General features: G+C 44.1%; 1 protein-coding gene across 3 annotated transcripts; it reads right to left on the bottom strand.

Annotated features, from left to right (window-relative positions):
• Window positions 1-20,126: 20,126 nt before the first annotated feature.
• On the bottom strand, window positions 20,127-63,296 carry LOC138667085 (zinc finger protein 660-like). 3 transcript variants are annotated; one of them, XM_069755377.1, is made up of 13 exons: window positions 63,096-63,243; window positions 58,919-58,989; window positions 58,718-58,814; window positions 51,162-51,294; window positions 48,762-48,811; window positions 48,563-48,656; window positions 48,396-48,457; window positions 39,657-39,759; window positions 28,201-28,274; window positions 27,607-27,676; window positions 26,820-26,890; window positions 26,629-26,737; window positions 20,127-21,906 (listed from the first exon to the last, which is right to left on the bottom strand). In XM_069755377.1, exons 6-13 carry the CDS (start codon window positions 48,645-48,647, stop codon window positions 21,095-21,097), a joined length of 1,386 nt encoding a protein of 461 aa, XP_069611478.1. In that variant the 5' UTR covers window positions 48,648-48,656; window positions 48,762-48,811; window positions 51,162-51,294; window positions 58,718-58,814; window positions 58,919-58,989; window positions 63,096-63,243; the 3' UTR covers window positions 20,127-21,094. The 3 variants fall into 3 exon arrangements, with proteins under 3 accessions (XP_069611478.1, XP_069611476.1, XP_069611477.1); XM_069755375.1 differs by lacking the exon at window positions 51,162-51,294 and having other exon boundaries at window positions 63,096-63,296; XM_069755376.1 differs by lacking the exon at window positions 51,162-51,294 and having other exon boundaries at window positions 63,165-63,289.
• Between the last annotated feature and the right edge of the window lie 8,793 nt (window positions 63,297-72,089).

Raw genomic sequence — 72,089 nt, 5'->3', positions numbered from 1 at the left:
CTACTGAATGGCACGGGAATCTTATTAACCTAGAGGAAAGAGGATAATATGGGAACCTATACTGTATATGTGCGTATAATTGCAACTGATATGCTGTACGATGCTATAAATGTAGCAAGTTAGAATACAATACTGCACAGTCATGTAAACTACCGTGACAAAAATATATATTACAAGCATGTATGTACATATAGTATGTCATATACAATTCTTCTACAGAACAATATGTCCAATCCAAATTAGAATAGGCTTCCCTCCTCCGACCAAGAAAACTTCCAGATAAACGACACATCAGCAGCAAGGAATCAACAAGAAGTGCATAATCAGGTAAGTAGATCACTAAAATATGTATCATTAAATAGCCTGAGCTTCGGGTGCATAAGCAGACATCATCCGGGCGGCATCGCAGCACCCGTCTCTGGAGTGAGGTCACTATATCACATGACATAGTATCGTTTTCATGGTCTGAACTACGAGCACAAAAGTGGATGTCATCCCTGTGGGGCGTGGTGATGACCGCTACCGGAGTGACTCCATTGGATCATATGATACGGCACCATCTTTGTGACCTCTACTACATATGTTCATGTAGGTGTATTATACCTTTGGTAACATTGGGGACACAATGTATGTAAATCAATGAGGGGGCGCGCATATCTGGGATCTTGATCCGATACCTATAATAATTAAACTCTGCATATGGCTACCACCACACATGCTAGGATGATGATATTATAACACATCAATGCTTGTTTCTTCTATGAAATGATCTACAATGACATCCCTTGTGATGACATGACTTGATAAGCACCAGATTGGTCTCCTGATGAACCATAAGGAAATGCATTGAGGCAATTTTGGCGATATGATAAGTGCTATATCTAATTTTGTTATGAGTCATATTGATTTGAATCTGTATTGAATCTACATTCATATTTACATTGGATTTACCCCTTACATTTACCTGAAGGAGACATATTGAGATGTTTTTTTTATATAATTTAGGGTCTAGTGAATACAATCTGACCTGCTATATGCCTTTCCACTCTTTCATTTCTTTACCATAAGGGCCTTAAAGAGATACGGTCGAAACAATTAGTGGCACAGTGTGAATGCTATCTGAATATAGTTGCCACAATCTACAAGAATGGCATAATGTAGATACCACTGAACTAACTTGCAACAACTAAGAACAAGGATATATACCCATGTTCCAAATTATGCAAATTGGATTTAAGTGTCAAAGATTTAATTGTTTTATTTTTCAAATAAACTCGTGGATGGTATTGTGTCTCAGGGCTCAATGGATCACTGACATCAATCTTAAACACATGTGATAATTGGTTTTCCAGCTGATTCTAATTAAAGGAAAACTACTTAAAAATGATGTTCCACATTATTAAGCAGGCCACAGGTTTCAAGCAATATGGGGAATAAAAGGTATCTCTCTGCTTCTGCAAAAGCGTTAAATAGTGCAATGCCTTGGACAAGGTATGAAAACATTAGATATTTCACGAAAACTTAAGAGTGATCATCATACTGTGAAGAGATTTGTGACTGAAACAGAGCACAGAGTTTATGCAGATAAAGGCATAATGAGGAAGGTTTCTGCCAGACAAATTAATTGGATTAAGAGAGCAGCTACCAAAATACTATTACAAAGCCTCTGGAGTCCCCCGAACCTCAAGGTGTAGGATCCTTCAAAGGCATGCTGTGGTGCATAAACCTACTGTTCGGCCACACAAAGTGTTCACAAGCAGAAACGATTGCAGTGTGCCCAGACCTACATGAAGACAAATTTTCAAACAGTCTTTGTTTACTGATGAGTGACGAGCAACCCTGGATGGTCCAGATGGATGGAGTAGTGGATGGTTGGTGGATGGCCACCATGTCCCAACAAGGCTGCAACGTCAGCAAGGAGGTGGAGGAGTCATGTTTTGGGCCAGAATCATGGGGAAAAAGCTGGTAGGGTCCTTCAAGGTTCCTGAAGGTGTGAAAATGTGCAAAGTACACAGGGTTTCTGACTGATAACTTTCTTCCATTGTATAAAAAGCAGAAATGTGCCTTCAGGAGCAAAATCATCTTCATGCATGACAATGCACCATCTCATGCTGCAAAGAATACCTCTGAGTCATTGGCTGCTATGGGCATAAAAGGAGCTAAACTCATGGTGTGGCCACCATCTTCCCCTGACCTCAACCCTATAGAGAACCTTTGGAGTAACATCAAGCAAAAGATCTATGAGGGTGGGAGGCAGTTCATATCAAAACAGCAGCTCTGGGAGGCTATTCTGACTTCATGCAAATATATACAATCAGAAAGTCTCCAAAAACTCACAAGTTCAATGGATGCAAGAATCGTGGTGGTGATATCAAAGAAGGGTTCCTATGTTAACATGTAACTTGGCCTGTTAAGATGTTTTTGAGTTAAATAGCTTTTTGTTCAGTGAATGCTGCAAATTCCATAAATGAGCATTTTCAGTTCTTTAACCCCTTCACCCCAAAGCCTGTTTTCACCTAAGTGACAGGGCCAATTTTTACAATTCTGACCACTGTCACTTTATGAGGTCATAACTCGTAAACGCTTCAACGGATCCTGGTGATTCTGACACTGTTTTCTCGTGACATATTGTACTTCATGATAGTGGTAAAATTTCTTCGATATGACTTGCATTTATTTGTGAAAAAAACAAAAATTTGTCGGAAATTATGAAAACTTAGCAATTTTCAAACTCTTAGTTTTTATGCCCTTAAATTAGAGAGTTATATCACATAATATAGTTAATAAACAACATTTCCCACATGTCTGCTTTACATCAGCACAATTTTGGAAACATAATTTTTTTTTTGTTAGGACGTTATAAGGGTTAAAAGTTGACCAGCGATTTCTCATTTTTGCAACAAAATTTGCAAAACCATTTTTTTACGGACCACCTCACACTTGAAGTGACTTTGAGGGGTCTATATGACAGAAAATGCCCAAAAGTGACACCATTCTAAAAACTGCACCCCTCAAGGTACTCAAAACCACATTCAAAAAGTTTATTAACCCTTCAGGTGCTTCACAGGAATTTTTTGAATGTTTAAAAAAATTGAACATTTAACTTTTTTTTCACAAAATTTTTACTTCAGGTCCAATTTGTTTCATTTTACCAAGGGTAACAGGAGAAATTGGACCACAAAAGTCGTTGTACAATTTGTCCTGAGTACGCCGATACCCCATATGTGGGGGTAAACCACTGTTTGGGCACATGGCAGAGCTCGGAAGGGAAGGAGCGCCATTTGACTTTTCAATGCAAGATTTGCTGGAATTGAGATCGGAGCCCATGTCACGATTGGAGAGCCCCTGATGTGCCTAAACAGTGGAAACCCCCACAAGTGACACCATTTTGGAAAGTAGACCCCCTAAGGAACTAATCTAGATGTGTGGTGAGCACTTTGAACCTCCAAGTGCTTCACAGAAGTTTATAATGTAGAGCCGTAAAAAAAATTTTATATTAATTTTCACAAAAAATTATCTTTTTGCCCCAAATTTTTTATTTTCCCAAGGGTAACAGGATAAATTGGACCACAAAAGTTGTTGTGCAATTTGTCCTGAGTACGCCGATACTTCATATATGGGGATAAACCACTGTTTGAGCGCATGGCAGAGCTCGGAAGGGAAGGAGTGCCATTTGACTTTTCAATGCAAAATTGGCTGGAATTGAGATCGGACGCCATGTCGCATTTGGAGAGCCCCTGACGTGCCTTAACAGTGGAAACCCCCCACAAGTGACCCCATTTTGGAAAGAAGACCCCCATAAGGAACTTATCTAGATATGTGGTGAGCACTTTTAACCCCCAATTGTTTCACTAAAGTTTAGAATGTAGCATTGTGAAAATTAAAACATCATTTTTTCTTTCCACAAAATGATGTTTTAGCCCGCAATTTTTTTTCCCAAGAGTAACAGGAGAAATTGGACCACAAATGTTATTGTCCAATTTGTCCTGAGTACGCTGATACCCCACATGTGGGGGTGAACCACCGTTTGAAATGCAGACTTAGATGGAATGGACTGCAGGTGTGATGTTGCATTTGCAGAGCCCCTGATGTGCCGAAACAGTGGAAACCCCCCACAAGTGACCCCATATTGGAAACTAGACCCCCCAAGGAACTTATCTAGATGTGTTGTGAGAGCTTTGAACCAACAAGTGTTTCACTACAGTTTATAACGCAGAGCCGTGAAAATAAAAAATATTTTTTTTCCACGAAAATGATATTTTAACCCCCACGTTTTTATTTTCCCAAGGGTAACAGGACAAATTAGACCCCAAAAGTTGTTGTCCAACTTGTCCTGAGAACGCTGATACCCCATATGTTGGGGGAACCACTGTTTGGGTGCACGGCAGAGCTTGGAAGGGAAGGAGCGCCATTTGAAATGCAGACTTAGATGGATTGGTCTGCAGGCGTCATGTTGCATTTGCAGAGCCCCTGATGTGCCGAAACAGTGGAAACCCCCAATTATAACTGAAACCCTAACCCTAACCCTAATGGGAAAATGGAAATAAATACATTTTTTTACATTTTATTATTTTTCCCTAAGTAAGGGGGTGATGAAGGGGGGTTTGATTTACTTTTATAGCGGGTTTTTTTGGCGGATTTTTATGATTGGCAGCTGTCACACACTAAAAGACGTTTTTTATTGCAAAAAATAGTTTTTGCATCACCACATTTTGAGAGCTATAATTTATCCATATTTTGGCCCACAGAGTCATGTGAGATCTTGTTTTTTGCGGGACGAGTTGACGTTTTTATTGGTAACATTTTCGGGCAGATGACATTTTTTGATCGCTTTTTATTCCGATTTTTGGGAGGCGGAATGAACAAAAACCAGCAATTCCTGAATTTCTTTTAGGGGGGGCGTTTATACCGTTCCGCGTTTGGTAAAATTGATAAAGCAGTTTTATTCTTCAGGTCAGTATGATTACAGCGATACCTCATTTATGTAATTTTTTTTATGTTTTGGCGCTTTTACACAATAAAAACTATTTTATATAAAAAAATAATTGTTTTTGCATCACATTATTCTGAGAGCTATAACTTTTTTATTTTTCTGCTGATGATGCTGTATGGCGGCTTTTTTTTTGCGGGACAAGATGACGTTTTCAGCGGTACCATGGTTATTTATATCCGTCATTTTGATCGTGTGTTACTCCACTTTTTGTTCGCCTGTATGATAATAAAGCAATGTTTTTTGCCTTGTTTTTTATTTTTATTTTTTGCGGTGTTCACTGAAGGGGTTAACTAGTGGGATAGTTTTATAGAGCGGGTCGTTACGGACGCGGCGATACCAAATATGTGTACATTTATTATTTTTTTTTAATTTACATAAATAAATGATTTATTGGGAAATGTTTTTTTTTTTTTTTATTATTTGGGGTTTTTTTTATATTTTTTACACATTCTATTTTTTTTTTTTTTAACTTTCTAACATTGTCCCAGGGTGGGACATCTCTGTATTAGATCAGATCGTTGATCTGACACTGTGCATAGCACACTGTCAGATCAACGATCTGACATGCAGTTTAGCTGGCTTTCCAGCGCCTGCTCACAGCAGGCGCCGGCTAGCCAGGTCATTTCATGACCCGGAAGGAGTCCGGCGGCCATCTTGGATCCGGGGACTCCTTCCGGGTCACCGGAGCAACGCGATCTCATTGCGTTGCTCCGGTGGGAGAGCGCAGGGAGCCCCCGTCCCTGCGCGATCCCCCTCTATGCCGCTGTCACTACTGACAGCGGCATCAGAGGGGTTAAATGCCCGCGATCGGCGATAGCGCCGATCGTGGGCATTGCTGCGGGGTGTCAGCTGTTATATACAGCTGACACCCGCACCCGATCACCGCGGCGCTCAGCGCGAGACCGCGGTGATCGGTGCGCCGTACTAGTACTGCTGCTGGCACAAATGCAGTGCCGGCAGCGCAGTACTAGTACGGCGCGTGGCGCGAAGGGGTTAAAACATCAAATGTTTAGAAATTCTACAGTGCCTAATAATTTGGAACAGTGCATTTTGAGTTTTTATTCATTTTGGAGATTATACTGTTATCATTGGAAGGTTTCTTCGAAAAAATTTGATGTATACTCTAACGGGTGATGACTTTTATTAGACTGACTGTCATTTGCACCTACCATTTAGGAAAATCTGAGTAAATGTAATTTGCATAATAATTTGGAACATGGTGTACAGGTGCTTCTCACAAAATTAGAATATCATCAAAAAGTTAATTTATTTCAGTTCTTGAATACAAAAAGGGAAACTCATTATATAGAGTCATTACAAACAGTGATCTATTTTAAGTGTTTTTCTGTTAATGTTGATGATTATGGCTTACAGCCAATGAAAACCCAAAAGTCATTATCTCAGTAAATTAGAATACTTTAGAACAGTGATGGCGAAACTTTTAGACCAAGTGCCCAAACTATTATTTAAAACCCACTTATTTATCGCAAAGCGCCAACACGGCAATTTAACCGGAATACTGAGGTTTTAGATTAGAAAAACAACTCCTACATTAGCACGCTATAGCATCTATAGCAAAGAGCTTGTAACCCTTCAACCCTTAGACCACCTCAAATCTGCGACATGTGCCCGCAATAGGCGCAGGCGGAATCGCAATCTAGTTAAATGCTGCTGTCAAACTGACAGCTGCATTTAACAAGCGCTTCCGGCCATGGGCCATCGGCCAGAAATGCGCGCACCACTGACCCCTACCAAGTGATCGTGGGTCAGCTGTGCATCAGCATGACAACCAAAGGTCTCCTTGAGACCTCTATCGTTGTTGATGCCAGATTGCTGTGAGCTCCCCCTTTGGTCGGTGCTCATAACAATGCAGTAATTCTACTACATAGGGGCGATCTGAGAATCGCCTCTATGTAGCAGAGCCGATCAGGCTATGCCAGCCTCTAGCCTCCCATTAAGGCTATGGAAGCATGGCAAAAGTAAAAAAAAAAAAAAAGTTTTTAAAAATATGAAAAAAATAAAAAAAATGTAAAAGTTCAAATCACCCCCTTTCGCCCCATTAAAAAAAAAAAAAAAAAAATCAAACATACACATATTTGGTATCGCCACGGTCAGAATCGCCCAATCTATCAATAATAGAAAGAATTAACCTGATCGCTTAGCGGTGTAGTGAGAAAAAAAAATTCAAAAAGCAAGAATTACGTTTTTCTGGTCACTGCGACATTGCATTAAAATGCAATAACGGGCAATCAAAAGAACGTATCTGCACCAAAATGGTATCAATAAAAACATCAGCTTGGCATGCAAAAAATAAGCCATCACCCAACCAGAGATCACGGAAAATGGAGATGCTAGGTGTATCGGAAAATTGCGCAATTATTATTTTTTTTCTTAGCAATGTTTGGATTTTTTTTACCACTTAAATAACTTAGACATGTTTGGGGTCTATGAACTCGTAATATAAACATAAGAATGAATGACCTCGGGGAGATCAAAACATCCAACACCGCGGAGACACCATCACGTGTTTCTCAACACAGTGATCCAGATGAGGGGAAAACACCCAGAAACAGCTGTCTGTGGATGGATACCATGTTTTGGCATAGGTGGTTTTCCTTTTTGGATGCTGCCCTTCCCGTGGTTGTTCCTTCCCGGTGAAAGACCTGGCTATTCATTGCTTGCGTTGAGAAACACGTGATGGTGTCTCTGCGGCTTTTCTACATGCATATGAACTCGTAATGACCTGGAGAATTATAATGGCAGGTCAGTTTTAGCATTTAGTGAACCGGGCAAACAAGCCAACAAAAGTGTGGGATTGCACTTTTTTTTTGCAATTTCACCCCACTTGAAACTTTTTTCCCCGCTTTCTAGTACACGAAATGGTAAAACCAAAGGTGTCGTTCAAAAGCACAACTCGTCCTGCAAAAAATAAGCTTTCACATGGTCATATTGACGGAAAAATAAAAAAGTTATGGCTCTGGAAAGGAGGGGAGTGAAAAAAGAAAAATCGCAAACCGCTTCGGTCATGAAGGGGTTAAGCACGGGATGTCAAACTAAATAGAGGGCCAACAAAGTGCTTGATACAGTATTATGGCCCCACATGATGCTCCATACTGTATAATGGCCCCACATGATGTCCCATACTGTATAATGGCCCCACATGATGTTCCATACTGTATAATGGCCCCACATGATGCTCCATACTGTATAATGGCCACACATAATGCTGCATACTGTATAATGGCCCCACATGAAGCTGCATACTGTATAATGGCCCCACATGATGCTCCATACAGTATAAAGGCCCCAGATAGTGCTCCATACAGTATAATGGCCACACATGATGCTGCATACAGTATAATGGCCACACATGATGCTCCATACTGTATAATGGCCCCACATGATGATCCATACAGTAAAATGGCCACACATGATGCTGCATACAGTATAATGGCCACACATGATGCTCCATACTGTATAATGGCCCCACATGATGCTCCATACTGTATAATGGCCCCACATAGTGCTCCATACTGTATAATGGCCCCACATGATGTCCCATACTGTATAATGGCCCCACATGATGTTCTATACTGTATAATGGCCACACAATGCTGCATACTGTATAATGGCCCCACATGAAGCTGCATACTGTATAATGGCCCCACATGATGCTCCATACAGTATAAAGGCCCCAGATAGTGCTCCATACAGTATAATGGCCACACATGATGCTGCATACAGTATAATGGCCACACATGATGCTCCATACTGTATAATGGCCCCACATGATGATCCATACAGTATAATGGCCACACATGATGCTCCACACTGTATAATGGCCCCACATGATGCTGCATAGTCTAATGGCCACAAATAGTGCTGCATACTTTAGTGGCCCAACATGATGCTCCATACAGTATAATGGGCCCACATGATGCTGCATACAGTATAATGGCCCCACATGATGCTCCATACTGTATGTCTCCACATGATGCTCTATTGTATTATGGCCCCACATGATGCTACACACTTAATAATGACCCCACATAGTGCTACATACAGTATAATGGCCCCACATGATGCTCCATACTGTATAATGGCCACACACGATGCCCCATACTGTATAATGGCTCCACATGATGCTGCATACAGTATATTGGCCGCACATGATGCTGCATACAGTATAATGGCCCAACATGATGCTGCATACTTCCTTCAACCTTAATAACTATGTATAATGGCACATGATGCTGCATACTATATAATGGCCCCATATATTCTTCCATGCAGTATAATGGCCCCACATGATGCTCCATACTGTATAATGGCCTCACATAGCACTCCATACAGTATAATGTCCACGCATAGTGCTCCATACAGTATAATGACCACACAGTGCTCCATACTGTATAATGGCCACACATGCTGCATACTGTACAATGGCCCCACATGATGCTGCATACGGTAAAATGGCCCCACATGATGCTCTGTACTGAATAATGGCCCCATATACTGCTCCATGCTGTATATTTGCCTCAAATTAAAAAACCTACACACCCCTGCCTGTCCCAACGCTGATCTGGTCTCTTAATATATAAGTCCTACCTGTGGGCACATGCACCATCTCAGCAATAACGCTGCTGTCACTCTTATCAGCCCATGCACACACTGATGGAACAGCGCGTGCCATACATTCGCGCCCCCACTGCTTCATAACACCAGCTTGAAAAATTATTTGTTGGCCAACTGAAATGTATGTTCACTAAATGCACTCAATACTTGGTTGGGTCTTCTTTTGCATCAATTACTGCATCAATATGGCATGGCATTGAGGCGATCAGCCTATGGCACTGCTGAGGTGTTATGGAAGCCCAGGTTGCGTTAAAGTTTTTTTTCTTGGCTGTGATCAGTCTTTTTTCTTAAGACAACATAAATATATTTATCCTTGTACACACGGGGTTTGTTGTTTTGGTGTATTTTAATTCTACAACCCCTGGCAAAAATTATGTAATCATCGGCCTTGGAGGATGTTCATTCAGTTGTTTAATTTTGTAGAAAAAAAGCAGATCACAGACATGGCACACAACTAAAGTAATTTCAAATGGCAACTTTCTGGCTTTAAGAAACGCTAAAAGAAATAAAGAGCAAAAAATGTGGTCGTCAGTAACGGTTACTTTTTTTTTAACCAAGCAAGGGGAAAATTATGGAATCACTCAATTCTGAGGAAAAAATTATGGAATCATGAAAAACAAACAAAAAAACACTCAAACATCAGTAGTATTTTGTTGCACCACCTCTGGCTTTTGTAACAACTTGCAGTCTCTGAGGCATGGACTTAATGAGTGTGAAACAGGACTCTTCATCAATCTGGCTCCAACTTTCTCCGATTGCTGTTGCCAGATCAGCTTTGCAGGTTGGAGCCTTGTCATGGACCATTTTCTATAACTTCCACCAAATATTTTCAATTGGATTGAGATCCGGACTATTTGCAGGCCATGACATTGATTTTAAGTGTCTTTTTTTCAAGGAATATTTTCAATTTTTGCTCTATGGCAGGATGCATTATCATCTTGAAAAATGATTTCATCGTCCCCAAACATCCTTTCATTTGATGGGATAAGAAAAGTATCCAAAATATTAACATAAACGTGTGCATTTATTGAAGATGTAATGACAGCCATCTCCCCAGTGCCTTTACCTGACATGCAGCCCCATATCAATGACTGGAAATTTGCATGTTCTCTTCATTGGAACGGCACCAAACAAAAGTTTCAGCATCATCACCTTGCCCAATGCAGATTTGGGATTCATCACTGAATATGACTTTCATCCAGTCATCCACAGTCCACAATTGCTTTTCCTTAGCCCATTGTAACCTTGTTTATTCTGTTTAGGGGTTAATGATGGCTTTCATTTAGCTTTTCTGTATGTAAATCCCATTTCCTTTAGGGGGTTTCTTACAGTTCGGTCACAGACATTGACTCCATTTTCCACCCATTCGTTCCTCATTTGTTTTGTTGTGCATTTCCGGTTTTGGAGACATATTGCTTGAAGTTTCCAGTCTTGATGCTCTGATGTCTTCCTTGGTCTACCAGTATGTTTGCCTTTAACAACCTTCCCATGTTGTTTGTATTTGGTCCAGATTTTAGACACAGCTGACTGTGAACAACCGACATCTTTTGTAACATTGCATGATGATTTACTCTCTTTTAAGAGTTTGATAATCCTCTCCTTTGTTTCAATTGACCTCTCTAGTGTTGGAGCCATGATTCATGTGAGTCCACTTGGTGCAATAGCTCTCCGAGGTGTGATCACTCCTTTTTAGATGCAGACTAACGAGCAGATCTAATGTGATGCAAGTATTTTTGGGTATGAAAACTTACAGGGTAATTCCATATATTTTTTCCTCAGAATTCCTCATACTTGATTAAAAAAGTAACCATCACTGACTACCACATTTTTTGTTCTTGATTCACAGATCACATGTCTGTGATCTGATTTTTTTCTACAAAATTAAACAACTGAATGAACTGAGTGATTCCATAATTTTTGCTAGGGGTTATAATAAAAATCGAATTTTTAAGGGAATATATGGTCACTTGTTTTTGCCCTGTCTTCCCTATGTACAGACCCCCAGTTGGACATTTGGTCCATATAATTAAGTACACTACATTAGATGTTATACAGCTGAAAGTACCTGGAATTTTGAAATCCTGATAGTTGGGGGGGATATGTAAATAAAGATTGTAATAGGGCATCTTTTTGTAGTAAAGGTTGTAATTTCTGTGCAGCTCTCCTTAGCACATCCAGATTTGGATTGTAGGTGACTATTAGAGGCACCTGGTTGCTTTCTTGTTTAAGTTTTGTAATGTAGGAAATGATTCCTTGGTATTCTGATGACTCTTGCAATCTCATTTTCAATTGTTTTTGGATGGTAGACCTGGTTCAGAAAGGTCTTTTTGAGGCCACCAAGATGTATGTTTGTTTATATGATTGTAACATTTAAAAAAAAATTGTTGATGTTTAATTGAGCAAGTTTCTTAAGAAGTGGCTTTAGTTTGATGTGGTACCTTCTGGTATCCTAGATGTTGATACAGGAAAAATATATATATCTTTGTACAGTGTTAGCCAGTAGATAGAAAAATATTAAAATTTTTAGTTTAGATTGCTCAGTGGTTGATCGCTTTTAATGGCTAATGAAAAGATGGTAACAAATTGTGAGCTTTCGAGACTACTTAGGTCTCCTCCTCAGGTATAGTCTAAGGGTACTTTCACACTGGCGTTTTTTGTAATACGTCGCAATGCGTCGTTTAGGGGAAAAAACGCATCCTGCAAAGTTGTTTGCAGGATGTGTTTTTGCCCCATAGCGTAACATTACCGACGCATTGCGACGTATTGACACACGTCGCAACCGTCGTGTGACGGTTGCGCCGTGTTGTGGCGGACCGCCGGAAGCAAAAAACGTTAAATGTAACGTTTTTTGCTCCAGACGGACCGCTTTTTCCGACCGCGCATGTGCCGCCGGAACTCCGCCCCCACCTCCTCGCACCTCACAATGGGGCAGCAGATGCGCCGGAGAATGCATCCGCTGCACCCGTTGTGCGGTGCTAACAACGCTAGCGTTGGAATCTCGGCCCGACGCAATACGACGGGCCGAATTCCGACGCTAGTGTGAAAGTAGCCTAACACAAAATCTGAAGAATCACATATGTGACTATATTTTTATCTGACTAACACAGTACAAAGATATATATTTTTCCTGCATTCAATGAAGACAGATTTTATCTATGAATTGAGAAATGATTATTTCTTGGGGATAAAAGAACAGATTTTTCTAATAAGATATATTACAAAGTTTCTTATTTGCATGTGTACTATTGATTTATGGCAAACAAAATGACACTTTTTCAAACATCCATCTGATCAATGTAATAGTACTCTGCAATACTTATACTGCAGATTATACCTATTTCAAATTGCCACACAGCCCATTAGACCCTGCATATGGTAGAACCTAGTAGGTACAGTGGGGCAAAAAAGTATTTAGTCAGTCAGCAATAGTGCAAATTCCACCACTTAAAAAGATGAGAGGCGTCTGTAATTTACATCATAGGTTGACCTCAACTATGGGAGACAAACTGAGAAAAAAAAATCCAGAAAATCACATTGTCTGTTTTTTTATCATTTTTTTTGCATATTATGGTGGAAAATAAGTATTTGGTCAGAAACAAACAATCAAGATTTCTGTCTCTCACAGACCTGTAACTTCTTCTTTAAGAGTCTCCTCTTTCCTCCACTCATTACCTGTAGTAATGGCACCTGTTTAAACTTGTTATCAGTATAAAAAGACACCTGTGCACACCCTCAAACAGTCTGACTCCAAACTTCACTATGGTGAAGACCAAAGAGCTGTCAAAGGACACCAGAAACAAAATTGTAGCCCTGCACCAGGCTGGGAAGACTGAATCTGCAATAGACAACCAGCTTGGAGTGAAGAAATCAACAGTGGGAGCAATAATTAGAAAATGGAAGACATACAAGACCACTGATAATCTCCCTCGATCTGGGGCTCCACGCAAAATCCCACCCCGTGGGGTCAGAATGATCACAAGAACGGTGAGCAAAAATCCCAGAACCACGCGGGGGGACCTAGTGAATGAACTGCAGAGAGCTGGGACCAATGTAGCAAGGCCTACCATAAGTAACACACTACGCCACCATGGACTCAGATCCTGCAGTGCCAGACGTGTCCCACTGCTTAAGCCAGTACATGTCCGGGCCCGTCTGAAGTTTGCTAGAGAGCATTTGGATGATCCAGAGGAGTTTTGGGAGAATGTCCTATGGTCTGATGAAACCAAACTGGAACTGTTTGGTAGAAACACAACTTGTCGTGTTTGGAGGAAAAAGAATACTGAGTTGCATCCATCAAACACCATACCTACTGTAAAGCATGGTGGTGGAAACATCATGCTTTGGGGCTGTTTCTCTGCAAAGGGGAAAGGACGACTGATCCGGGTACATGAAAGAATGAATGGGGCCATGTATCATGAGATTTTGAGCGCAAACCTCCTTCCATCAGCAAGGGCATTGAAGATGAAATGTGGCTGGGTCTTTCAACATGACAATGATCCAAAGCACACCGCCAGGGCAACGAAGGAGTGGCTTCGTAAGAAGCATTTCAAGGTCCTGGAGTGGCCTAGCCAGTCTCCAGATCTCAACCCTATAGAAAACCTTTGGAGGGAGTTGAAAGTCCGTGTTGCCAAGCGAAAAGCCAAAAAATCACTGCTCTAGAGGAGATCTGCATGGAGGAATGGGCCAACATACCAACAACAGTGTGTGGCAACCTTGTGAAGACTTACAGAAAACGTTTGACCTCTGTCATTGCCAACAAAGGATATATTACAAAGTATTGAGATGAAATTTTGTATCTGACCAAATACTTATTTTCCACCATAATATGCAAATAAAATGTGAAAAAAACAGACAATGTGATTTTCTGGATTTTTTTTCTCAGTTTGTCTCCCATAGTTGAGGTCTACCTATGATGTAAATTACAGGCGCCTCTCCTCTTTTTAAGTGGTGGAACTTGCACTATTGCTGACTGACTAAATACTTTTTTGCCCCACTGTAAATAGGCAGAAGATCCAGCTCAACTGAGTAAAAACAAAAAAACTTCAGCTTTATTGGTGCATTGTTAAAATAATTTCCAATGCATCTATAGTCCATAAATTAAAACATCAATGCAGCTCTGGTGCTCTCTGCATACTTAATCATGATGAGTCAAAAAAAGCTAAATATTTTTACCTCGTTGAGCTGGATCTCCTGCCGATTTACCTAATCGTACCTAGCAGCCATAGAAGTCATTGTTTGGACTCTGGTTGCTATAGGTACAGATAGAAGTGGTGTGGTTCTTCACTTCTAGGTGTACCTATGGAAGGTGTGTGTAGTTGCTGGGGAAACAATCTACCACACTGCCTTGAGACATTACATATACAATGGAAGGACAGTATACAAGACCACAACCGGTTACCAACCATGTTTTCGCCCATAAAACGAGGGTGGTGAATGATTTGTGACCGAGTGGAAATGAGACCGGATCCAAACTATTAAAAAAAAGGGCCTAAGTGATTGAGCAGCCAGGATCGGTGATGACACAGGCTGTTGCACAGAGTGCTCAGCTGTCAGGTAAGCCGAGCTCCCATAGCAATTGTTATGGGCAGAGAAATCTCCATGATGTTCATGTACGTCAATTTGGAGAAAGTATTTCCTAACACCTACATTATATAGTTTATCAGGAAGGGTTTTCAAAAACCTTGCAATTTAGGGTTTTACTCTGGCCCATAAACTTTTAGCCTCATACTTTCTGTACTGTAGAGCTCACTCTTCAGTAGTCATCTCATCATTAAAGGATAGGATTAAAATGACACAACATCTCTAAATACAGTATTCACCCATCAGTCGTTGACGGACAGCTCCCTGCCACCCCTATGTATGCCAAGAAAGCTCTTTATAGAAGTCAACGAGTGAGAGATGGCCAAATGCTTTTGTGGCCATGGTCCATATGACTGCTGTAAAGAATATTCCTCAAAGCTGTTAAAAGCAGTTTAAGCAAGATGTAAATAAAATTAAAACCTAATTTCAGGAAATAAAAACAGTGCAAACACTTTTTTTTCCTCCATTGTATATGCATTCCAATTTATGGACAGCATGGTATAGAAACTTAGGAGCTGAGCATAATAACTTAATGGGAAAAGTTTCAGTAAGCGCTGCATTTTATTTATTGACATCCCTGGAATTTGCATGTACACAAGTCCAGTGGGTGGTCCTCCTAGTGACTGACAGCTATTTCTGCATGCAGTGTCGCACAGGGAAGACGGTCAATCACAACAGGACCGCCTACTGGACTCACATATACAGCTGAAATTATAAAAGTTTACATACACTATATAAAAAGACACATATGCATGTTTTTCTCGATATCTGACATGAAATCAGAACAAATATTTCCCGTTTAAGGTCAATTAGAATTATCATAATTATTAATATTTGCCAAATACCAGAATAATGAGAGAATGTTTTAAGGCATTTTTATTACTTAATAAAGGAAAAATATTCGCGCTGAAAAAAGCCAATGGATTGAAAAATAGATATGACCACAATGAGCACCAGACTATGTACACAGGTATAGTACACCAGTGAAATCTGTTAGATAAAATAAATACGAATACAACCCGCAGATGTCTCCAGCATCCAATCGTGGACACATGCAATCAAAATTAGGCAGTCTCAGTTGTATTAAGTCAATTCCTTAACACCAGGAGAATAACCGTTCAAGTCGGCGATTTCCAGATACTCCAAGGTGGAGTAAGTTGAGTAAGTGAAGTCTTTAGAATGATGCCGAAGAGCTGCCCCGGCCGGTGGCAGCTACTCCATTTGTAACCTCCAGTGAAAGGCAGGATCCTGTGTCCTAGTAACCAGACACAGCGCAGTGTGAGAACAGTGAAAGCGACTCGTCTGGAGGACCTGCGTGACGCAATGAATCATGTGACAGCCCGCGTGACTAGAGTGTACATACGGATCGCGGTAAGGACCATAAACCGATGCGTTTCGGAAACATGTTTCCTTCCTCAGGGAAGGTCCTTACCCCGAATGTCGGTCCTTATATACAGTGGGGCAAAAAAGTATTTAGTCAGTCAGCAATAGTGCAAGTTCCACCACTTAAAAAGAGGAGAGGCGCCTGTAATTTACATCATAGGTAGACCTCAACTATGGGAGACAAACTGAGAAAAAAAAATCCAGAAAATCACATTGTCTGTTTTTTTAACATTTTATTTGCATATTATGGTGGAAAATAAGTATTTGGTCAGAAGCAAAATTTAATCTCAATACTTTGTAATATATCCTTTGTTGGCAATGACAGAGGTCAAACATTTTCTCTAAGTCTTCACAAGGTTGCCACACACTGTTGTTGGTGTGTTGGCCCATTCTTCCATGCAGATCTCCTCTAGAGCAGTGATGTTTTTGGCTTTTCGCTTGGCAACATGGACTTTCAACTCCCTCCAAAGGTTTTCTATAGGGTTGAGATCTGGAGACTGGCTAGGCCACTCCAGGACCTTGAAATGCTTCTTACGAAGCCACTCCTTCGTTGCCCTGGCGGTGTGCTTTGGATCATCGTCATGTTGAAAGACCCAGCCACGTTTCATCTTCAATGCCCTTGCTGATGGAAGGAGGTTTGCACTCAAAATCTCACGATACATGGCCCCATTCATTCTTTCATGTACCCGGATCAGTCGTCCTGGCCCCTTTGCAGAGAAACAGCCCCAAAGCATGATGTTTCCACCACCATGCTTTACAGTCGGTATGGTGTTTGATGGATGCAACTCAGTATTCTTTTTCCTCCAAACACGACAAGTTGTGTTTCTACCAAACAGTTCCAGTTTGGTTTCATCAGACCATAGGACATTCTCCCAAAACTCCTCTGATCATCCAAATGCTCTCTAGCAAACTTCAGACGGGCCCGGACATGTACTGGCTTAAGCATTGGGACACGTCTGGCACTGTAGGATCTGAGTCCATGGTGGCGTAGTGTGTTACTTATGGTAGGCCTTGTTACATTGGTCCCAGCTCTCTGCAGTTCATTCACTAGGTCCCCCCGCGTGGTTCTGGGATTTTTGCTCACCGTTCTTGTGATCATTCTGACCCCACGGGGTGGGATTTTGCGTGGAGCCCCAGATCGAGGGAGATTATCAGTGGTCTTGTATGTCTTCCATTTTCTAATTATTGCTCCCACTGTTGATTTCTTCACTCCAAGCTGGTTGGCTATTGCAGATTCAGTCTTCCCAGCCTGGGGCAGGGCTACAATTTTGTTTCTGGTGTCCTTTGACAGCTCTTTGGTCTTCACCATAGTGGAGTTTGGAGTCAGACTGTTTGAGGGTGTGCACAGGTGTCTTTTTATACTGATAACAAGTTTAAACAGGTGCCATTACTACAGGTAATGAGTGGAGGAAAGAGGAGACTCTTAAAGAAGAAGTTACAGGACTGTGAGAGCCAGAAATCTTGATTGTTTGTTTCTGACCAAATACTTATTTTCCACCATAATATGCAAAAAAAAATGATAAAAAAACAGACAATGTGATTTTCTGGATTTTTTTTTCTCAGTTTGTCTCCCATAGTTGAGGTCTACCTATGATGTAAATTACAGACGCCTCTCATCTTTTTAAGTGGTGGAACTTGCACTATTGCTGACTGACTAAATACTTTTTTGCCCCACTGTATCTTCCAGCAATTAGGCTTGCTAATAGAAGCCAAAGAGCTCAACTTCACTGTTGAGTCCTCTGGGAATCAGAGTGTCCAACAAGAAAATCCATTTAGTCTCTGCCCTTAACATAGATTTGATATAGTTGCCTCCTCTCCAGTGAGGGTACACAATTTCAATGCCCGATATCTCCATTGTCTGTGCCAGTCCACCATGGTGTTCTATGAAGTGTTTACAAAGCGGGTGTCCCATAAATTTTTTATTTATATTACGTATATTTTCGTTGATTCTCACCCTAAGCGGCCGTTTGGTGCGCCCCACATACAGTTTTTTACATGGACACTTAATGGTGTATATGACCCCTGTTGAAGAGCACGTAATAAAGTCCTCGATCTTGAAATATGTGTCCCCTTTTTCAATACTTATTTGTTTATGGGTTGTGGTCTGCTTACACATCCTTCACTTGCGGCATGGAAAAAAACCTTTAAGGATGTTATGAAAAAAAGTGGGTTGTACAGAGAGGGACTTATTCTGAACCTATATTTTCTCAATTTTTATTACTTACGGCAAAGTCAAAAGTTGATGGCAGAAGCTGGTAAAATTGTGTCGATATCAACAGTGAAACAAGTACTGTATTCAACATGTGCTGAAAGGCCACTCTGCCAGGAAGAAGCCATTAATCCAAATGAAACATAAAATGCCAGATTAATGTTTGCAAATGTACACAGGAACACAGACCTTAATTTTTGGAGACATGTCCTGTGGTATGATGAAAGTAAAATAAAACTTGTTGGGTATAATGACCATCATTACATTTCTAGGAAAAAGGAAGAATCTTGGAAGCCTAAGAACACCATCCCAACTGTGAAACAAAGAGGAGGCAGCATCATGTGGGGTTGTTTTGCTGCAGGAGGGACTGGTGCACTTCACAAAATAGATGGCATCATGAGAAAAGAAGATTATGTGGCAATACTGAAGTAACATCTCAAGACAACAGCCAGAACGTTAAAGCTTGGGTGGAAATGGGTCTTCCAAATGGACAATGACCTGAAGCATACTGCTAAAATGGTAACAAAGTGCCCTTAGGATAACAAAGTCAATGTTTTGGAGTGGCCATCACAAAGTCCTGGTCTCAATCCTTATGAGCAATGCTGAAAAGGCAGGTGTGAGCAAGGCAATCTAGAAACCTGGATCAGTTACATCAGTTTTGTCAGGAGGAATGGACCCAAATTCCAACCAACTATTTGAGAAGCTTGTGGAAGGTTTATTCTGATGTCATGTCAGATACTGAGGAAAAACATGCTTATGTGTCTTTCTATATAGTGTATGTAACCATTTAGTTTCAACTCTACATACCAGCACCAGGGATTTTAATTAATAAAATGCAAAATGAAACTTTTCCCACCAAAGTGTGTATCGATCTGATCATCTCTTCCTGCTCCATAACATCCTGCAGATTAGACACCAATTTAATATGATTGATTCCCTTTAGAATTAAGGGACTGTATCAAGTATAGCATTTTAATTAAACACATCAGCTGAACATATGTTGGAAACAGACAGTGAAGGCGGCTGGAACAGTAAAGGTATGTTCACACAGTGCTGCAGATTTTGGGGCAAACAAATCCACAGTGTATTACAGAAAAGTGGTAAAACTATTCTGTGGCATAAGTTCTTTAATGCTCGGGTGAAGTCTTCCTTTGATAAACAGAACTTTGGAAAACATCTTGCTACGATTCAGTCATTTGAAGGTGGAGCGACAACTATGTTGCCTTATTTATACAGAAATACATTTCCTTCCATGTGCCATTATACAAGTCCTATATTACGCCGCCTATCGCGCCAGCTGGACAGAAAACATTAGGATATCCTCAGTCTGTGTTTCTAATAATTTATTCACAAACACACGCAATGCATGATAAAAATTTTGTTTTACAAAAGCAGGGGGAAAAAAAGGAATATCCTTAATAGAAGACAATGGTGGCAACCAGTGGTCCTCAAAGTCTCAGTAAGACTAGGGATTTTTCATTTTTTACATTTCATCTCTACGTAAATGTATGCATGATTTTAGGTAGCAAATTCTGCAGCTAGACACTAACCTACCAGTTTCACTTATATATACACTTATCAATGTGTATTTAAAGTCTCCAAATCTCAACCACTGGGAGCCCAAGTTGGGTCTTGTGTTTTAGTGTTTGCCAGAGGGACAGATTGTAGCATTCCTGATTCCCAGGAGCATGACTTTTTGTACCCTGTAATTTGTTTTTGTAAGGAAACATACATTTTTGCGGGTAACCATGACTGTGCTAACTTGGAGAAACGTAGGTATGAACGGGTGCATTTTTAGTACATGATTAGAAATTAAAAATGTTGCTTTTTGTGTGGGTACAAGTTTTCTTTTGACACTGACTTATCAGTAAAATATAGTGGCTCCCAAAAAAGTTGCTCCTAGTTACTGATGTAGATGAGGTGAGTAAAGGAAGGCATCTTATCATGGAGCTTGCATTGCAGTCTTCCTTCTTGAACAAGCGGAGTCGTGACTTGTAGAACTCAGCTACTTTGCATGTTACAGAGCAATGGGAAGGGACATGACAACTGCTCAGAGCATATTTCTCATTTTCACACGTGGTTATTTTCAAAGCCCCACCATGAATTGTCTTTATATACTCCATCCAAATAAGGACTTTGAACACTGGACTGAATTTTCAGAACTGCCCAGTATACGTGTTTTGTGTGATCTGTGGAATTCATAAACCTCACAGAAAATAATGAAACACTAAAGTAAAAGAAGTGGAGGCTGTGCATTTTCAATGGAGCTATTTTGTTGTTATTTAGAACTAGAATTATAGTAATTTCATCTTTTCATGGATCCTCATTCGATGCTTATCAAGACTTCCTTTACGGGTAAAAAACTTTCCGCACTCCATACACAGAAATGGTTTTTCCTCTGTATGAATAACTTTGTGTTTAGCAAGGTTGGACTGGTTAGCAAAGCCTTTGCCACACTCGGGGCACACATACGGCTTCTCTCCTGTGTGGATGATCCGATGGGAAATAAGGTTGGAATGGTTGGCAAAGGATTTCCCACATTCGGCACACATATACGGTTTCTCGCCTGTGTGGATTATGAGGTGAGCATTAAGGCCGGACTTGCTGGAGAAAAACTTACCACACTCTGGACAGGAAAAAGGTTTCTCTCCTGTGTGAATTCTCAAGTGCTTCACCAGAGCTGGATTATTGCTGAAACACTTTCCGCAGGCCGGGCAGACTACGGGCTTATCTCCTGAATGGATTTTCTCATGCATTTTCAAATTGAATTTACTGGAAAACAGTTTGCCGCATTCCACGCAAGAGAAAGGCTTTTCCCCAGTGTGAACCCTTTGATGGCTGATGAGGCTTGGTTTATAGGTAAAACATTTGCCACATTCATTGCAGGAAAATGGCTTCTCCCCTGAATGAGACCTCTGATGTTTGGTGAGGTAAGAATAAAGGCTAAAACTTTTCCCGCACTCAGTACATATAAATTGTTTTTCATCCATGACATTCTCATTGTACATCCCAGAGAAGTTGTCACAATCTGATTTGAAGCTTGCGGCTCCAGACGTTGTGGCAGAGAGATACAAGTTTTCGCTGTAGTCATAACCGACTTCATAGCCTGATGAGAGAGACAGGTACTGTTTAGTACATGCTAAAAATATATTCTAAAAACCCTTCACATTGTGAACAGATCGGTATGTAATCAGTCACTGGAAAGTAATGTTTGTTTGTTTTTTAAAAAAAGATGAAAGTAAAATATACAAACATTTTTCTATTAAGTTCAAGTTGTTAAAGGGTTCCACCAACCTGGCACTAAAAAACGAATAGTCATCCTAAATCAGGGGTAGGGAACCACCGACCCCTGGGCAGATTACAGCCCCACTGTCTCCTAGGTAATGTATATGCACCAGCACCACTGTCTCCTAGGTAAAGTATATGCACCAGCACCAATGTCTCCTAGGTAATGTATATGCACCAGTCCTGCTGTCTCCTAGGTAATGTATATGCACCAGCACCAATGTCTCCTAGGTAATGTATATGCACCAGCCCCACCGTCTCCTATGTAATGTATATGCACCAGTCCCGCTGTCTCCTAGGTAATGTATATGCACCAGCCCCGCTGTCTCCTAGGTAATGTATATGCACCAGCCCCACCGTCTCCTATGTAATGTATATGCACCAGTCCCGCTGTCTCCTAGGTAATGTATATGCACCAGTCCCGCTGTCTCCTAGGTAATGTATATGCACCAGCCCCGCCGTCTCCTATGTAATGTATATGCACCAGCCCCGCCGTCTCCTAGGTAAAGTATATGCACCAGCCCCACTGTCTCCTATGTAATATATATGCACCAGCCCCACTGTCTCCTATGTAATATATATATACACCAGCCCCATGGCCTCTTATGTAATATATATACACCAGACTCATTGTCTCATAGGTAACGTATATGCACCAGCCCCGCTGTCTCCTAGGTAATGTATATGCACCAGTCCCGCTGTCTCCTAGGTAATGTATATGCACCAGTCCCGCTGTCTCCTAGGTAATGTATATGCACCAGTCCCGCTGTCTCCTAGGTAAAGTATATGCACCAGCCCCGCTGTCTCCTAGGTAATGTATATGCACCAGCCCCGCTGTCTCCTAGGTAATGTATATGCACCAGCCCCGCTGTCTCCTAGGTAATGTATATGCACCAGCCCCGCTGTCTCCTAGGTAATGTATATGCACCAGTCCCGCTGTCTACTAGGTAATGTATATGCACCAGTCCCGCTGTCTCCTAGGTAATGTATATGCACCAGCCCCGCTGTCTCCTAGGTAATGTATATGCACCAGCCCCGCTGTCTCCTAGGTAATGTATATGCACCAGCCCCGCTGTCTCCTAGGTAATGTATATGCACCAGCCCCGCTGTCTCCTAGGTAATGTATATGCACCAGCCCCGCTGTCTCCTAGGTAATGTATATGCACCAGTCCCGCTGTCTCCTAGGTAATGTATATGCACCAGCCCCGCTGTCTCCTAGGTAATGTATATGCACCAGCCCCGCTGTCTCCTAGGTAATGTATATGCACCAGCCCCGCTGTCTCCTAGGTAATGTATATGCACCAGCCCCGGTGTCTCCTAGGTAATGTATATGCACCAGCCCCGCTGTCTCCTAGGTAATGTATATGCACCAGCCCCGCTGTCTCCTAGGTAATGTATATGCACCAGTCCCGCTGTCTCCTAGGTAATGTATATGCACCAGCCCCGCTGTCTCCTAGGTAATGTATATGCACCAGCCCCGCTGTCTCCTAGGTAATGTATATGCACCAGCCCCGCTGTCTCCTAGGTAATGTATATGCACCAGTCCCGCTGTCTCCTAGGTAATGTATATGCACCAGTCCCGCTGTCTCCTAGGTAATGTATATGCACCAGTCCCGCTGTCTCCTAGGTAATGTATATGCACCAGCACCGCTGTCTCCTAGGTAATGTATATGCACCAGCCCCGCTGTCTCCTAGGTAATGTATATGCACCAGTCCCGCTGTCTCCTAGGTAATGTATATGCACCAGTCCCGCTGTCTCCTAGGTAATGTATATGCACCAGCCCCACTGTCTCCTAGGTGAAGTATATGCACCAGCCCCACTGTCTCCTATGTAATATATATGCACCAGCCCCACTGTCTCCTATGTAATATATATACACCAGCCCCATGGTCTCTTATGTAACATATATACACCAGACTCATTGTCTCATAGGTAACGTATATGCACCAGCCCCGCCGTCTCCTAGGTAATGTATATGCACCAGCCCCGCCGTCTCCTAGGTAATGTATATGCACCAGCCCTGCCGTCTCCTAGGTAATATATATGCACCAGCCCCACTGTCTCCTAGGTAATGTATATGCACCAGCCCCATGGTCTCTTATGTAATATATATACACCAGACTCATTGTCTCATAGGTAACATATATGCACCAGCCCCGCTGTCTCCTAGGTAATGTATATGCACCAGTCCCGCTGTCTCCTAGGTAATGTATATGCACCAGCCCCGCTGTCTCCTAGGTAATGTATATGCACCAGCCCCGCTGTCTCCTAGGTAATGTATATGCACCAGCCCCGCTGTCTCCTATGTAATATATATGCACCAGCCCCACGGTCTCCTATGTAATATATATGCACCAGCCCCACTGTCTCCTATGTAATATATATGCACCAGCCCCACTGTCTCCTATGTAATATATATACACCAGCCCCATGGTCTCTTATGTAATATATATACACCAGACTCATTGTCTCCTATGTAATATATATGCACCAGCCCCACTGTCTCCTATGTAATATATATACACCAGCCCCATGGTCTCTTATGTAATATATATACACCACACTCATTGTCTCATAGGTAACGTATATGCACCAGCCCCAATGTCTCCTAGGTAAAGTATATGCACCAGCCCCACTGTCTCATATGTAATATATATGCACCAACCCCAATGTCTCCTATGTAATATATATGCACCAGCCCCAATGTCTCCTATGTAATATATATGCACCAGCCCCAATGTCTCCTATGTAATATATATACACCAGCCCCATTGTCTCTTATGTAATATATATGCACCAGCCCCACTGTCTCCTAGGTAATGTATATACACCAGCCCCACTGTCTCCTAGGTAAAATATATGTACCAGTCCCACTGTCTCCTAAGCATCAAAATGTTTTGTAAGTTCAAATCTGCAAGAAAAATAATAAGCAGCATGTGCATGAAATTTCACACTGGGATGTCATCAATAACCAATACATCATGGTAAAAGAAAGAATGCAAACTCCAAAGTATTGTGTATTAAACACCAAGGCTGAATGAAGGGCACCCAAGCTCAGCAGTAGTTAGACTGCTACACCAGAGGGCAGAACCCACATAATATATAATATCACTATGACAAGGCTCTCTCTACCTCATCTCTATGTGAACTAGGGACTACTTAATAATGCAGGGGACTGCCTCTCCTAACTGAGTCCTCTCCTCTGCCTCCCACTTACCAGTATTTTTCTCAGTATTTTCATTTTTCCCTTTTTCTACTATTTGTCCTAGAAATAGCATTATAGTTATACTACTTTGGAGTTTGCATCCTTTTCTTCACAATGATGTATTGATGACACCCTGTGAAGTTACGTTTTCTTGTTCTGTTTATTTAGTGACAAGAATTGAGTGATGGTGTTTCTCTATAGCTTTTTTTTGTTTATGGCTTTCTGCATTTATTCTTATAGACAGATAAAGGTCAGGTATTGACCGAAACGTCTCTTAATTTTCTGGAATTTCTTCATTCAATGAATAAGTTCTTGAATACACCTATATGAGGGCCAAGTATTTCTACATCGCAGCTGACAGATTTGGTTACCCTACTTGTGCACCACCAGAATTCCACAAGTGCCGTGTTTCCCTAATTACCATAATGCAATGACATCTGGCCCAGGCATCTTATGGCTTCAACTTTCCTGAATATAAATAAAAGCCCTAACGAGTATGTTGCCCGAATATGCAGTGATTGACAAGAAGCCCTCTCGCAAAATTGATAACTGTGTTGGAAGGGTTGCATAGCCTTGATATGCCAAGACCAGCACAGTTTCTGCACCCGTGTGATCATTAAGACACGCATTCAAGTCAGGCTACAGAAATTCAAATGAATTCAAATGAAATTCTGAACATACCCCATATTCCTTTTCTCATGTGTGGAGCCAATTACATTCTGTAAGTGATATCAGTAAGGACTCATTGACACGTCTGTTTTTGCATATGAATACTACCCGCATTTTCACGCATAGCACTCATAGCTAGCATAATGGCGCTGTTAATATTTCCATGGTTTTTCACAGATCAAGTGGTCTGTGCAAAATCGTGGAGACATGTCCAGCGTTGATCAGAATGTTGGATCAAAACCTGCAGTGCAAGCCTATGGGTGTGAAATTTTCTTTTTTTTTCTTTTTTTAAATCAGACAGCACTCATAAGCTATCATGGACGGCTAGACAGGAAAAGATAAAGTATATATGTGTATATATATATATATATATATATATATATATGTGTATATATATATATATATATACACACATATATATATATATATATATATATATATATACACATATATATATATATATATATATACATATATATATATACACACATACAAAAACCACTAATGACACTTGGACAGATTGTCTTGCATGAAAAGATCACTGATGTCTGAATGAGCCCTCACTTCTGTCATTAATTGTTCAGTTTTCTTTAATGCTGTTTTATAGGAAACTATTACAAACCATGAAATATTTTTTTTGTACAAATACAAGCCTGTGTTCCATTCACCTTCATTGGCATCTTCCTCCTTAACCCTTTGTTCAGCTGTCAGGTACATTTCGTCCTCGCTGTCACTCGGAGATGTAGCCTCATCAGTTCCCACCTCAATGCAATCTGCCTAAATGTGGCACAGAATTTAAAGCCATTAATACGAGGATTTTATGTAATGCACGGATGTTACAGACACCCTGTGCACTTACCTGGTAGTCTTTTGTGGACCTGTAATCTTCCGAACAATCAGAGTCGTCTCTACTTCGGCTATTCGATCCATCTGTTGAAACAAAATACACAGAATGGAAGGATCGGGCATACGTACAGTATTTTGTGGAATCTTCTTGTTGAAATATCAATATACAATATGCAACATTTCTTGGTAATGCCAATTACATTCAGTTTGCCAGGTGGTCCCCTGGCCAATATGATGGTTGAGATATTTAAGGAAAAGTATGGAGCCTACTTCTTCGTCATACATGGGCCAATTCTTAATCTTCAGATAGTCGCACCAAAATCTTAACACTACTAGTCACAAGAACATCGCTGTGGAACGTGTAGTCGATGCCGCCTCTCACGTTGCACTGAGGAGGGAGGGGTGCTCGAGCTAGGAAGCTACCAAAACGGATGGTTACCTACCTTCCATACTTGTGGAAATATGACAAAAACAAACTCTCTTGGGGTCCAATGGGGACCCCACCCGACTAATTAAAGGTTAATGAAGCCAGTATCAGGTTGTGCAACCAAAACTGTGTGTGACACAAAGAGGAAACTATAGAAATGCTTAAAGGGAACCTGTCACCCCCAAAATCGAAGGTGAGCTAACCGGACCGCAGTGGGACCACCCCTGGGTGAGTATAATTTAACTTGTTTTTCTTATCTTTCAGGTTACATCGGGGGCTTATCTACAGCATTACAGAATGCCGGTGGGCTTAGCTAATCTTCGATTTTGGGGGTGACAGGTTCCCTTTAATGCATTTAGTAGTTAGTACATACCTGTGTGGATAACGCTATTCTTCACCTTTGAATGCAGAAGATTCTTCTCATAAGACGTAAGATTTAGAGCCTTTGAAACATTCACAAGCACCAAGAAAAAAAAAAACACACAGGCATAAACTTATATTAGAAAAAAATGCAATGTAAATTTTCTCATTTTAAAGGTCATATACTTAAGTAAGGTAATACAGCTGTAAAAAAAGAAAAAAAAAAAAAAAAAGAAAAAACATGGACCGTGCATCCAAATACTGTAGACTGATGTAACACGCCAGCAGGCGCTGAGTTGCGACCATTGTTGATGTGTCTCTGGATTGGTGTGACCAGAGCTGAGAGGCTTTGCCTGGCATGAATGCTGTGGGGCACCCTGACAGCAGGCATGAACCCACTGAAAGGTTTGCCATCACATGGCAGTGGGCTTATACAATCTGATCAAAATGGTAATTAAGAACCTCATGGTCAGTTTTGTAAATCTTGCTTAGCCACAGTAGATTAATATATAATATTTGGATGTGTGGTCAAGGTCTTTTCTACAGCTATAATCCTGGAATAATAATTGTTTTCAGACTTACAACTAGTTATCTAAGTTTCATCTACCTCATCATCCGGTATAACATTGCGAATGTCTTCCTGCGGACATCTCTCTGGTGCTTTCTTCCTACTGTTCACATCTGTAGGAGACACACACTTACTGAGTACACTCAGGTTGGTGACCATTATGATATAGAATGGACCCCAGGGAGTTAAATTGTTTCACAAAAACACATGACATAGCAATAAAGTTAGTTACATTTTTGCAGTAAGTAAAAAGTGAAAGGGAATCTGTCAGCAGGTTTTGCTATGTTATCTGAGAGCACCATGATGTAGGGGCAGAAACCCTGATTCCAGTGATGTGTCACTTACTTGGCTCTGTGTTGCCATTTCCATAAAAATCTGTGTTTAATTACTAATAGATTATCTACAGAGGACTAGGTATCTCCTCTTCCTAGTCAACTGCTCTGTGTAACCCCTCCCCCCACCATTGATCAGTAGTGGTGTGAGCCGGGTTAAACAGGGATCAACATCCTGAACACTACTAGATCTGCAGCATAGAAAACAGTGATTATATCAAAATGACAGCATGTAGAACAGCAAGTGAAGTTGCTAGAATCAGGGTCTCAGACCCTACATCATGATGCTCTCAGACTACACAGAAAAACCTGGTGACAGATATAATTTGCTCCTCTAGACACACGACTTGGTTTTCCCAAGGTTTTCCCAAGCATGCTCAGCATGTGACAAAGGTTGAAAAAAGACACAAATTCAATATATGTCTAAATAACCCTAATGTCGTTTTTTTTTTTTTTAAGGAAGAAATCAATCCACAACTCCATGACATTTCATAAATATTTCTTAAACAATAATTTCAAGGTAGTTTATGGACCACAACAATTTTTTATATTTTTATTAACATTTTTCCGATTACAAAAACACGTAAAATATATGTCTAATGGGATATGACAAGCTCATTATTACATTCCATATATAACATTTATGATATAAATCAATGAAGTAATATAAATTAATGTGCAATAGGTTAAAGAACAAAAACTTGTACACTTTAACGATGGCGTCAAATGAGGCCCAATAGCTACAATTCCTCCTCTCTGAAGTATAGTGATTGCAATGGAAATAGTAAAGAATATATTAATAGAGGAACTCATCCTCGTGGTGTGTGGCTTTGTGTCTCCATGCCACTGACGAAACCGGTCGTGGAAAACTAAGGAAACATTTCACACTCGCGTTTTTCAGGTTCCGTCACAATCCGTCGTTTTTTGAGAATGCAAAAAAAAATTTGCTGGATCCTGCATTTTCCCATAGACTTGTATTAGCGACGGATTGTGACGGATGGCCGTACGTCGTGCACTGGATGCGTCGTGTTTTGGCGGACCGTCGGCACGAAAAATCGTTCAATGTAACATTTTTTCGTACGTCGGATCCGCCATTTCCTACCGCGCATGTGCGAATGGAACTCCGCCCCCTCCTCCCCAGGACTTTACAATGGGCAGCGGGTGCGTTGAAAAACTGCATCCGCTGCCCACGTTGTGCCAAATTTTCACAACGTGCGTCGGTACGTCGCGCCAACGCTTAGCGACGGTCCCGTACTGACACAAGTGTGAAAGTAGCCTTAAACCCATACGGTTGATCCAAAACTTTCTTGCAAGGAATTACAAATGTGGTGACGTGAAAGTTCTATAGAACTCTCCCAAATATCAAAGAAATGTTGAACTCTTTGTTCCTTTTGAAGAGACACCTCTACCCAGTCCATCTTCATCAAAAACACAAGCTTTTCCAAAAACAATTTGTACGGAGGGGGTTGTGGACTAAGTCATGTGTGAATAATTGTTTGGGATCCTGCTGCTGCTACCATGTGTAAAAGTTTCAGGATTGCAACAAAGTTTCAGCATTCAGATATCCGAAAATGGCCCATATAGGACCAAAGGAAGTGAAATTGGTCAGGTGATTACACAGAAGCATGAATCTTTGTCAAAAAAGATTATTTCTGAGCAAGACCACGTATAGAGTTACAGGTCAACCTCGGCGGCATTACACTTGAAACAATTTGATTTAAGGAAAACACCCATCCTATGCTCCCTAATGGGTGCAATATGGGCCCGGTGACAGATTTAGAAATATTTCTATATACTTAGCATTAAGCTCTGAAATAGCTAGTGTACAACGATGTGAATAAAAGTATAACTGTAAGGGAGATCTAGTGATTGTGACCCCTAAGTAGGCAAGAGTTTCTTTTCCAAGTTAATGGTATATTTGTTGAGAAAAAGAGATAGGGATAAACCCTGGTGAGTTCCTCTATGCATTTCAAAATATGGAGTATTAAGGTCATTCTCTGTTATCTGGGTCACTGCATACTGCTGAGTATATATATGGAGGTTAAGGAAATTAGCCTCAAAACAAATGTGAAAGTGTCGAGGAATGGCCAGAACACCATGTCAAAGGCCTTCTCTGCATTAACAACGTTGAAGGTGGACGTGACTGATCCTGAGCATACATAGTGGCTGCTATGATCGTTCATATATTTTAGCAGCATGTCTAAATCAAGTGAAGTCTTGTTGAATTGAAGAGATGTGTTAGGTGGCTTGGAAGCCAAGTTGCAAGGATCTTTGCCAGAAATGTATAATCTTGATTTAAAAGAGTAATGGGGTGGTAAGATTGAGGCAGAGTTTGATCTCTACTCGGTATTGGGAGTGATATTATTCTTGAATCCAATCGATCAACTGGTTGGTTATTAATAAACAATGAGTTAAGGAGACTGGTAAATGTAGGAACAATATCAGGTACTAGATGTTTATAATATCTGGTGGAAGAGCCATCTGGAGCTGGTGATTTATTGTTTGATGCAGAAGATATTGCCCATTTCATTTCTACTGTTATGGGAGAATCAAGACCATTTGCTTAGTATGTAGAGAACGGAGGTAGGGCAATAAATCAATTAATGGATCCTAGACCAGTAGGAATAGCCACATAAAAGGTCCTCAAAATAATTAAAAAGTACTATCATATTTTTTTCTGTTTTGGTATGTTTGGGTGTTTGTCAGTCTGGCCAACAGCGAGCCTGATCTTTTGCACCAACGATGATACTTGTTGTGGCTCAGTTTATTTTGCCAGTGGGCTTGACCATGTAAGAAGGTTTCCATTAACTGTTTTGATTCACCACCACCATATTGAAGAGTGTGGGACTTAAAACTTTATAGCGCCAATCGGCATTATAAGAAGGCATTAGAAGAAATTTACAACACAATGACACGAGCCATACAAAATCAATGAAAATCAGCAGAGCTACAGGTCTACAGTCAGTAATCTACAGACACGTCTGTTGGTAAAGCATACATTCAGGTTGAGTATACCATTTAAGAGTCAGTTGTACAAATTTTAGGCGTGCATAAATTTGACCCCTCTCACCTGGACCTGTTACTTGCTCAAATACTAGTGCATTGCAATGCATAAGAACTGCGATCAGACTGCAGAAAGTGAAAGGCCCATGGAGGGACTTATTAAAAAAAAAAAGTTGTTGTTTTTTTTAAAAAGTAAAATAAGAAATTGTAAAAATATTTAAAAAAAAATTAAAAAGATAATAAAAAATAATTGTACCCATAAATGTTTTTTTACAAAACACAAAAAAAACTATATAAATGTGGTATCGCTGTAATTATCAATTTTTATCACACGCGGAATGGCATAAAAAAAAAAAAGACAAAAAAACAATTCCTGAATTGCTGGCGTTTGTTCATTCTGCTTCCCAAAAATTGTAATAGAAAGTGATCAAAAAATGTCATGTGCCCGAAAATGGTAACAATAAAAACGTCAGTTGGTCAGGCACAAAACAAGCCCTCACATGACTGTCAGCAGGAATACGGAAACTTTATAGTTCTCAAAATATGGCAATACAAGTTTTTGCAAAAACAAACAAAAAAAAAGGCATTTGTTAGTGTGTGACAGCAGTCAAACATAAAAAAAGCTTTAAATCTGGTACTTTTTCATTATGCATGCAATTTATCTATACTTGATTAGGTATCGTGGTTTCACTATTTTAGTACATACCGTATATACTCGAGTATAAGCCGACCCCCCTAATTTTGCCACAAAAAACTGGGAAAACTTATTGACTTAAGTATAAGCCTAGGGTGGAAATGCAGCAGCTACCGGTGAATTTCAAAAATAAAAATAAATCATTATTTCCCCATAGCTGTGCCATATAGTGCTCTGCACCGTTCATTATTTCCCCATATCTGTGCCATATAATGCTCTGCACCGTTCATTATTTCCCCATATCTGTGCCCCATATAGTGCTCTGCACCGTTCATATTGCCCCATAGCTGTGCCATATAGTGCTCTGCACCGTTCATATTGCCCCATAGCTGTGCCCCATATAGTGCTCTGCACCGTTCATTTTCGTCCCATAGCTGAGCCCCATACAGTGCTCTGCACCATTCATATTTCCCCATAGATGCTCCACATAAATCTGTGCCGCTGCTGCTGCTGCTGCAATAAAAAAAAAAAAAGCCATACTCACCTCTCTTGCTTGCAGCTCCTCAGCGTCCGGTCCCGGCGTCTCTCCGCTCTGACTGATCAGGCAGAGGGCGGCGCGCACACTATATGCGTCATCGCGCCCTCTGACCTGCACAGTCAGAGCGGAGCGACGCCGGGAAGATGGAGCGGCGCCCGGCGGCTGGAACGTGGACAGGTGAATATGACATACTTACCTAGTCCCAGCGATCCTGGCGCTCCCCGCCTGTCCCACGGTCTTCGGTGCCGCAGCCTCTTCCTCTATCAGCGGTCACCGGCACCGCTGATTAGAGAAATGAATAGGCGGCTCCACCCCTATGGGAGGTGGAGCCGCCTATTCATTTCTCTAATGAGCGGTCCCACGTGACCGCTGAAGAGGGGAAGAACTGCAGCACAGAAGACCGTGGGACGGCAGGGGGAGCGTCAGGATCGCTTGGACTAGGTAAGTATGCCTCAGCGCCCTCTCCCCCTCACCCGCCGACCCCACCGCTACCGTGACTCGAGTATAAGCCGAGAGGGGCACTTTCAGCCCAAAAATTTGGGCTGAAAATCTCAGCTTATACTCGAGTATATACGGTACCTAATAAAGGTTATATTTTAATAAAGGTGCCATTATAACGTCCTAACAAAAAAAATAGAATTAGTGTTACCTGTAATTCAGTTTCTAGGAACCTTCCACTACAGCATAGGAGGTTGTCTCCACACCCTAATGGGGGACAGGAAGCACAAAGAGGTTAAAAGCCCCTCCCACCTCCTAATCGCCAGTGACTTACAACTAACACTATAGCACCGATTACCTTTAGATTCCCAGGAATCATCCAACGAATACAAGGAATATAGGGAGGGAATTAGTGCTATCGTGAAAGGTTCTTAGAAACCAAATTACTGGTAAGACTAATTCTATTTTCTCTAGTCACCTTCCACGACAGCATAGGAGGAATACCAACCAATTTTCCAATTTGGGGGGAGGGGAGGGGGGGGAGACAACGGCCTGAAGCACCTTTCGGTCAAAGGCCAAATCCCTATTGGACGATAAGTCCAATCTATAGTGTCTGGTAAAGGTATGAAGACCATGTAGCGGCCCTGCAAATCTGCTTGGTGGATGTGCCTGCTCTTTTAGCCCAGGAGGCTGAGGTAGACCTTGTAGAATGAGCCTTGATCCCGGAGGGGGGTGTCATATTCTGGGCTAGATATGCTTCAGATATGGCTCTCTTGATCCAATTTGCGATGGTACTTTTTGCCACCACCTTTCCTTTATTTCGATGCAACGGATGAACAAATAAAATCTGGTCAACTCTCCATGGTTTGGTTTTGCTGTAAGTAGTGCAAAACCGTACACCGAACATCGAGAGTATGAAATTCCTCCTCTTTTGCATTTGTTGTATTCTGGCAAAAGGAGGGAAGGGTGATATCTTGTGAATGGTGGAAATCAGACACCACCTTGGACAGAAATGACGGATCAAGGTGAAAAATTACATAATCGTCTATGATTATTAAATAAGGTTCTCTTATAGACAATGCCCTTAATTCCACTATTCATCTGATGATAGTTATGGCAACTAAGAAGGCTGCTTTGAATGAAAGAACCTGAAAGGTACAGGAGGACAGAGGTTCAAATGGCAGTTGTGTGAGGCCTTTGAGGACAAAATTTAGATCCTAGGAGGGGATTCCAGTCTGATTCCTGGGACATAGTCTAAGGGCTGACACTTTGAACCTTTTAATCCAACGATGGTTGGCTAAGTCTTGATCAAATACAGAACTCAGGGCAGAGACTTGAACCTTCAAGGTACTAGACCTGAGGCCTAACTCTAACCCTTCTGTAAGAAGTCCAATATCTGCAAAATGTTGGGGTGGAATAGATCTGGTATATTAGGCATGCACCAAGATGAAAATTTTTTCCACACCTTGTTATATATGGGAATGGTGACTGGTTTTCTGGACTTCTGTACGGTGGAAATTACTTTGTCCAAAAGCCCTTGTGCAGGTAACCCCTGGGCCTCAGTAACCAAGCAGCTAATCTCAGTTTTTGAGGATTCGGATGATGCAGAGGTCCCTGCAAGAGAAGGTCGGCATCTAGTGGCAACTAAACCGGACCGTCTACCTGGAGATCAATTGATAAGATTGAACGAGCTGCTTCTTGGCCATATCGGAGCCACTAGGATGGTTGGTAGCTGTTCTTCCCAGATCTTCCCAAGAGTCCTCGCCAGCATCTAAATCAGAGGAAACGCATAGGCTAACTGGAAGCTCCACTGACGGGCGAAGGCATCCACTCCCATGGACCTGCTCCTGGGGTTCAGGGAGACAAAGGTTTCGACCTTTGTATTTTGGCCTCAGGTGAATACGTCGATCTCTGGCAGACCCCATCTTGCTACTTGCATCTGGAAGATTTCCTGGTTCAGGCTCCATTATCCCAGCTGTATGTCCTGGCGACTCAGAAAATCTGCTTGGAGGTTGGAGGACCCTTTTAGTGGACGGCTGTCAAGGAGAGAAGATGTTTTCCGGCCCAACAAAATATTCAGCTTGATATGCTTTTCAAGCTGTCGAACTTTGTGCTGCCCTGATATTTGAGGTGGGCTACGGTAGTTATGTCGTCCGAATATACTCTGACGTGATAACAGGTGACTAGGTTGTCTGCTGTAAGGAGAACCTCCACCACTGCCTTCAGCTCTCTGAAGTTAAGGGACATGGCACCTGTCTCTGGACTCTTAACGTCCCTGGAAAGGAGTATGCAACACTACAGCACCCAAGCCTCTCTTGCTTGTGTCGGTTGTTACCGTGACTAGAGGTGTTTGAGACCAGGCTACACCCCTGCGTAGACTTTTGGGGCTCAACCACCAAGCCAGGGAAGCCTTTACTTGGCCTGGGGTATGAACTCTCCTGTTCAGCGAGTTGGGATTCCTGTTCCAGCTCTTGAGAATATGAGTCTGTAGGACCCTGGAGTGGGCCTGAGCCCAAGGCACTGACTGAATACAAGAGGTCACGAAGCCTAGGACAGACATGGATGTCCGAAGGGTAGGGGACCTGTTTCCTGAATTCTGAGATCCTGGTTATCACTGTCAGGCGCTGATCTTCTGGTAGGAAGGACATCTGTTTTCTCAAATCCAGTAGAACTACCAGGAACCTCCTTGCTGTGGAGGGGTGGAGTTCTGATTTTTTGAGATTTGGGAGCCACCCCAGTGATTGTAAAATTTCTAGAGATCTTGCTACACGACTCCTGAGAGTCCGAGAAAATGAAGCTATGATTAAGAGATCGTCTAGACAAGGAACAATGCAGATACCCTGCCCCCGGATGTAGGCCACTGCCTCTAACATTATCGTGGAGAATACCCTTGGTGCTGAGGGGAGCACATTGTACGGATAGTGATCCACCTGCTGGTTTTGTTGGACTGCAATTCTCAGATACTTTCTGTGGTGAGGATGGATTGGCACATGAAAATAAGCATTATTCATGTCGATGGTTGCCATAGAATAATGAGGTCCTATTAGGGGAATCGCCGATTTCACTGATTCCATCTCAAATCTCCGATACCTAATGTGGTGGTTGAGACCTTGCAAATTTAATATGATGAGAGCCTCCCCTGAAGGTTTTTTCACTAGAAAGAGGTGGGAGTAGTGACCTCTTCCCCATTTGTCCACCAGTAGTGGGGAGATTGCATCTAATTTTAACAGATCCTGAAGACCTAAGAATAGTAGGTCTTGGGCTCACTGAGATGGTAGGGAGGTGACTCTTAGACCCCGATGAGGGTAGAATTTGACCTCTATAAAGCAGGCCCTCCTTGACAACATTGAGGACCCACTGGCAATTGGAAATGATCTGCCATTGATGGAAAAATTTGAGAGCCTCCCCTCCTAAGGAGTCAGAGTCATTGCTTGTCCAGTTGGTGTTGCTGCTGGGGAACAAGGATATTTTTGCCCTTCCCTTTAGCATAACTCCATCTCCCGGTTTTCCCTTTACCCTTGGTTTGAGGAGTCTGAGGCAGAGCAGCACGAAAAAAGTGTTTATTAGCGGCTTTCTGCTCAGGAAGAGCTTTCTTTTTGTCTGTCGCCTTCTCCAGTATCTCACCAAGAGCTGTCAAAAAATAGAAGAACAGTGCTCCATCCAGGTGTAGTAGTAGAAAAAAAACTTTACTCTGCCATGGTACAATATGACTAGCAGTAGGTCTTTGTCAAGCAGAGCTGGTCCAAAGACATATTCACCCTTAAAGGGGATGGAGCACAATTTGATCTTAGAAGTGACATCCCCACTCCACATTTTAAGCCAAAGAGCCCTTCTAGCGGAGTTGGACTGAACCAGGGACCTGGCAGCGATACGAACAGATTTTGCAGAGGCGTCAGCCAAGAAAGGAATTGAGTCTAATAACTCCCATCTTGAGGTCCCTGAGAGATGTGATTCTCTAATTGATCTAGCCACTGGAAGAGGGATCTGGCAACACAGGTGGAAGCTATGTTGGTTTTAAGTGATGAGGTGGAAGTCTCCCAGGATTTTTTCAATAGGCTTTCCACCTTCCTATCGATTGGATCCTTAAGCTAAGATGAGTCCTCAAAGGGGAGCAGAGTTTTCTTGGCTACTTTCACCACCTGCACATCCACCTTAGGAAATCCCAACTGATTCACCCTCCAGAAAAAATCTATGTTTAGGCTCCGAGGGGGTGCTCAGCCCTTTTTCTAGGGACTCCCACTCCTGAGAAATTATGTTCAGGATGTTCTCATGCACTGGGAAACCAATCTGTTTTCCTGCTTTCAACCCTTCAAACATTTCGTCCTGAATTGTTTGGGGAACCTGTTCCTCCTCCAAACCCATAGTGCTATGGACTGCATTAACTAACTCCTCCATATATTCTGCGGAGAAGAAATATTTCCTAGTAAGGAAGATTCCTCCCATTTTTCTGAAACTGAACCATGAGAGCTGTTGGAATCCTCTTTCTCTTCTTAGGGGGAGATGGTCCCGGAGAAGTAGGTGGAGGTGTAAAAGCGGCCAAGGATGACTGGACCTCTTGCATGACAAAGGTACGTATTTTATCCAGAAGTGAAGGATGTTCAGCCCTGACCACCTTTATCCATACATTCCTGACATAGCTTCTTCTCCCAGGGAGAGAGAAGCTTCTTATTACAGATGGTACATCTAGGAACCTTCTTTGCAGGGTTTTTGGGGGCAGACTTGTCTCCCTAGAAAAAAGGGGATAGAAGTATAATTAAAGCACCCCATACACTAATGTAAGACCCAGGACTTTGGGCTAGGACCTATCCCTCTCCACAGACTTACTGAGGCTGGGGCAACACTGGGATCTGCAGGTGCAGGGGAGGAAGCACACATACCATCCATACTGCAGGGATTAGCCTTACTTGGAGGTGTCTTCCGGCAGGTTTATATAGGAATAAACCCTGCCCCCAGCACCATTCAGTTTTCCCTCCTCCCCCTCCGGGTCCTGAGCAGGCATCAGCAAGTTCAGCGTGCTCTGCACGCCGTTCATGGGCCAAGAGGCTACGGGAAGCTGAACCCGGAAGTGTGTGTGTTCCACTGTGGAATGCAAAACCCGTAAGTGGTATGACGTCACTTCCGGGTCGCGCTTCTACGGCGTGCATGAGGAAGAGGAAGCCGGAGAGCTCAGGGAGGTCTCCAGCTATGGGGCTCACGTTACCCCAAGCGGGAGTACAGATGGGCCAGGAGGTCCCGATTCCTCTACAAGGCAGGGAGACGGGAGCAGCCTGGAGGAGGAGAGTGAAGCCCACAACCACCACTGCCCGGCTCTCAATAAAAACAGGTATATTGCGATGCTGGCCACAAAGCATACGGAAAAACAAAAAACTTTTCCATGCTCCATGGGGGACAGGAAAGACACTGGCGAGTAGGAGGTGGGAGGGGCTTTTAAACTCTTTGAGCTTCCTGTCCCCCATTAGGGTGTGGAAGCAACTCTGAAAATTATGTTTCAAAAATAGTGCTGATGTACAGTAGACATGTGGGAAATGTTATTTACTTTGTGTGACATAACACACTGATTTATGGGCATAAAAAAATAAATTTTTTCTCCAAATTTCATTTTTTTTCACAAATAAATGCCAGTCATATCGAAGATATTTTACCACCAACAAGAAGTACAATTTCTCATGAAGAAAAAAAACTGTCTCCAAATCAGGGTGATCAACTGAAGTATTCCAGAGTTATTACAACATAAATTGACACTGGCCAGATTGTAAAATTTGGCCTGGTGAAAAAGGTAAAAACCGGCTTGGGGTGTGAAGGGGTTAAAGATCCCTGCGAGCCCCTAATTGTCATTTATTGTCTGTTTTTCACTGTGTCACTTCCTTGCAGAGGTATTCACATTTCTTGCTTTGGGAATGCAGTATGTGAAATCTCTGCTTTGTAGTCCTGTTGGGCATTTCTTCACAATGGACCCTGGGGTATGCGCTTTCACCATTCCCAGACGCTGACAATCACAGCTTGGTATCTGATCTAGCAGTCTATCAGTTAAAGATGCTGTTGAAATGATTGGCAGCATTTAGCACAGAGGGATGAAAGCACAGACTTCCAGAAAAGTCTCTGAAGCAACGTCCATTTGGACTGAAAGACGAGCTATTCCATTCCAGCAAGCAAATAGGACAGTCCCGATGGGTACACCTTGTCTTGGTGGCAGGGCTTTTATGTTCTTTTGATCAAAATAGCGTTAACTAAGTACCCTATATTATTTACATGTACTATTACTATTTACCTGATGTAGGATATATGTTCATTTAGTTTCTTCCTTGGGTTTTGTCTGTGAAATGGCCACAATGTGAATGTGCCCTTACACTTTGCACGCATACCAGATTATAGTCCAGCTCAGGTTTTTTGTTTTGCTGTAATCTCCTTACAGTCTGGCTCAGATTTTTGGTTTTAGTTATACACAGCTTAGATTGATTATCATGATAACCATAATTGCTGGCCTGAAACTGCTAACACAGACACAAGACCAGCAACATTAAACCAACAGTAACAATGGAATAAGACTGACCTAATGGTTTTTCCTCTTTGCAAAGATGTTCAGGACCTGTAGAAAGGTCGTCCTCTGTGACTTCCAGTCTCCTCTCCACTTTCCCAAACCTCAAAATTTCAGACTGGAATTTTCAGAATATAAGAATGGTTTATAATTTTGAGCAATTCAGTAAATAAGTAATTTAGAAAACACATCTACAGCATTTATACAGACTGGAAAGAAGTTAAATAAAAATAAAAAAAATCAGTAAAGCCCAAATCTGTAAAGATTGGTTGGACAAGTTTCAATGCAATAAATTTCATCAGAGCTTGGCAATTTTGCCTAAAAATATATACGTCACTCTGTATAAGTACACGGCGCCCGGATAGGAAATAGTTCCATACATTCAAATGAGAAACAGAATGTGGCACTCTTAGAGTAGCAAAGAATACTTTGGTTTTAATAAGAAACGCAATCCAACTAACGAAATGAGTGACGTTTTGGTTAACATGACAATGTTCAGGCGGATTGCAAACAGAGTACGATGTGGAATAGCGAATAGCACTGTGTGGTATAGGGATATTCTGCCCAGGAGATTTGCGTAAATAAGGGAAAGATCAGTCTAGGAAGTCAAAAAAGAAAATTTATCTGATAAGATTACTACTCATTTCTGAACTAAGAAATAAAATGATGGCTACTCTTAAATAACTGTATATGCATTTCAATTACCGTATATACTCGGGTATAAGCTGAGATGTTCAGCCCATTTTTTTAGGCTGAAAGTGCCCCTCTCAGCTTATACTCGAGTTATTGTGCCAGGAGGTCGGCAGGGGAGCGGCTGCTGTGACATACTCACCTGCTCCGGGCGCTGACAGTTTCTTCCAGCGTTGAGCGGTCACATGGCACCGCTCATTACAGTAATGAATATGGACTCGACTCCACTCCCATAGGGGTGGAGCCGCATATTCATTACTGTAATGAGCGGTAACTGTGACCGCTCAACGCTGGAAGAAACTGCCGGCACCCGGAGACCAGAGATGCAGGGACCTCGCCAGGAGCAGGTGAGTATAATGGGGAGGGGGAGCACTGCACGATATTCACCTCTCCTGGTTCCGGTGCTTCTCAGTCTTCTGCGTCCTCTGCAGTGACGCTCAGGTCAGAGGGCGCGATGACGTGGTTAGTGCGCGCCCTCTGCCTGAACGTTAGTGCAGAGGACGCGGAAGACACAGCGGCGCCCGGAACGAGGACAGATGAATACTGCAAGTGCTGGGGGCTTGAGAGACAAGAGGAGAGTATGTGATTTTTTTTTTTAATCGCAGCAACAGCATAGGGAGCAAATATCTCTATGGAGCATCTTATGGGGCCATATTCAACGTTTGTGCAGCACTATATGGGGAAAATATCTCTATGGAGCATCTTATGGGGCCATAATCAACATTTGTGCAGCATTGTATGGGGAAAATATCTCTATGGAGCATCTTATGGGGCCATAATCAACATTTGTGCAGAATTATTTTGGGCAAATGTCTCCACGGAGCATCTTATGGGGCCCTTATTAACCTTTATGCAGTACTGTATGGGGCAAATGTGTCTATGGAGCATCTAATGCGGCCATTAATAACCTTTATGGAGCATTATATGGGGCGTATTTTGTATGGAGCATCTTATAGAGCCCATCATGAACTGCATGGAGCATTATATGGGGCTCCTGATTCAATATGGATATTCAAAAACACAACCTACTGATATTTCAATTAATTTTACTTTTATTGGTACCTATTTTTATTTTTTAAATTTGCCAGTAGCTGCTTTATTTTCCACCCTAGGCTTATACTAGAGTCATTAAGTTTTCCCAGTTTTTTGTGGCAAAATTAGGGGGGGGGGGTCGGCTTATACTTGAGTATATACGGTATGTAAAAGGATGAAGCCCTATAACCATCATCAGACACTAGATCTTTGGTTGTATGATACATGATTACCGTGGGGCTATATGCTGTGACAAGGGCATTCAGCCCTGCAACAATCACATACTGTACAACACAACTTCCATAGAAGGTCTAATAAAAGTGCGTTATTGATAGAAGTTGAGGGTATGTAGATTAGGAGAAAAAAAGCGCAATAGGTTCTTAATTGGTAAATATGGTACATACCCTTGTTATGCTAAAAGTCAAACCCTTGCACAGCTCCAAAAATGGAAAAAAACAGGATTTTTGGTTGCTTACTGTAAAATCTGTTTCTCGGAGCCTTCATTGGGGGACACAGGAACCATGGGTGTATGCTGCTGCCACTAGGAGGCTGACTCCTCTGCAGTGTACACCCCACCGACTGGCATTATGCACTTCAGTTAGTGAGAAAACAGTAGGAGAAAAACAATAAGGTTGAAATAACATAACCACAAACAAGAGAACTGTAAACATGAGAACAGTCATATAACAGAGAATAACAGAAAATGAATAATATGGGAGGGTGCTGTGTCCCCAATGAAGGCTCAGAGAAACAGATTTTACGGTAAGCAACCAAAAATCCTGTTTTCTCTATCGCCTCTCATTGGGGGACACAGGAACCATGGGACGTCCCAAAGCAGTCCCTGGGGTGGGGAAAAACAGACTTTCATCAGGTCAGAGGACTCACCACTGCCGCCTGCAAGATCCTTCTGCCTAGGCTGGCGTCCACCGAAGCGCAGGTATGGACCTTGTAAAATTTGGCGAACGTGCGGATGGAAGACCAGGTTGCCGCTTTGCAAAGCTGTAGGGCGGAAGCCCTGTGGTGTACCGCCCAGGAAGCGCCAACTGCCCGGGTAGAGTGAGCCTTTATCCCAGGAGGGGGCACTCTGTTCTTGACCCGGTAAGCCTCCAAAATTGCCGGTCTGATCCAGCGAGCAATAGTCGCCTTGGAAGCCGGTAGGCCTCTACGCGTGCCATCAGGAATGACGAAAAGAGAATCCGTCTTCCGGAAAGCGGCCGTTCTAGCCAGGTAAATCCTCACTGCCCTGACGAGGTCCAGCTTGTTCAACGATCGCTCCAGAAGATGAGTCGGAGCTGGACAAAAGGAAGGTAGAACAATGTCCTCGTTGAGGTTGAAGGTGGAAACCACCTTAGGAAGGAAGGAAGGCAGAGGCCTGAGGACCACCTTGTCCTGGTGGATAACCAAGAAAGTAGGTCGGCAAGAAAGGGCCGCCAACTCGGAAACACGGCAGATAGAAGTGATGTCCACAAGAAAGGCAACCTTCCAAGATAGAACGGACAGGGAAACCTCCCTGAGAAGCTCAAAGGGGGAACCCCTCAGAACGTTCAGCACAAGATTTTAATCCCATGAATCCACAGGGGCCCTGTATGGAGGGACAGCATGGGCTACTCCTTGAAGGAAGGTCTTAACCTGCGGCCGAGAAGATAACGTCTTCTGAAAAAGGATAGAGAGCGCAGAAACCTGGCCCTTTAGGTAACTAAGAGCAAGGCCCGAATCCAGTCCTGCTTGAAGGAAGGCCAAAATTGAAGGCAGGGAAAAGAATATAGGTGAAACGCGGTTGGACTCGCACCAACGGAAGTAATTCTTCGAGGTACGATAGTAGATCCTGGAAGACGAAGGCTTCCTAGCCTGGATCATAGTGTGAATCACCCGGTCCGAAAGGCCGGACGCTCTTAGAACTGCGGTCTCAACAGCCACGCCGTTAAACTGAGCGACCGAGAATTTGGTTGGCAGATCGGACCCTGAGACAGCAGATCGGGTCTGTCTGGAAGGCGCCAGGGGGCGTCCGCAAGAAGATTGATGATCTCTGCAAACCAAGATCTCCTGGGCGAATTCGGGGTGATCAGAATGAGCGGCACCCCTTCCACCTTGATCTTTTTAAACAGCTTGGGAAGCAAGGGAAGGGGTGGAAAGAGATAGGGGAGCACGAACTGCGACCAAGGAATGGCCAGAGCGTCGACGCCCACTGCAAGAGGGTCGCGAGACCTGGAGACGAACCGAGGGACCTGTCTGTTCATTCGGGACGCCGTGAGGTCCACGTCCGGAGTCCCACAAATCTGATGGAAGACCTCCTGATGCAAGGACCATTACCCTGCCGCGAGGCCCTCCCTGCTGAGGAAGTCGGCGGCCCAATTGTCCACGCCAGGGATATGCACCGCGGATATCACCGGAATTATTGCCTCTGCCCAGAGGAGGATCTTGGATACCTCGGCCAAGGCCAAGGAGCTCCGAGTCCCCCCCCGATGGTTGACATATGTCACAGCCGTGGCATTGTCCGTCTGGATTCGGATTGGTAGACCCCTGAGAATCCTTTCCCAGTGATGAAGGGACAGAAAGATGGCCCGAATCTCGAGGACGTTGATCGGCAGAGAAGACTCCTGCTCCGACCAACAACCTTGGACAGTCAGGTGACGAAACACCGCACCCCAGCCGAGAAGGCTGGCGTCCGTCGTCACCACCTGCCAGTGAACTGGAAGGAAGGACCTGCCCTGGGAGATGAGAGGTGAGTCAGCCACCAGTTGAGAGACCGCTTGACCCGGGGAGAGAGTCGAACTGGACGATCCAAGGAGAAGACAGATCTGTCCCACTGTAATAGGATGGCCTGCTGAAGAGGTCACGAGTGAAATTGGGCGAAGGGAGTCGCTTCCAATGTTGCAACCATCCTTCCCAGAACCTTCATGCCGATCGGAAGGAAGGAAGCAGAGGACCCTGGAGCAAGTGAACTTCCCGACGAAGGATGGATCTCTTGTCTCCGGGAAGAAAGACTTTGGTCTGACGAGTGTCGAAGAGCATGCCCAGAAAAAATAGGCGCTGAGAAGGGACAAGCAGGATTTCTTCCTGTTGACAAGCCACCCGAAACGGGCTAGAGTGTTGAGAACGATGGACAGGCTTTCGTGAGCCTGAGAAAAAGACAGACTTGATGAGGATGTCGTCGAGGTAGAGAAAAAGTACCAGGCCCCTGAGCCTCAACATGGCTCATCAGAGCTGCCATGATCTTCGTGAAAACCCTGGGAGCGGTTGCGAGACCGAATGGCAGGGCGACAAACTGAAAATGCTCCTGAAGTACTGCAGAACGCAGGAATCGGTGATGTCCCGGGAATATCGGGAAATGGAGGTGGGCGTCCTGGATGTCTATGGAGCACAGAAATTCCTGAGCCTCCATGGAAACAATTACTGAACGAAAGGATTCCATCCTGAAGTGTCTCAGATGAACTCTCTTGCTCAGCAATTTGAGATCCAGAATGGGACAAACCTTGCAGTCTTTTTTCGGTACCACAAAAAGATTTGAATAGAAACCTGTGAACCGATCTTTTTCTGGGACGGGAACGATTGCCCCGGATTTGAGGAGAGAAGCAATGGCTGTAAAGAAACCCCAGAACTAGAACGGGGTCTCTGGGAGGTCGGGATTCGAAGAAACGATCCCGTGGTCATGAAACGAACTATTTTGTATCCCGAGGATACAACTTCCCTGACCCATGCGTCCTCTAGTAAGGAGATCCAGACGTCTCTGAAAAAGAGGAGACGGCTGCCCAGCCTGGGAAGTGGGCTGGGGATTTGTCGAGAGTCATGCCGACGAGGTTTAGACTGGGGAAGGAGAAAACTTGTGCCCCAGGTGGCATCCTTAATGATTTGGTCCAGCTTAGAGCCAAAAAGACATGAACCCTGCAAAGGCAGGCTGGTAAGGGACTTCTTAGAAGACAAATTCGCCTGCCAGGCCTTGAGCCAAACGGTCTGATGGATGGCAACAGCATTGCTGGAAGCCCGAGCCGCACAAGATGCGGCATCCAGGGAAGCGGAGACCAGGTACCCACATGAGAAATCTGGTTGGCAAGCTTCGCCAGCTGTCCGGGTAGAGCCCCATCCAGGATGCCCTGACGGAGTTGTTTGGCCCATTTGGATATGGATTTTGAAACCCAGGTGGAAGCAAAGGCCGGGCATAGAGCAGATGTGGCCGCTTCAAAGGCTGACTTTGCAAAAGATTCTATGACTATCATTAGAATCCTTCAGAGATGCTCCGCCGGATAGTGGAAGGACCGTATTGGTGGACAGCTTGGATACTGGGGGATCTACCGAGGGAGAAACTGTCCAATTAGCGGTGAGCTCCGAAGAGAAAGGATATAAAACGCCAAGGCGCTTTCCTCTCTGAAATCGTCTGGTCGGATTCTCTCTTTCTCTGGTCATGATCTCCTCGAATTCAGGGTGAGGAACGAGAACCTTGGAGGGTGGTTTAGACCGAACGAAACCGCCTGGTCTGCGGGTTCCGTAAAGGAATCTTTGATGCCACAGTCTGATTTATCGCTCCAATGAGGTTCTGAACCATATCCCTCATGCTAGAGATTTGGTTCGAATTCAGCTCCAAGATATCCTCCGAAGGCGCATCAGAGAAAGCCTCGCCTGACTCAGGGGAGGAGGACCGGGGGGGAAGCCGACCGCAGAGAAGGACCATGGGGCGCGATGGAAAGGGAAGAGGACTTGGACCAACGTTCCCGTCTGGACCTTTTGCAGCCAATAACGGAAGGCTCGGATGGAGCCTCCTTCGACCTGCTGGCTACTGCGGGAGCCTGCAGGGGCAACCTATCAAGCACGGACACAAGAGTTTGAGACACCCGTGTTAGATCCGCTACGGATTGTGATAGAGAGGAAGCCCAGGCTGGGGTGGAGGCTTCACTCTCAGGCGGAACAGCAGGGGGGTCCTGGGCGGTGGGCATAACGGGGTTGCTGCAGGCCTGACAGATCGGAGAGGACTCACCTGAGGGAAGCTTGCAGTTACAAGACGAACACACAAAGTGTTTGACTAAGGCAGAAGAGGCAGAAGTAGGAGAGCGAGAGGGACCTCCCTTAGAATTAGACATGACGAACGAACGGGTCCCTGACGAATGCCAGAAGGTTAGGGGACAGGAGAGCAGAGGAGAGTGTCAGACTGCAGAGCAGAGCTACTCACGGCTGCAAAGCGTTTTCCTGATGGAGGCTTTGAAGATGCTATCCAGGAACGATAGTCCTTCACTACAGGCCATAAGAAGGGGCTTGTGAGACACTCTTCTGTTCAGTGTTGCAGAGCTGACAGAAGACCGCCAAGAATGAGGACGCCAGGATCTGTGCTATTAGGAAGAGGTGGAGCAGAGCGTTCCTGGCGCCAAAAGGGAGACTACAGTGGCGGAGGAGAAAGAGGGCGGGTTAATCGCCAGGACAGTAGCCAAGATAGTTCCGTGGGCGGAGCACGCCGAGAAAACCCGTCGGGCGTGAGAAAAGCCCGCCCGAGGGAAAAGGGAAGCGGCACGGCTGCCTGTAGGGGGCCGCGCCACACAGAGCAAGGATACGGCCGCAGGCAAGGCAGTGAGACTGCCTGTAAAAGTGCGGCCGCCATGGAGGAAGCAGCGCGGCCGGTCACAAGGGCCGCCGCGCAAACGAATCGGACTGTTGCCCAGGCTACTGCGGGGGTCTGTGCCAGGAAAAGTGCGGTCGCAGTAACAGCAGCACGGCTGCCTGAAGGGCGCCACGCCACACAGAGTAAAGATGCGGCCGCAGGAAAAGTAGTGTGGAAGCGCCCTCATTTCCCCGCTCTTGTGACAGAGAATCCGCAGAGACGCCCCAAGGAGAGACTGATGGGGAGGGAAGGGATACTCACCTAAACATCCCACGCCATTCGTTACTAACCTCAAACCGTGGAAGGTATTAGACGTCCGTGGAGCTGGTGATGGACGTCCTCATCTCCTCCAACCGACAGGCTCTGGTGGGCGAGTGCGTGGGGGACGGAGCAAGGACCGGTCAGCACGCTTGTAGTGGGTCTTTTGTCCTGCGGTCGGATCTATGAGGATACGGGGTGGCAGTACATGCCGTACTCATAGTCCGTATTGTGGGATTACAGTTGTGACTGTTCACACTGTATCCCTCCGGAAGAACACCTGAAAGAAAACGACGCACATTGAGGTAGATATGGGTCTAATGAAAGACCCGTGTCCACCTCCTACTAACACTAAGCTAAACTGAAGTGCATAATGCCAGTCGGTGGGGTGTACACTGCAGAGGAGGAGTTAACTTTTTTTGTGCATAGTGGCAGCCTCTTAGTGGCAGCAGCATACACCCATGGTTCCTGTGTCCCCCAATGAGAGGTGATAGAGAAATGAAAGTGTTAAGGCTCTCAAAATATGATACAAAAATCTATAATAATATATTATAATATATATATGTGATAGCATAGACGGTAAAGGGTAGGCTGTGTAAAGATGTTATATGGTGGCCAGCTGGTGCTTCATTAAAGAAGGGAACCTCTCAGGTTTTTAGTCCACAAACGATCATCAACTATGCAAAGCTCCTTTAATGCCGATTACGTCCATACCTTTGTTTTACAAGACTGTGCCTCCAGTTTATAGAAACAGACTGGCAAATTTTTATGCAAATGACTTGCAAGTGCAGGGGGCTTTGCCTTGCACTTTCAGCATTTTGGCATCTTTCCCAACCCACCACTGGACTCCTGTTAATTAAGAAATGGATGTGTTGATGGGATAGGGATTAGCACAATGACAATTACTTAGTGAAAGAAAGAATGTGACAGGTTTATGTCATTAATTAAATAATAATCCTGGTATAGCAATAGATTTTACAAAATCAAGAGAGGTGGGAGTTACATCCTAAAATCTGTGGCTTGGGTAGCAAAAGAGCAGCCGCCCCTAGAAGCAAGTAAAGATTTCACTTTACTTTCTAAAAATAATGTGGCAAACAGTTTATTTTTTATTCAACTGGCTAGACAGCCTGTCTTAAAGTGACAAGGATCAATATATTTACATTTTTATTTTTAATAAAAAAAAGGGATACCTTGATGGGTTTCCTCATCCTTTGAGCCTTTTTAGGACAGGGATACCATGTACCAGATGCATCTGCAAAAACACAAGTGGAATGACTCAATATACAGTATCAGAAAAAGATCAATTTCATTAATTCTTCTTATGGATCATGTATGGTGATGTTGTGGTTTTTCTTACCCATTTCCTCAGGCATCACCTCCCTCTTGTACTGGCGATGACCCATCTTCTCCTTATCCACACATTCAACTTTAATGGTGGCCATATTTCTATGCTAAAAACAAACAAGAAATAAAAACATTAAAAATGGCAGATATATAAATTCTAAACTGTGCACACAAATTATAGAATGAGGTGATAAATTCTTAATTTCATCTACCTTATGCTCCAATGTAATTCCAGAACCAAGCCACTTATTGCTGGGCAAATCTGCAGGGAACAGAAACTAAGTGATTGAGTATATAGAAGAGAACACATGGGTTATAAGAGGGCAAGTAGTAAATACCTTCCAGTCAGACCCATCTTAGGCCCTCTTCACAAGTCCGTGTTACTGGTTCGTGTGGCGTCACTTTTCACACGTACTGGTGACACATACACCCATTATAACCACTGGGATTGAACACATGACCCACACGTAGACCTGTCCCTTTTTTCTGGCTGCACGGATAACAATACGTACCGCACACGTACAAGCGGATGACAAGTGTGCCATCCATGTGACACGTATTGGAATACAATGCAAAATAGAAATTACAGATTTTTGTGTTACAGATGTGCAAAGATAGAATTAAATAGATACATGTGAGACATATAATGAGTGCACTGCATGTGTAGCTTACTGTACATGGACTAATCTAATAAATACGGTAAGTGAAAAAAAATGACCGTGGGGTTCCCCCCATTTTTTTGTGATTAGCAAAGGTAAAGCAGACAGTTGTGAGCTGATATCAGGCTAGGAAGGTCTATTCTTATTGGGCCTTTCTCAGCCTAAAAATACTAGCCTGCAGCAGCGACAAAAGTGGTACATCACATTAGGAACACCAATTCTCATCCTTTGCCTCATCTCTTCTCAATTACTGACATCACAGCTCTTCACAGCCTCCGGGTTTCATGGAGTGCATCGTGAGCAGGCGACTCTGATAGGCGGTGATGTCAGTAACGTTACTGCTTTTTACAGACGCAGGGTCTCACTGAACGCAGCGTGAGCCAAATTCGGAAAACATTGTGGGAAGCGCTGGACTACGTCAGACCTGCGTGGGAACGTTTGATCATTGTGGCCAAACAATTCTATTTTAACCTCATTGGTCCACAGGAGTTATTTCCAAAATGGATCAGATTTGTTTAGATGTTCTCTTGTATACTTCTGACGCTGAATTTTATGGTGAGGAAGCAGGAGAGGTTTTCTTCTGATGACTCTTCCATGAAGGCCAAATTTGTGCAAGTGACTCTGAACAGTAGAATAATGTATTTACAACTCCAGAATCTGCTAAATCTTTCTGACGTTTTTTTTCAGTCAAATGGGGGTTATGATTTGCCTTTCAAGACATCCTACAAGCAGCTCTCACTGAAATTTAGCTTGGGCTTCCATACTTTATATTGAACTCAACTCTCAATTACATTTGGAATCGAGGAAACGGCAACTTAAAAACGTTTTGGCATCTTCTTATAGCATTCTCCTGCTTTGTGGGCCTCCACCCTTTTCAGAGTGTTAGGCAGTTGCGAAAAATAACCTATGGCTGGTATTTTTGGCACAAAGTTAGAGGAGGCTGTATTTTAAAAAAAGATGATAAATTTGCATCACCAGGCATTTCCTAATGGCAGTGAACAAGACATAACCCTAACAGGCTAATTAAGGTTTGAAACCTTGTCAAAGTTATCTGAGCACACAAATCTCCAAGGGTGCCCAAAGTTTTGCATTGGCACATTTTCCTTTTTGTGATTTTTAAAATGTAAAAAATTACTATATAATTTTTCTTTTTTTTGCCTAAAATACAAAAGGAAATGTGTCATCTTCAACTTCAGGTCTTTTTAGAGATAATTTTATCTTCAACTTGCTTAACTGTCCACAATAACCGTAAGGGTATGTTTCCACGCGCCGGATTACATCCGGATTAGCTGTGGATTGAACGCTGCATACAGACGCAGCATTCAATCCGCTGGGTCCAGATGTTACAGCATAGTGGAGGGGATTTTATGAAATCCCGTCTCCACTATGCGCGCGAACACGCATCCGGCGGCCCTGTGTTTACGGACATGCGGCACATCTTTTTAGAACGCAACATGTCTGTTTACCTTGCGGCCAAACAGGCTTGCTTAGCGCTCCTATGGACAATTTAAAACAGCTTTTTGCAGCTTCTCTCTGGTTCCTGCATCATAAATGTGGATGCGACTGCTTGTTATGAAGTCTAGCCCAGCCCTGTATCCCCACTTTGCACGATCTTCGAATAGCATTTAAAAAACATTGTAAGCCAATCCCGATACCTTCAACAACATTTAAAACTATTCATTCACATATCTTGCGTTTTATATGGAACAACAAAAAACAACGTATCTCACAACAAATTTTATTCAGACAAATGACAAGGGGGTGTCTCCTTACCAAATTTTACTCATTATTATAGGGTGGCTCAGATTGCTCAACTTGCAGCTGTAAATGCAGAACAGAATACACCCCTCAAGCCTCAAATAGAAAGCTCTCACATAGCACTCTACTACTTAAACTTAGAGAGTCTGATTTGGGCCACTGGACCTTTACCGAAGGACCTGGCTACACACTCACCATATACATCACATGCATTGCGCCTATGGAGAGCAAACAGGTTTCAATTCACTTCTATAATCCCATCCATCATCGATTTTGAGACTGTTTGATAATCCCATGTTTCCCCCGGGAGTAGCCTCCAGGAATCATACTTGGTGGAAACAGAAAAAGATAACTAGATTACTGCACTTCACTACCCATTTTAAATTAATGTCGAAACAAATGTTCACTTTGAAACGCCAAGTACCAATGTCTGAAAATTTCAGATTAGAATAAATATTTCATTTCTTGCAAACCTTAACCATCAATACACCAAATCCAAAACCAACTGATTTTGAATTGAAATGCTTATATGATCCACTGGGAAAGAGCCTAAGCCTAATGATTGTACACACTGCATTTAACCAACCCAAAGAGAGCTCGAAATTAAAATCCATGGAACAACAGGAAGACCTACAAACCACCCTCTCACTACAGAGATGGTATAAATGTTATGAAAACATTCTAAAAGGAAGCAATCAAATTTCGCTAACCGAAACGTCTAAAATTATTTAATAGAACTCATCATGTTCCCTGTTATTTGCACAAGATCTATCCTACAATTTCAGATAAATGCTTCAGGGGATGTGTTGATGTGGGAGATACACTTCACACCTGGTGGACTTGCACTAAAGTGAAATCTCTTTGGAAAGATGTAATAACATCGTCCTAAAAAAAGGAACTGACCCTTACTCCTTTTAGGTGACAGATCAATCAACGCCAATAATAAAACTTGTCGTCTTATCGATTTTTATCACCATGGCAACCAGAAATCACATAGCCGGACAATAGAAAACCAATACATTTGTTGATAAAACAGATGAAAAGACAGATAAATCTAATATTGTTGTATGAAAAAAATCAAAGCCACCAGATCAGATTCCCTGGAAATCTTTCGAGGTATTTGGGACCCATGGATCCAGTCACAGACTGAAGACGATATCTCCAGAATAATGTCACTTCCGTATAACATATAACACAGACACCACTAAGTGATGGCTAAAACTTTAGATCTACACAAATTTTCAATTGCGCCAACTTAACTCCCATTACTATTGCCTAAGGTTCTACGCCGCCCCCCTCTCCTTCCCCCTCTTTTACCTATTACCACAGAGTTGAGTTTATATTGATGTGTATTTCTTTTGTATAACTAAACATAATAAGCCAAGGGTATTGATCTTCCTCTTTATAGTCTGATATATTTCCCCTTGTAATTTACAATAAAAAAAGTGGAAACTAAAAAACATTGCAAGCTAAATCATCTTTAGAGTATCTGCACATGACATCTTGTCAGGCAGCCGAATCCAGTTTTCAAGAGAAAGATGCTTCAGGAAATGCCTTTTGCCCCCTGAAGCATCTTTTTTTTTTAGCATTTTTTGAGGGGTTGTTTCCCAAGAGCTTCACTGACATTTTTGACTGCCGTCGTGTTTTTGTGGCGTTTTAAATACTGTTTTCTGGATGGTTTTTGTTTTTTTTTAAACGCAAGAAACTGCAAGCAGCTTTTCATGCAAATATGCTAGCACAATACTCGAAAAGATGCTCAGGTGTCTTTTGAGCCTTCCCATTGACTTATATTGTAAAGCAGTGTTCCCCGACTCTGGTCCTCAAGAGCCACCAACAGGTCATGTTTTCAGGATTTCCTTAGTATTGCACAGGTGATTGAATGCTTGCCTGTCAACGTGATGCAATTATCACCTGTGCAATACTAAGGAAATCCTGAAAATAGAATTATTCTTACCATTAATTCGGTTTCTAGGAACCTTCCACGACAGCGGTACTGGAGGATGTCTCCCCGCCCTAATGGGGGACAGGAAACACAAAGAGGTTAAATACCCTCCCCTTCCTGCCATCTCCAGTGTTTTTTCTGGACACAGTAGTATGTATAGTTACCACTTAAGTGCAGGAATCATCCAATAAAATCATCAGATAGGGAGGGAAATTAGTGCTGTCGTGGAAGGTTCCTAGAAATCGAATTAACGGTAAGAATAATTCTATTTTCTCCAGTCACCTTCCACGACAGCGGTACTGGAGTAGTACCAACAAATAATTTCTAGGGGGGGACAACCGCCTGCAGAACTGTTCTGCCGAAAGTTAAATCCCGGTTGAAATCAAGCCTGTAGTGCCTGGTGAACGTATGTACTGATGACCAGGTGGCAGCTCTGCAAATCTGCTCCGTAGAAGCGTCACCCCTCTCTGCCCATGATGTTGACACCGACCGTGTAGAATGGGCCTTCGGTGATGGAGGAGGTGGTAGATTCTGGGATGAGTATGCCAGAGATATGGCTTGTTTAATCCAGTTGGCGATAGTATTTTTCGTAGGCTTTCTGCCTTTGTTCTTCCCGGAGAGTTGAATGAAGAGATTTTGGTCAATCCTCCAACTCTCTGTTTGTGAAAAATAATGTAACACCACTCTGCGGACATCCAGAGTGTGGAAGGACTCTTCCTTCACATTAGAAGGATCTGGGTAGAACGAGGGCAACACTATGTCCTGACCTCTATGAAAGTCTGATGTTACTTTAGGTAGGAAGGTAGGATCTAGACGCAGGATTATACTATCAGATGTTACCCTTAAGTAAGGCTCTTGTATGGATAGGGCATGCAGTTCTCCTATCCGTCTGGCCGAGGTAATAGCCACTAAAAAGACCGTTTTTAGGGTAAGAACCTTTAATGAAATATGAGATAAAGGCTCAAAAGGATCTCGAGTTAGACTCTTAAGGACCAGATTAAGGTCCCAAGGAGGAGTATTGTTGAGAACTCTGGGACGGATTCTAGTTGCTGAAGTAACAAAGCGCCTGATCCACCGATGTTTGGCTAGATCCTGATCGAAATAGGAGCTAAGTGCTGAAATTTGTACCTTTAAGGTGTTAGGCTTAAGACCCAACTCTAGACCCTTTTGCAAGAAGTCCAGAATTTTGGCAATATTTGGATGAAATGGATCAGGAATGTCTGGAAGATACCACGATGAAAACCTCTTCCAGATTTTGGCATAAATGGCATTTGTTATGGGTTTTCTACTGTTCTGGAGAGTATGAATTACTCCATCTGAGAGACCTCTTGCCTTTAGTATCTCGGCCTCAGAAGCCATGCTGAAAGATTCAATCTGTGAAGGTTTGGATGCAGCAATGGACCCTGACGAAGAAGATTTTCCTTCTGAGGTAGACACACTGGACCTTCCTGGGCCATGTCTAACAGGGCGCTGTACCAACTCCTCCCTGGCCATGTTGGCGCTATCAAAATCGCCGTAACTCGTTCCGATCGGATCTTCTGTAGAGTTTTCGATATTAATGGGATCGGAGGGAATGCATAAACAAGGTCGAACCTCCATGGGTGAGAGAACGCATCCATGCCCAGTGCTCTGTCTGTCATATTTAAGGAGAAATAAGTTCGCAGCTTGGCATTCTGACTGTTGGCAAAAAGGTCCACCTCAGGGATTCCCCATCTGGAAATCAGGGAGAGAAAGACCTCCTGGTCCAGACACCATTCTCCTGGATGCACATCCCTTCTGCTCAAGAAATCTGCCTGGGTATTGGCTGACCCCTTCAGGTGAATTGCTGAGATAGAGAGAACGTGTCTCTCTGCCCAGAAAAAAATGTTTGAGGCGAAGGTCTTTAGTTTCCTGAATCTTGTGCCTCCTTGATGACGAAGGTATGCTACCGTGGTCATGTTGTCGGAATATATTCTGACATGGTGTCCTTGAACAAGGGAGGATGCAGCTCTTAATGCTTCTTCTACTGCTTTCAGTTCTCTGAAGTTTGAAGAGCTTGCTCTGATGTCTGGGCCCCAGGTGCCCTGGAAATGGGTTCCCTCGACTATAGCTCCCCATCCCCTTTGACTGGCATCCGATATTAGTGTCTTTAGTGGGATCTGATCCCAACTGACCCCCTTTTGGAGGTTTCGAACCCGTAGCCACCATGCCAGGGATGCCTTGACATGATTGGGAAGGCAAACTCTCTTGGAGAGAGAACTCTGCTGACCGTCCCAGGATGATAGGACATGGGTTTGGAGGATTCTCGTGTGGGCTTGTGCCCAAGGTACCATCTGGATACAAGATGTTAGAGATCCCAGCACAGACATGGAATGTCGTAGAGTAGGAGCCTTCAGGGTTCTGAATGCCGTTATCTTCTGTACCAGATCGAGTTGACGTTCTCTGGGCAGAAAGGATCTCCTCGCCTCCGAGTCCAGAAGGACTCCTAGGAACTTCTTCCTCCTGGAGGGATGAAGGTCCGATTTTTCTAGATTTGGGATCCAACCCAATGATTTTAGGATTTCTAGAGACCTTGTTAAGTCGGCACTGAGGCGGGAGACTGAGGGAGCGACAATGAGAAGATCGTCTAGATAGGGTACTATGCAGATCCCCTGAAGACGGATGAATATAATGGCTTCTGTCATGATTTTTGTAAAGACTCTGGGTGCTGAGGCGATTCCGAAGGGAAGGGAGTTGAACTGATAGTGTACTATCTCCCGATCCTGAGATATTGCAAATCTTAGGAACTTCCGGAATTCTGGATGGATTGGGACGTGGTAATAAGCGTCCCTCAGATCTACTGTAGCCATCACCCAGTCCTGTCCTATCAGAGGGATCGCTGTCTTGACCGACTCCATCTTGAACCTCCTGTAGGTTATTACTTGATTCAGGGGCTTCAAGTGGATTATTATTCGGTGCTTCCCCGAAGGCTTCTTGATCAGAAACAGATGGGAATAGTGTCCTCTGCCAATTTCTTGCTGAGGTACTGGGGAAATTACTCCTTCCTGGAGTAAGTTCTGTAGGCCAGAAAGGAATGCGCCCTGAGGGCTGAGACTCTGTAATGAGGTTATCCTCATGTGATGAGGGGGAGGGCTCTCGAACTCTAATTTTAGTCCATTCTGAATAGTGTCGAGTACCCACTGGTTCGACGAAATGGACCTCCACTGGTTGATAAAGTTCGAGAGACGCCCCCCAATGCCCTGGGCGTAGTCACTGCTTTTCTGGGGTCTGCTGGGACTGGGGAACCAGGATGTTCCTACCTTTCCCCCCGTTAGGATAGCTCCAGCGTCCTGATTTGCCTTTCCCTTTGAATTCCCGTTGGAAGGGTTGCTCTTTTGAGGGAGGAAAAAAACGTTTCTTCGGATTTCTCAGTTCCGGAAGCGCTTTCTTTTTGTCCGTTGCTTTATCCAGAATATCATCCAGGGCCTGCCCGAACAGATAGCGGCCCTGAAAGGGAATGGCACATAGTTTTGTTTTGGACGTTATATCCCCACTCCAAGACTTGAGCCATAGAGCTCTTCTGGCTGAGTTAGAGAGAACTGCTGATTTGGCAGCCACTCTTACGGACTCTGCCGAAGCATCGGCCAGGAAGCCCGTAGCTTTCTGGAGAAGCGGGAGAGAATCTAAGATTATTTCCCTAGATGTTCCCTGGGTAAGGTGGTCTTCCAGCGTGCGGAGCCAACGAAATAGGGATCTAGCCACGCAGGTGGACGCAATGTTTGTTTTAAGGAGATTGGTAGAAGTCTCCCACGATCTTCTTAGTAAACTCTCCATTTTGCGGTCCATAGGGTCTCTGAGTTGGGAAGAATCCTCGAAAGGGAGGGTTGTCTTTTTTGACACTCTAGAGACCTGCACGTCTACCTTAGGGGTATCCCACAGAGAGACATCTCCATCGAGAGGAAAACGATTTTTAAGTTCAGAGGGAACAGAAAGACCTTTTTCAGGTGATTCCCATTCATGAAGGATGAGACTCTGTACATTCTCATGTATAGGGAACCCTTTTAATTTTTTAGGTTTCAACCCACCGAACATCTCATCCTGCACCGATGGCTTCTCCTCCTCAACACCCATTGTCCCCCTGACCATACTGATTAACTCCTGTATGTCCTCTGAGGAAAAATAATATTTTTTACTCTCCTCTCTGGGGGTGGAAGTGGAGCCCTCATTCTCCCACAAATCCTCCGAGCCGGAGGAATGAACTTCACCAGAATCTGAATCAGAAGTAACCGCCGCCGTCTTCCTTTTTTTAGGAGGAGATGGCGGAGGTAACAGAGACTGGGAAAGGGCCGATACCGAGGATTGCACTTCCTGTTTAATGAGGGATTTTATGCTCTCAAACAAGGATGGCTGTTCTGAGCGAATTATTTCATCGGTGCAGGGCTGGCATAGTCTCTTCTTGTAAGAAGAAGGTAGTTTTGATGCACAAACACCACATTTACGATCTTCCGATTTTGTCTTGGAAGATCTGTCCTTCCTAGGGGCAGAGGCCTTGTCTCCCTAAAAAAGAGAGAGAAGGGGACTAAGTATATGGCACCCTAAGGAATACAGGGATAAAGGGACCTTAACCCACTACTCACAGTAGGAGGGAGGACGCAGGGCTCGGCAGAAGCAGAGATAGATCTGTCACCCTCCATGGTCAGTCAGCACTGTAGTCCAGTCAGTCAGACAGGGGGCCTTACCTGGAGGTGACTACCAGGGTTAAATACCGTGGAAGATGCGTCCCATGTTGTGCTCCTCCTCCCGGTCCCAGGCGTAGGGGAAAGACCGCTATGCCGCCAACAGAAACTGCAGTCCGACGCGCGTGCGTTCCACCGCTGGAACGCACATGCCGAGAACCGGAAGTTCGGGTACTTCCGGTTCGCGCGTCCACTGTTTCCGGCCATGAGGAGAGGAGGAAATGCCGGGGAGCCGCGCGGGGACCCCGGCCGCACCACACCGCTCCGCTTTACTCCCGAAGGAGCGCGGGAGGAGCGGAGAAAGGGTCCCGAGTCCGCACCATGTGGGGAGACGGGAGCAGCGCCGCAGGGAGGAGACACATCCCGACCCAGGCTGCCCGGCTAGGTAAGACCTGAGTGCTCCGATCGCCGGCCACGGCAGCACTACCGCAGGACCTCTTCATGCCCCAATAGGGGACAGGAAAAACACTGGAGATGGCAGGAAGGGGAGGGTATTTAACCTCTTTGTGTTTCCTGTCCCCCATTAGGGCGGGGAGACATCCTCCAGTACCGCTGTCGTGGAAGGTGACTGGAGAAAACATGACCTGTTGGTGGCTCTTGAGGACTGGAGTTGGGGAACACTGTTGTAAAGTATAGAGAGCCTTTAGAGTGTAAAACATCTGAAGGACTGTCTGCTCCGCTGTTTGGAAACCTGAAGCAATTAAGAGAGACCCTCAAAAGACTGAACATCAAGTTGTTTTCCAAAGAAATCCATGTTTATTCTTTTGAGAATTTTCTTGCTGCTTTTTTAGGTGGGTTTCGGAACAGACCTGCCTGAACAAGATGTTGTGTGTAGATACATTGAGCGACCCATTTGCTTCTGCGTGAGGCTTCTATCCCGATTCCTCCATCTGTGCTGCCATCAGAAAGAAAAGCAAAAGGGACCAGGGAAACACCAACCATCACAAGCAGCACCAAAAGATTGCTGACTCCAGCTGTGGTAACTGAGTGGGGTGTCAGGTATGCTAGCAGTTAAATATTTTGACATGACAGGTCCACTGAAGTATGGATTCGTGTTTGGACCATTAGAGACTGTACATGATTGAAGAACATGAACCAGGTATTACGGTACTCACCCGAGATGGTGGTCACAGTCATCTCCTGCGTACATTTCTGAAGATCTCCCGCATCCTCTTTTATAGCTTCAGCTTTAACTGCAGACATGTTTGGGACCTAAAAAAGTACCAAAATACTCACACACCACTTTAATAATGCAGTATTTGTGAAATGTACAGCAACTTATCCATCTTATGTAATAGATCCTGATTGCCAGTTACCTGGTGTTCATGTGGGATATTAAGGTTTTCCTGTGGACAGAGGGAACCAAGACACTTTTTGCTGGACACATCTGTAAAAGAAAGACACCCACACGTGACAAGTATGATTTTTTGGATGTGTATAGTGAACAAAACAACAAGATCTTTCAGGTCATATCAGATCACTTATGTATAATAAAAGTAATCATGAAGCCATACGAGTCAATTGTAATCAGAGATAGAGAATGATCCAGATCATACTAACGCTGATGAAAAATCACACAGGGTGGCAGAGTATGTAGTGGCGATTACTCACTCGGACAAAGTCCTATGTACACCTTTAACTTTATTAGCGGCCATGTTGTTACCTTAGGCTACTTTCACACTAGCGTTTTTTACGTACGTCGCAATGCGTCGTTTTGGAGTAAAAACACATCCTGCAAAGTTGCCTGCAGGATGCGTTTTTTCTCCATAGACTACCATTAGCGACGCATTGCGACGTATCGCCACACGTCGCATTCGTCGTGCGGCGGATGCGTCGTGTTTTGGCGCACCGTCGGCACAAAAAAAGTTACATGTAACTTTTTTTTGAGCGTCGGGTCCGCCATTTCCGACCGCGCATGCGCGGCGGGAACTCCGCCCCCTCCTTCCCGGACCTTACAATGGGGCAGCGGATGCATTGTAAAACTGCATCCGCCGCCCCCGTTGTTCATTTTTTTCGCAGTTTGCGTCGGTACGTCGGGCCGACACATGGCGAAGGCCCCGTACCAACACTAGTGTGAAAGTAGCCTTAGATGAGAAATCTTTGTCCCTTTAAAAAAGGGTGGCACATGTTAAGGAGCTTAAACTCCTAAACCCTTCATCCAATTTTAATGTGGATACCCTCAAATGAAAGCTGAAAGTCTGAACTCCAACTGCATCTGAATTGTTTTGTTTAAAATTCATTGTGGTAATGTCTATAACCAAAATTAGAAAAATGTTGTCTCTGTCCAAATATAGATGGACCTAACTGTATACACAGCTGAGTCTCAATGTATATTTTGTGAAATAGTAGACCACAAAAACTAGACCAGATTTATGAACCTGTCTAAAAGAAAAATCTTTGATGTCCATAGCAGTTAATCACAGCACAGCTTTCTTTTTCCATGTGCAGAATATAAAATGAAAACTGCTCTTGGTTTGGTTTCTACACACAGCAAAGACATGTCCATAAGTCTTCACCCTTAGCTATAGCTACACGGAAGTACATGCAGAGGGACATGGAGGGTGGTGTGGGTGGTAGGAACTCCGAGAGCTGACAGGAGAGAGGTGAAGGTGCTATGCTGCATCTACAAATTAGCTCAAGTAGTGGACTGGTTGTCAGACTGGAGATCACATGACCCGACTTGTACATTACAGGAATGAAATTGTGATGTTGGTAACTACTCACAGACAGAGCGTGAGGCAGAGATGTCAGACGTTCCGGGGTCAGTACCAAGAAAGAACGTAGAAAAACGAGGATAAAGACAAACCCATACATCAGATCACAATAAGGGGTCAACATACCAGGAGATAACAGATAATCGCAAAAGGACAAGACAAAAGGATAGTCAGAATATGGTCCAAGGGTCAGGCAGTGGAAGATCAGAACAGAATCAGTCACCAAGAAGCACAAACTATATCTGTCAGAGATCAGAGGCAAACAGCTCAGTTAAACAGCTTGGGCAATCTCTATAACAGAGAACACCTGGAGAAAGCCCCCCACCTCCCAGTCCCAGACTGGACAGCCAAGCTATCAATCAAATCATCAACACCTCAGCAAGCTGTAGTGCTAAGATATCAATGACCATCGGAAACCCATATTGGTACTACCAGTAGAGCCGGAGAAGATATTAGATATACAAAGTTGCTGAAAATCTATCTTACAGAATAGGGCAACTATAGAATATTTGTTATTAATTCACCACCATGGATGACAAGAGTTTAAAGGCATGTGTTGTTTTAATTTGTCAGATTATAGTCAGGTCTTACAGTCTCAGATAGATCAGTTACATGATGACATTGATCACATCACCCAAAGTAATGATAAATGGTGGGATTGGTTATTTTTCTGGTTGCCTGATCTTGGCTATTTACGCTATATTTTAGGAGTAAAATTTGCTATAATTTGTATTGCTTTATGTTGTCATTTACAATGTATTCCTTCTCTTATAACAATGTGTCGCTCATCTACTGAAGCTATTCCCTTGGGATATGATACTGTATATAAATGATATATGGTTTCCCGATGGTCAAGGGTGGATTGTAGTGCTAACATGTCAAATGACCATCAGGAACCCATATTGATAGTCTGTCTTTAAAGACTCCTTTAAGACAGTCTGTCTTTGAAGATCCCTTTAAAACTTTTTTAAGAGATGTTTGACAGTAACAGTCTAGCTTTTATTAGTCCTGTAACTCTCTTGAGATCTGGTGATTAATATAAGGTAACTTCACACAACGATTTCCTTAACGATATTGTTGCAACGTCATGCTTTTTGTGACGTAGCAACGATCCCGCTAACGATCTCGTTATGTGTGACAGCGACCAACTATCAGGCCCCTGCTGGGAGATCGTTGGTCGTTGGGGAATTATCAGGACCTTTTTTTGGTCGCTGATCACCCGCTGTCATCGCTTGATCGGCGTGTGTGAAGCCGATCCAGCGATGTGTTCACTGGTAACCAGGGTAAATATCGGGTTACTAAGCGCAGGGCCGCGCTTAGTAACCCGATATTTACCCTGGTTACCATTGTAAAAGTAAAAAAAAGAAAAAACACTACATACATTCCGATGTCTGTCACGTCCCCCGCCGTCAGCGCCGGCCGTAAAGCAGAGCACAGCGGTGACGTCACAGCTGTGCTCTGCTTTACGGCCGGCGCTGACACAGTCAGTGCGGGAAGCTGACGGCGGGGGACGTGACAGACACCGGAATGTATGTAGTGTTTTTTCTTTTTTTTACTTTTACAATGGTAACCAGGGTAAATATCGGGTTACTAAGCGCGGTCCTTTCTGATTTATTACTTTGACTGGAAGTGTTCTCTTACCCACTGACTCCTTATGTTCCTCCATCATCAACTCAGGTCTTGTGACCTCTGTACAGGGCTCAAACATAACAGATGGAAAAGTGCAACAGAATGTAAACCATGTGAATGTCCCACTGTTTTCTCCCCATACACAGCCTTCAGTGACCCTGATGCTTCTTCCCTACAGCTCGTCTGAGTACATCTGCCCAGACACCTAAATTACATGTATGCTTCTCCCTCCTTACAGAACTACTATGCAAACTATCCCTTCAGTATACAGCCTGATAGTTGGCCATTGCCTTATTACCAGACACCCAGCACTGTGCTCACTACTCCACTCATTTGCACCCAGGACTGTGCCCTCTACTCCACTCCTGGGCACCCAGCACTGTGCCCACTACTCCGCTCCTGGGAACCCAGCACTGTGCCCACTACTCCGCTCCTGGGAACCCAGCACCGTGCCCACTACTCCGCTACTGGGCACGCAGTACCGTGCCCAATGCTCCACTCCTGTGCACCCAGCCCTGTGCCCAGTACTACTCCACTCCTGTGCACCCAGTACTGTGCTCACTATTCCACTCCTGTGCACCCAGCCCTGTGCCCAGTACTCCACTCCTGTGCACCCAGTACTGTGCTCACTACTCTACTCCTGTGCACCCAGCACTGTGCCCTGTACTCCACTCCTGTGCATCCAGCACCGTGCCCTGTACTCCACTCCTGTGCACCCAGCATTGTGCCCAGTACTCCACTCCTGTGCACCCAGCACTGTGCTCACTACTCCACTCCTGTGCACCCAGCACTGTGCCCAGTACTCCACTCCTGTGCATCCAGCACTGTGCTCACTACTCCACTCCTGTGCACCCAGCCCTGTGCCCAGTACTCCACTCCTGTGCACCCAGCCCTGTGCCCAGTACTCCACTCCTGTGCACCCAGCCCTGTGCCCAGTACTCCACTCCTGTGCACCCAGCCCTGTGCCCAGTACTCCACTCCTGTGCACCCAGCCCTGTGCCCAGTACTCCACTCCTGTGCACCCAGCCCTGTGCCCAGTACTCCACTCCTGTGCACCCAGCCCTGTGCCCAGTACTCCACTCCTGTGCACCCAGCCCTGTGCCCAGTACTCCACTCCTGTGCACCCAGCCCTGTGCCCAATACTACTCACCTATACGCCCTGGAACATGCACATTGCTGCCGTCTCTCACTAATCAGCCAGCGCAGGTCTTGTTCTCACCCCGTCTGCCAACGTCTCCGTTCCCTCTGCTGTGTAGTGTGTCGCTGTCGTTTTGACGTCATCAGTAGCATTCTGCAACCGCAGGATCATGGGAGCAGTAGTCCTAGTGTAGCTCGTGTGTGGACTCTGCACAGTCCCCGCCCCCGGCGCTCCTCTCTGCATCTGCGCATGCCCACGTGACAATCTTCTACAGACTCATAGTAGTGCGTTCATTGCAGCGAGTGTGATAATAACTGAGGAGATTCTCTTGTGAAAGATGACTGGAAATGAAAGGGCATTGTGCACACTTAGGTCCAGTTCTCTGCCATAAGTAGATATGGCCGTGAGAAGACTGTACATGACATAGCCATTTCCACATTTGAATGTAAAATATTTACAACCAGAGCACTTTTATTTCCAGCCCCGCCATTACTGTATTTCCCAGTCATAATTTCTGCAAGTTACGGTGAGGGGCAGTAAACTTCCTCTAAGATGGGTGCAGTTCTGTGAAGACCCGGAGACGTTCATACCTGTTATCATAAGTTCACATCAATAATTATTATTAGATAATTAGCGGCGCCAACACAATGTGCATATGGATTTTTTCAGGCGGCCTAAAATCACCAGTTTTGAAGTCAAAACTGATGAAACTGATTTTTGAAGGAAATGTGCATTTTTGGAGTTTTTTTCTTGCAGCCTTCTGATTGGACACTGCCTACTTTGAAGCGTTTTCCACCAGGAGACGCTTCGGTAAAGTGACATGCACTTTATTCCATCGTTTTTCAAAACGGAAGAAAAACGCTTAAAATATGACCAGCAAACGTGTTTCTGAGCGATTTTCAGGCGTCTTTTGGAGCAGGCTGCTCTACAAGGGCATGTTCACACGGTGCATGCTTGCATTTTTCCACGTTTCTTTGAAGGATTAGAAAACGGCAGAATTTCATTGCACAAATAAGCAACGGGTAAGGAGATGAACAAACCACCTAAAATAAGTAGTTTAATAGCAAAAACTGGTATTAAAACTTAGTTTTTAATGTAACTAATATATAAAGGTTAACCAAAAAAATAATCTAAAGTGCAAATAGTGCAACCCCACACAAGAGAGCTATGAATAAACATACAATATGTCACCAATACTGACCATCTACTATATAATTGTCTGAGGGTCACTTTCGTCTTTCTGTCTGTCTTTCTGTCACGGATATTCATTGGTCGCGGCCTCTGTCTGTCATGGAAATCCAAGTCACTGATTGGTCGCGGTATAACAGCCACGACCAATCAGCGACAGGCACAGTCCGGAACAAAATGGCCGCTCCTTACTCCCTGCAGTCAGTGCCCGGCGCCCGCATACTCCCCTCCGGTCACCGCTCACACAGGGTTAATGCCGGCGGTAACGGACCGCGTTATGCCGCGGGTAACGCACTCCGTAACCGCTATTAACCCTGTGTGTCCCGAACTTTTTACTATTGATGCTGCCTATGCGGCATCAATAAAAAAAAACAAAAACCTGCTATTCTCACCCTCCGTAGTCCGCCGAGCCGCTCACGTCTGCCGCCATCTTCCGTTCCCGACGATGCATTGCGAAATTACCCAGAAGACTTAGCCGTCTTGCGAGACCGCTAAGTCATCTGGGTAATTTCGCAATGCATCCTGGGAACGGCAGATGGCGGCAGCCGCGCTCGTATCGCCAGAGATTCGGTGGATCCCCGCGGGCAAGTATATAACTATTTTTTATTTTAATTATTTTTTTAACAGGGATATGGTGCCCACACTGCTGTATACTACGTGGGCTGTTAGATACCGCGTGGCTGCTATATACTACATAGGCAGTGTTATATACTATGTGGGCTGTGTGATATACTCCGTGGGCTGTGCAATATATTACGTGGCCACTGTTATATAATGCGTGGGCAGTGGTATATACTACGTAGCTGCTATATACTGCGTAGACTGTGCTATAACAAAATTAATAAAGGGGATGGGAAAACTACAATACCCAGATAGATTAGCGAAATTAGGATTATTTAGTCTAGAAAAAAGACGACTGAGGGGCGATCTAATAACCATGTATAAGTATATAAGGGGACAATACAAATATCTCGCTGAGGATCTGTTTATACCAAGGAAGGTGACGGGCACAAGGGGGCATTCTTTGCGTCTGGAGGAGAGAAGGTTTTTCCACCAACATAGAAGAGGATTCTTTACTGTTAGGGCAGTGAGAATCTGGAATTGCTTGCCTGAGGAGGTGGTGATGGCGAACTCAGTCGAGGGGTTCAAGAAAGGCCTGGATGTCTTCCTGGAGCAGAACAATATTGTATCATACAATTAGGTTCTGTAGAAGGACGTAGATCTGGGGATTTATTATGATGGAATATAGGCTGAACTGGATGGACAAATGTCTTTTTTCGGCCTTACTAACTATGTTACTATGTTACTATGTATATTACGTGGCCACTGTTATATACTGCGTGGGCAGTGTTACCCACTACGTGGCTGCTATATACTGCGTAGGTTGTGCTATATATTACGTGGCCAGTGTTATATACTGCGTGGCCTGTTATATACTACATCGCCTGTGTTATATAGTGCGTGGCTGCTATATACTGCGTGGGCTGTGTTATATAGTACGTGGCTGTTATATACTGCGTGGCCACTGTTATATATTGCGTGGCCTGTATTAACGCATCTTGTATTCTACAATATGTATGTATATAGCAGCCACATAGTATATAGCACAGGCCACGTAGTATTTGTCTGCTATATACTACATGGCTCCTATATACTACGTGGCCTGTGCTATATACTATGTGGCTGCTATATACATACAAAAATACATATTCTAGAATACCCGATGCGTTAGAATCGGGCCACAATCTAGTATGGGATAAGTGTCCCGGCAGTATGAAGTTAGCGACAAAATATATACCCAGGGGACCTAATTAGAATCAGTCATCCAGGGTATGTCTCTGTATAAAGTCCTGGTAAACACAAGCAAATAATTCCATGGGGAGTATGAAGGCTGTTTTGGCTCAGTCTTGCACGAACATCAGCTCTTGCCAGTAACCACTGACGAGGTCCAATGTGGAGAAGCATTTAGCATTTCCCAGAGCGGACAAGGACTCCTCAATCCTCAGCAGCGGATAAGAATCCTGTACCAGAAAGGCATTGTTTGCGGTAATCCACACAAAAATGTAATGTTCCGTTTTTTTCCGCACCAATACAATGGGGGCTGCCCATGCACTCTCTCGAATTACCCCCTTCTGCAGCATCTAGGGTCAGCATTCCTTTCACCTCCTGGCACATTTGGGGAGGAATTTGACGGTAGTGCTCTCTTTTGGGCACAGCACTTCCGGTTGGAATCTCATGTGCGATTGCCGTCATGCACCCAAAGCCATCCTCGTGTCTCACAAACACATCCTGATATCTTCCCAACAGCGCCTCCACCTGCTGTACTTGTTGTGACGTGAGTTCAGTATGCTCAGCTCCCATCTGTTCCAGGATTTGTCAACCCTCCTTTAAATGACGAGGGTCGCGGGACAAAGTAGTGTCCACGGTCATCATCCAAGGATCCCCTTGTTTGACAGACAGCTGTACAGCCTGAGGTGATATCAACTCTTCTGGCATACCTAGGATGTGAGCCACTTCACTTCCGGGAGGTAGTATGACATAATTTTTCCCCAGATTCACACAGCGTACAAGGACTGCTCTGTCACACACTGTAGCTAGTGTCCGTGCCACAAGGATTCTCGGCGGTAACTGGTCAGCATTACTCGATTCGATCTGTACCTCAACACCCTCCAGGCGGGTACATGCTCAGCCAGGCAGGGTAAGCACTGTGAAACGCTTGCGCCCAGACTGGTTGGCATGAGCATGCGGGGGTATGGCCCCACTGGGCCACAAACCAGACTTCCCTGCAGGGGGTGTGACTAAGCAGCTTCCTTGGTGTTCACTGGAGCCTCTGATGGTGAGGTCAGGCTTATGCGGCAGTTAGCTGTCAGGTACCACTCCAGGGTGGAGTCTGGCTGTAGCTGCTGATCCCACTGGGGAACGGAACACTGACAGGCAGGTGGGCACAGCTGAGACACTGGCAGGCGGGCACGGTTGAGACACTGGCAGGCGGGCGGGTACAGCTGATGTGAAGGGTTAAACTAAGGAAAATTAAAGCAGCCTTCATTTTGTGCTTTTCGACTCCATCTTGCTGTTTTGAGATAAATTTTTGTTACTAGGTAAAAGTTCATAGTTGTTATGAGACATTGATTATTCCAGCCCGAACAAGATATGACACTGAGGGTTTATTGTTCTACGAGACCTTGATGTACAGGCTGTTCCTGCATTCTTATAGGTTAAGAACTGTGAGCGTGTTCTTATGTTGATTGGTTGAAGTGTAACTTGTTAAGATTATGAAAAGTGCAAAACAATAAATGGGGCTTATAGATCTGCTCGATTCCCCCCCCCCCCCAAACAGAGAGACACATCTCCGCCTGGTCATTTTCAGTTGCCGGCAAAGCCCTGTGGATCAATTTGAAAATCACTGTGTCAACCGTGAAGGGTCACTTCAGATCCTCCCTCAACAGCTTGGCACCCGAACGTGGAGCCCCAAACAGGAACGCTTCTGTTCAACAAGACAAAGGACCCTCGGACCGGACACAGGCACTGGAAAATTGGGACTGATCATCCCCCACAACAACCACGGTAAGTTGGCAGTTATACTGTTCAGACTGACCATTTGGTGTGGTTTTCCTGTGTTTGTTGCTGCAAAGAGGATGAGGATTGTCCCCGATGGTGGGGTGATTCTTGGGTGGAATCATATAGAGGTGTAGTTCCGTTAGGGGCCCAGTGCTCGAACTGTACCTCATAAGGGACGGACACCCCAGATTGACCATTGATTGTAATTCTTTTTATAGTCAAAATATCCTGAAATCCAAATCACTGTTAGAATCAGGCATGGTGAGGTGATCGAAGACTGGGTAGGATACGTAACTCAGGAATATATATATATATTCCTGAGTTACGTATCCTACCCAGTCTTCGATCACCTCACCATGCCTGATTCTAACAGTGATATATATATATATATAATATATATATATATTATACAGAGGTGTCCGGAGGGATAGTCTGAGATGCGGTCCTCCTTTCACTGAGTAACGCGTTTATTTGGGTTGTCCCAGTGGGGGACAGGTGGAACAGACTATACGGCCGCTCTAGTACTGTGCACAACTGAAGTAAGGATATTTAGCTCTAAAGGAGAATCATGTTTCCATGGAAGGAAAAGAAGAATTTGTGTGATGAAGGTTTTGTAGAAATTAATTAAGTCTGAGAATTGCTGCATTCTGTTTCTGTTTGAAATTTCTAAAAATCTGATGGGAGAGGCAGTCTAAGCAGCTGCGTGATTGCTTTCTCCTTTCTGTATGGAGAGATGCTGTGAGTTCTTATCTCCGCTGAAGTCTTGGGTGGGAGGGGGCATGTAGCTGCGCTCAAGATTCTCTGTATATTCTGTCCTTGGTGTAGTACGTGCTGGGAGATCTGTTTTTTGTTTAAAGCAACAGTAGTTTATTGAAGTAGAAAGAAATATTGTAAGTTGAAGTTGGAAGTTGAAAGTAAAATATGGTGCCTAGTTTTAGAAGGAAACTTGTAAGTGATTGTTTGGTTATCAGTGTGAAAGATTGGTAAAAGATTCACCTTCTTCAAGTTGAGTGATTGATATATATATATATATATATATATAGCAAATTGAGGATTAACAGCGGAAGTGAATTCTGATTGTCTTTGTTACTGTTACGTTGAAAAAGGAAAGCTGTCTACCAGGGATTCAAGCTTCAGGAGGCTAATTTGCATATTCCAGGTGCCTTCTGGGAGAAGCGAAGTCTCCCTAAGCTAGAAGATCGTTGGGTACAGCCGGGACCAGCTGCTTCGAAAGCATCACCAAACCAGGGATTCAAGCTTCAGGAGGCTAATTTGCATATTCCAGGTGCCTTCTGGGAGAAGCGAAGTCTCCCTAAGCTAGAAGATCGTTGGGTACAGCCGGGACCAGCTGCTTCGAAAGCATCACCAAACCAGGGATTCAAGCTTCAGGAGGCTAATTTGCATATTCCAGGTGCCTTCTGGGAGAAGCGAAGTCTCCCTAAGCTAGAAGATCGTTGGGTACAGCCGGGACCAGCTGCTTCGAAAGCATCACCAAACCAGGGATTCAAGCTTCAGGAGGCTAATTTGCATATTCCAGGTGCCTTCTGGGAGAAGCGAAGTCTCCCTAAGCTAGAAGATCGTTGGGTACAGCCGGGACCAGCTGCTTCGAAAGCATCACCAAACCAGGGATTCAAGCTTCAGGAGGCTAATTTGCATATTCCAGGTGCCTTCTGGGAGAAGCGAAGTCTCCCTAAGCTAGAAGATCGTTGGGTACAGCCGGGACCAGCTGCTTCGAAAGCATCACCAAACCAGGGATTCAAGCTTCAGGAGGCTAATTTGCATATTCCAGGTGCCTTCTGGGAGAAGCGAAGTCTCCCTAAGCTAGAAGATCGTTGGGTACAGCCGGGACCAGCTGCTTCGAAAGCATCACCAAACCAGGGATTCAAGCTTCAGGAGGCTAATTTGCATATTCCAGGTGCCTTCTGGGAGAAGCGAAGTCTCCCTAAGCTAGAAGATCGTTGGGTACAGCCGGGACCAGCTGCTTCGAAAGCATCACCAAACCAGGGATTCAAGCTTCAGGAGGCTAATTTGCATATTCCAGGTGCCTTCTGGGAGAAGCGAAGTCTCCCTAAGCTAGAAGATCGTTGGGTACAGCCGGGACCAGCTGCTTCGAAAGCATCACCAAACCAGGGATTCAAGCTTCAGGAGGCTAATTTGCATATTCCAGGTGCCTTCTGGGAGAAGCGAAGTCTCCCTAAGCTAGAAGATCGTTGGGTACAGCCGGGACCAGCTGCTTCGAAAGCATCACCAAACCAGGGATTCAAGCTTCAGGAGGCTAATTTGCATATTCCAGGTGCCTTCTGGGAGAAGCGAAGTCTCCCTAAGCTAGAAGATCGTTGGGTACAGCCGGGACCAGCTGCTTCGAAAGCATCACCAAACCAGGGATTCAAGCTTCAGGAGGCTAATTTGCATATTCCAGGTGCCTTCTGGGAGAAGCGAAGTCTCCCTAAGCTAGAAGATCGTTGGGTACAGCCGGGACCAGCTGCTTCGAAAGCATCACCAAACCAGGGATTCAAGCTTCAGGAGGCTAATTTGCATATTCCAGGTGCCTTCTGGGAGAAGCGAAGTCTCCCTAAGCTAGAAGATCGTTGGGTACAGCCGGGACCAGCTGCTTCGAAAGCATCACCAAACCAGGGATTCAAGCTTCAGGAGGCTAATTTGCATATTCCAGGTGCCTTCTGGGAGAAGCGAAGTCTCCCTAAGCTAGAAGATCGTTGGGTACAGCCGGGACCAGCTGCTTCGAAAGCATCACCAAACCAGGGATTCAAGCTTCAGGAGGCTAATTTGCATATTCCAGGTGCCTTCTGGGAGAAGCGAAGTCTCCCTAAGCTAGAAGATCGTTGGGTACAGCCGGGACCAGCTGCTTCGAAAGCATCACCAAACCAGGGATTCAAGCTTCAGGAGGCTAATTTGCATATTCCAGGTGCCTTCTGGGAGAAGCGAAGTCTCCCTAAGCTAGAAGATCGTTGGGTACAGCCGGGACCAGCTGCTTCGAAAGCATCACCAAACCAGGGATTCAAGCTTCAGGAGGCTAATTTGCATATTCCAGGTGCCTTCTGGGAGAAGCGAAGTCTCCCTAAGCTAGAAGATCGTTGGGTACAGCCGGGACCAGCTGCTTCGAAAGCATCACCAAACCAGGGATTCAAGCTTCAGGAGGCTAATTTGCATATTCCAGGTGCCTTCTGGGAGAAGCGAAGTCTCCCTAAGCTAGAAGATCGTTGGGTACAGCCGGGACCAGCTGCTTCGAAAGCATCACCAAACCAGGGATTCAAGCTTCAGGAGGCTAATTTGCATATTCCAGGTGCCTTCTGGGAGAAGCGAAGTCTCCCTAAGCTAGAAGATCGTTGGGTACAGCCGGGACCAGCTGCTTCGAAAGCATCACCAAACCAGGGATTCAAGCTTCAGGAGGCTAATTTGCATATTCCAGGTGCCTTCTGGGAGAAGCGAAGTCTCCCTAAGCTAGAAGATCGTTGGGTACAGCCGGGACCAGCTGCTTCGAAAGCATCACCAAACCAGGGATTCAAGCTTCAGGAGGCTAATTTGCATATTCCAGGTGCCTTCTGGGAGAAGCGAAGTCTCCCTAAGCTAGAAGATCGTTGGGTACAGCCGGGACCAGCTGCTTCGAAAGCATCACCAAACCAGGGATTCAAGCTTCAGGAGGCTAATTTGCATATTCCAGGTGCCTTCTGGGAGAAGCGAAGTCTCCCTAAGCTAGAAGATCGTTGGGTACAGCCGGGACCAGCTGCTTCGAAAGCATCACCAAACCAGGGATTCAAGCTTCAGGAGGCTAATTTGCATATTCCAGGTGCCTTCTGGGAGAAGCGAAGTCTCCCTAAGCTAGAAGATCGTTGGGTACAGCCGGGACCAGCTGCTTCGAAAGCATCACCAAACCAGGGATTCAAGCTTCAGGAGGCTAATTTGCATATTCCAGGTGCCTTCTGGGAGAAGCGAAGTCTCCCTAAGCTAGAAGATCGTTGGGTACAGCCGGGACCAGCTGCTTCGAAAGCATCACCAAACCAGGGATTCAAGCTTCAGGAGGCTAATTTGCATATTCCAGGTGCCTTCTGGGAGAAGCGAAGTCTCCCTAAGCTAGAAGATCGTTGGGTACAGCCGGGACCAGCTGCTTCGAAAGCATCACCAAACCAGGGATTCAAGCTTCAGGAGGCTAATTTGCATATTCCAGGTGCCTTCTGGGAGAAGCGAAGTCTCCCTAAGCTAGAAGATCGTTGGGTACAGCCGGGACCAGCTGCTTCGAAAGCA

This window comes from Ranitomeya imitator, chromosome 2 (assembly GCF_032444005.1).
Source record: "Ranitomeya imitator isolate aRanImi1 chromosome 2, aRanImi1.pri, whole genome shotgun sequence".
Classification (NCBI taxonomy): domain Eukaryota; kingdom Metazoa; phylum Chordata; class Amphibia; order Anura; family Dendrobatidae; genus Ranitomeya; species Ranitomeya imitator.
This window is presented reverse-complemented; position numbering and strand designations above follow the sequence as displayed.

Coding starts and splice junctions, on each gene's coding strand:
- LOC138667085 (XM_069755375.1), bottom strand. CDS start 58,805: ATGTCTGCAGTTAAAGCTGAAGCTATAAAAGAGGATGCGGGAGATCTT. Junction 48,812..58,717: donor GACTGTGACCACCATCTCGG/GTGAGTACCGTA, acceptor TGTTCCCTGCAG/ATTTGCCCAGCAATAAGTGG. Junction 48,657..48,761: donor GAATTACATTGGAGCATAAG/GTAGATGAAATT, acceptor GTTTGTTTTTAG/CATAGAAATATGGCCACCAT.